A 72089-nucleotide genomic window follows, 5' to 3' on the forward strand; every position below is an offset into this window, starting at 1 on the left:
CTCTAAAACTCAAACTGGCCAAAATCCAAGCGAGCTCAGGTCTTAAATGCCTCTAGCACTCCTGTCCACCAGAATGACCGTGCATTCACGAGTGGGACTTAGTCCCTACGAGGTCGTTTTTGGCCGCCCGGCTAATGTATGGGGTGTGCCAAGACCGGCGAAATTCAGTGAAATCGAACATCCAGTACTGCTTGATTACTTGTATGAATTGACGGCTAAATTACGTGTTTTACACCAACAGGTGCACGATACTCTCCCCCAGGCCTCTGAGGCTCCAGGACACCCTATCGACCCTGGCACGTGGGACTTGGTGAAAAATTTTCAGCGCAAGAGCAACGATGAGCCTCGTTGAATCGGCCCTCATCTCGTACTTCTATCTACAAGATCAGCTGTTCGAGTAAAGGGGATGAAGAACTGGATCCACGGTGCCCACGTGAAAAGGATCCCTTTGCCTCTGCCGTATGACCAGTGGGTCCAGGAGGGTATCGCAGACTCTGAAACAGACACTGTACCTCGTTTTGTGCCGTTCAGTGATGCACGCATAAAAGGCACAACTTCAGCACAGGAAAGTTACGATATTTTGCAAGAAGCTGTGCCACCGTCAATTCAATTGGACACTACAGAGCCTGAACTCTTGTTTCAAGATCAAACAGTACCTGGCCGTTTTCATTATAATCTAAGACCAAGGCCTATGGACAAATAAATATTCTTTTTCCTTACCCTTTTTATTTTTTGATAACCAGAGCTCTCCCATCTGAAGGACTTTCTTGATTTTTGTTTTTCGAACCACCATCCGGGTTCAGCCGCAGGGTCGCGGTGCCAAGACTTTGGGGTACAGGCTGAAGACGTTAGGTCAACGGTTCTGGTTGGTCTAGGGCGTTCCCTGGACTGACAGGCGTACTCCTTAGCAGAAGGTACTCACCCGCCGCGAGCGGCACGATTAGAGGATGGAGTTTTGTAAGATGGAGAGACTCGCTGAGGAAATGAACTTTAAAGCAAGAATATGTAAAATAACGAAGAGCCAAAGTTTTGTATTTTTATGCCTGTTTGTATTATGTAGTATGGTAGTGTTTACTGTAGGATTTGTATTCTTCTCCTCTCAAGAGCCCATTGCACCCACTGTACAGCCTATACCTCCTCCTACTGTCTCCTCTCACTCTTTTCACCCTCTGCCTGAACACGAACAAGCTAGACGTCTGAATTTGTAAACAACTCGTTTATTCAGCTCCTGCACCAGCACCAACTAGTGATGAATACAACCAATTGTTGGGTGTGTGGTTTAATGCCACATACCATTAATAAGGGTATTCCTTATCTAGTGCTGCCGTTTAGTTACAATGGATCGTCATGGGCATTCCAGACCATGTTTCTCTTTGCACTAGACGCCTACTCCCCGCGACAACCGCGTTCCATCAGACCTAGCACCAATAACAAAGCTTTAATGAAAGGAGTTGCCGATATGAGCAGAGATATCGACGCATACTCATCTATTCCCAAAGAAGAGTTGAGAGCTTATGTAGGGTGGAACGCGACGGGGTATAGTATTAGTCTGGGTGAAAGACAGCGAAAAATCTCATCCCCAATCTGGGTCGTACCCCACATAGGTCGGTTCTGTTTGCAAGGTAATGGTCAGAATCCTAGAGCTCAACTGGGAAGAAGTGACTGTACTGAAACGTACACTTTTCCGTCACAGTTTTCCCCTGCGTTTTTGGCTGCCAAGGGTACATATTTTATCTGCAATGACCGAGCATATACATGGTTGCCCCCTGATTTTTCGGGCACATGTTATATTGCAAATCTGCTACCGCCAACATTTACTGCCGCCTCTGACTATCACAAGACCAGAGTTGTGAGAGGCGTGATTAGTAAGGAGGATACTGCCGGTCAGGAAGCGGGAGATTTCTTTTTGGGTTTCCTGCCGTTTTGGGGACCTATGGTTAATAGTAGGAACCTGAGACAGCTGACTCGTGTGGTTGAATCCACTGTTAATGTTATGGCTGGTGCCCTTGGTAATTTGACGGTACAAAAGGGGGTGGTGATGGACGGAGCATCAGAACAAATCAAACACTCACACCCAGTCAACAGATCTGGGTTTGATCCATCACCGTTCTTTAGCCCACTCTGCCACCCCAGTTCAGACATGGCCATATGCAAATCAGTCTGACCCTGTGCCTCATGAGAACAGTCCAGCCCGAATTGCCAAGCCATGCCTTCCCTGGACCGGAAACAAGCTTCCTAGGACCGGTTTCTGGCATTTCAGCCGTCTTCAGCCAGGCTTGCTTGAATCCAGTGGCTAAGTGAGCAAGGGACTCACGTCTGAGCATACCCTGCCAACTTATGGCGAACAAAGCGGTACAAAAGGCGGTGGTGATGGACGGAGCATCAGAACAAATCAAACACTCACACCCAGCCAACAGATCTGGGTTTGATCCATCACCGTTCTTTAGCCCACTCTGCCACCCCAGTTCAGACATGGCCATATGCAAATCAGTCTGACCCTGTGCCTCATGAGAACAGTCCAGCCCGAATTGCCAAGCCATGCCTTCCCTGGACCGGAAACAAGCTTCCTAGGACCGGTTTCTGGCATTTCAGCCGTCTTCAGCCGGCTGAAATGCCAGAAACTGGTCCTAGGAAGCTTGTTTCCGGTCCAGGGAAGGCATGGCTTGGCAGTTCAGGCTGGACTGTTCCCACGAGGCACAGGGTCAGACTGATTTGCATATGGCCATGTCTGAACTGGGGTGGCAGAGTGGGCCAAAGAACGGTGATGGATCAAACCCAGATCTGCTGACTGGATGTGAGTGTTTGATTGGTTCTGATGCTCCGTCCATCACCACCCCCTTTTGTACCGCTTTGTTCGCCATAAGTTGGCAGGGTATGCTCAGACGTGAGTCCCTTGCTCACTTTGCCACTGGATTCAAGCAAGCCTGGCTGACGACGGCTGAAATGCCAGAAACCGGTCCTAGGAAGCTTGTTTCCGGTCCAGGGAAGGCATGGCTTGGCAGTTCGGGCTGGACTGTTCCCATGAGGCACAGGGTCAGACTGATTTGCATATGGCCATGTCTGAACTGGGGTGGCAGAGTGGGCCAAAGAACGGTGATGGATCAAACCCAGATCTGCTGACTGGATGTGAGTGTTTGATTGGTTCTGATGCTCCGTCCATCACCACCCCCTTTTGTACCGCTTTGTTCGCCATAAGTTGGCAGGGTATGCTCAGACGTGAGTCCCTTGCTCACTTTGCCACTGGATTCAAGCAAGCCTGGCTGACGACGGCTGAAATGCCAGAAACCGGTCCTAGGAAGCTTGTTTCCGGTCCAAGGAAGGCATGGCTTGGCAGTTCGGGCTGGACTGTTCCCATGAGGCACAGGGTCAGACTGATTTGCATATGGCCATGTCTGAACTGGGGTGGCAGAGTGGGCCAAAGAACGGTGATGGATCAAACCCAGATCTGCTGACTGGATGTGAGTGTTTGATTGGTTCTGATGCTCCGTCCATCACCACCCCCTTTTGTACCGCTTTGTTCCCCATAAGTTGGCAGGGTATGCTCAGACGTGAGTCCCTTGCTCACTTTGCCACTGGATTCAAGCAAGCCTGGCTGACGACGGCTGAAATGCCAGAAACCGGTCCTAGGAAGCTTGTTTCCGGTCCAGGGAAGGCATGGCTTGGCAGTTCGGGCTGGACTGTTCCCATGAGGCACAGGGTCAGACTGATTTGCATATGGCCATGTCTGAACTGGGGTGGCAGAGTGGGCCAAAGAACGGTGATGGATCAAACCCAGATCTGCTGACTGGATGTGAGTGTTTTATTGGTTCTGATGCTCCGTCCATCACCACCCCCTTTTGTACCGCTTTGTTCGCCATAAGTTGGCAGGGTATGCTCAGACGTGAGTCCCTTGCTCACTTTGCCACTATATTCAAGCAAGCCTGGCTGACGACGGCTGAAATGCCAGAAACCGGTCCTAGGAAGCTTGTTTCCGGTCCAGGGAAGGCATGGCTTGGCAGTTCGGGCTGGACTGTTCCCATGAGGCACAGGGTCAGACTGATTTGCATATGGCCATGTCTGAACTGGGGTGGCAGAGTGGGCCAAAGAACGGTGATGGATCAAACCCAGATCTGCTGACTGGATGTGAGTGTTTGATTGGTTCTGATGCTCCGTCCATCACCACCCCCTTTTGTACCGCTTTGTTCGCCATAAGTTGGCAGGGTATGCTCAGACGTGAGTCCCTTGCTCACTTTGCCACTGGATTCAAGCAAGCCTGGCTGACGACAGCTGAAATGCCAGAAACTGGTCCTAGGAAGCTTGTTTCCGGTCCAGGGAAGGCATGGCTTGGCAGCTCGGGCTGGACTGTTCCCATGAGGCACAGGGTCAGACTGATTTGCATATGGCCATGTCTGAACTGGGGTGGCAGAGTGGGCCAAAGAACGGTGATGGATCAAACCCAGATCTGCTGACTGGATGTGAGTGTTTGATTGGTTCTGATGCTCCGTCCATCACCACCCCCTTTTGAACCGCTTTGTTCGCCATAAGTTGGCAGGGTATGCTCAGACGTGAGTCCCTTGCTCACTTTGCCACTGGATTCAAGCAAGCCTGGCTGACGACGGCTGAAATGCCAGAAACCGGTCCTAGGAAGCTTGTTTCCGGTCCAGGGAAGGCATGGCTTGGCAGTTCGGGCTGGACTGTTCCTATGAGGCACAGGGTCAGACTGATTTGCATATGGCCATGTCTGAACTGGGGTGGCAGAGTGGGCCAAAGAACGGTGATGGATCAAACCCAGATCTGCTGACTGGATGTGAGTGTTTGATTGGTTCTGATGCTCCGTCCATCACCACCCCCTTTTGTACCGCTTTGTTCGCCATAAGTTGGCAGGGTATGCTCAGACGTGAGTCCCTTGCTCACTTTGCCACTGGATTCAAGCAAGCCTGGCTGACGACGGCTGAAATGCCAGAAACCGGTCCTAGGAAGCTTGTTTCCGGTCCAGGGAAGGCATGGCTTGGCAGTTCGGGCTGGACTGTTCCCATGAGGCACAGGGTCAGACTGATTTGCATATGGCCATGTCTGAACTGGGGTGGCAGAGTGGGCCAAAGAACGGTGATGGATCAAACCCAGATCTGCTGACTGGATGTGAGTGTTTGATTGGTTCTGATGCTCCGTCCATCACCACCCCCTTTTGTACCACTTTGTTCGCCATAAGTTGGCAGGGTATGCTCAGACGTGAGTCCCTTGCTCACTTTGCCACTGGATTCAAGCAAGCCTGGCTGACGACGGCTGAAATGCCAGAAACCGGTCCTAGGAAGCTTGTTTCCGGTCCAGAGAAGCCATGGCTTGGCAGTTCGGGCTGGACTGTTCCCATGAGGCACAGGGTCAGACTGATTTGCATATGGCCATGTCTGAACTGGGGTGGCAGAGTGGGCCAAAGAACGGTGATGGATCAAACCCAGATCTGCTGACTGGATGTGAGTGTTTGATTGGTTCTGATGCTCCGTCCATCACCACCCCCTTTTGTACCGCTTTGTTCCCCATAAGTTGGCAGGGTATGCTCAGACGTGAGTCCCTTGCTCACTTTGCCACTGGATTCAAGCAAGCCTGGCTGACGACGGCTGAAATGCCAGAAACCGGTCCTAGGAAGCTTGTTTCCAGTCCAGGGAAGGCATGGCTTGGCAGTTCGGGCTGTACTGTTCCCATGAGGCACAGGGTCAGACTGATTTGCATATGGCCATGTCTGAACTGGGGTGGCAGAGTGGGCCAAAGAACGGTGATGGATCAAACCCAGATCTGCTGACTGGATGTGAGTGTTTGATTGGTTCTGATGCTCCATCCATCACCACCCCCTTTTGTACCGCTTTGTTCGCCATAAGTTGGCAGGGTATGCTCAGACGTGAGCCCCTTGCTCACTTTGCCACTGGATTCAAGCAAGCCTGGCTGACGACGGCTGAAATGCCAGAAACCGGTCCTAGGAAGCTTGTTTCCGGTCCAGGGAAGGCATGGCTTGGCAGTTCGGGCTGGACTGTTCCCATGAGGCACAGGGTCAGACTGATTTGCATATGGCCATGTCTGAACTGGGGTGGCAGAGTGGGCCAAAGAACGGTGATGGATCAAACCCAGATCTGCTGACTGGATGTGAGTGTTTGATTGGTTCTGATGCTCCGTCCATCACCACCCCCTTTTGTACCGCTTTGTTCGCCATAAGTTGGCAGGGTATGCTCAGACGTGAGTCCCTTGCTCACTTTGCCACTGGATTCAAGCAAGCCTGGCTGACGACGGCTGAAATGCCAGAAACCGGTCCTAGGAAGCTTGTTTCCGGTCCAGGCAAGGCATGGCTTGGCAGTTCGGGCTGGACTGTTCCCATGAGGCACAGGGTCAGACTGATTTGCATATGGCCATGTCTGAACTGGGGTGGCAGAGTGGGCCAAAGAACGGTGATGGATCAAACCCAGATCTGCTGACTGGATGTGAGTGTTTGATTGGTTCTGATGCTCCGTCCATCACCACCCCCTTTTGTACCGCTTTGTTCGCCATAAGTTGGCAGGGTATGCTCAGACGTGAGTCCCCTGCTCACTTTGCCACTGGATTCAAGCAAGCCTGGCTGACGACGGCTGAAATGCCAGAAACCGGTCCTAGGAAGCTTGTTTCCAGTCCAGGCAAGGCATGGCTTGGCAGTTCGGGCTGGACTGTTCCCATGAGGCACAGTGTCAGACTGATTTGCATATGGCCATGTCTGAACTGGGGTGGCAGAGTGGGCCAAAGAACGGTGATGGATCAAACCCAGATCTGCTGACTGGATGTGAGTGTTTGATTGGTTCTGATGCTCCGTCCATCACCACCCCCTTTTGTACCGCTTTGTTCGCCATAAGTTGGCAGGGTATGCTCAGACGTGAGTCCCTTGCTCACTTTGCCACTGGATTCAAGCAAGTCTGGCTGACGACGGCTGAAATGCCAGAAACCGGTCCTAGGAAGCTTGTTTCCGTCCAGGGAAGGCATGGCTTGGCAGTTCGGGCTGGACTGTTCCCATGAGGCACAGGGTCAGACTGATTTGCATATGGCCATGTCTGAACTGGGGTGGCAGAGTGGGCCAAAGAACGGTGATGGATCAAACCCAGATCTGCTGACTGGATGTGAGTGTTTGATTGGTTCTGATGCTCCGTCCATCACCACCCCCTTTTGTACCGCTTGGTAGTTTGACAACTGAGCTCCAAGCGGATCGCCTCATGACTGTGCAGAACCCCATGGTTCTAGACGTCATACTTGCAGACCGCAGTGGGGTATGTAAGGTTATCCAATCTAGTTGTTGCATTTTCATACCAGACAACGCTCCAACAGTTTATCAAGCCATCTCCAAACTACATAAAATATCTGAGTCCATACACGTGGATAAAGGAGATTGGTCACTGGTGGGGTGGTTCTGGGAACTGATATCTGCCTGGGGTTGGAAAGTTCTGATGGTCATTGGAATGATCTTAGCCATCCTTTTCCTGTTCTGTCTGTGCATACAGTGTGCTCCTGCGATATGTGGCCTCTGTGCTACATTATGTGTAAGGAAACCTGTATCGAGGGACGAGCTATGTAATAGGATGATGCTACAGCAACATCTCCATGACTTCGTGAATATTGACCTAGACTCGGATTGAAATGAGTATAGTTATTGCCTATGTAAGGGCAAAAGGAGGGTCTGTCGTACTTTAGAATTTGGGACCGCGTAGGAGGCAGGGCCCTACCCCTGTCTATCCCGGTATTAGTGAACCGCGAATGGTTAATGCGGTATGTACAAGTGCTTTGTGTAACGTTTTAGCTATGAATGCACTGTGTATACGCTATTATACATCACTACGTGGGTTCCATTTTAGAGCGGTGGCCATCTTATGGTTGCCCTCACATAGGCTACATAGCATGAAGCAAATACGGGCCTTTTAGAGCACATGTGCCTTTCTTTGACTTTTCTGTGACCTGGGCAGCTTGGCTCCGCTGCCCCAGGTCAGTCCGGTCTCACGAGTTCCCCGTCCTCTGGCCACCTGTGATTAGCATCAGGGCTTGACACACCATAAAGCCTTTACATTAAACACGAGCCTCCAGCTAACCTCTTTCGCACCTGACTGTTCCTGCTTTATGGCTTGTTTTCCAAACAGGAGATGCTCATGTTTATTGGGGCCTATCGATATCTGATGTGGGATCTGAGCCTTGCTGGGTAAATAATTGCGGGCTGGCTTAACTGGAATGTGGGATGGTCATCATGACTCTGCCTTTTCGTTTGAAATGTATACATCCAAATGACCATGCCATAAAACTAGGAATGTATGCCTGAAGCAGGATATTCTGTATTTAAGGAGAAGCCCGTTTCTGTGATTTTCAGCAGTCTCCTGAGAACATACACGCTGTTGTACTTCTAGGATACCTGTAATTGGTCTGCAGCCAATAAACTGATCTTTGACTTCACCCAGAAGACTCTGTGTTTCTGTAGGTCTGAAACAGGAAGAACCCGAAGTCATAGGGTGTGTTCCCCTGCACCGCTGGGCTTAAAATTCCCAGTACTTCAGGAGCTTCTGGGCAGATAGACATTGGATGCCGCGACAAGTAATCGCCAGATTATTCGCTCCCGGACGGTACTCAGTCTCAAAGTTGTAGTGTGGAACTTGCACGGCCCATCTTTCGATTCTTTGTGGGCCACTCCTGGCCATTCCTCCAAACAAGGGCACCAGTGGTTTGTGGTCGGTGGCCACCTTGAAGTTATGTCCACATAGATATATATTGAAATGTTGACAGGCCCATCTGATGACCAACGCCTCCCCTTCAATCTGTGCATACCTCGTTTCCACTGCTGTGAGAGCTCGGCTGGCGTATGGAATCGGTACCCACTCGTCACTCCAGTCTTTCTGCAGGACCACCGCCCCTAGCCCCACCGGGCTGGCATCAACAACCAACTCGGTCGATTTCCCAGGTTCGAAGTATGCCACCGTCACCCCTTGCAACAATGCCACCTTGATCGCCATGAACGCCTGAGCTTCGGCGCTGGACCACCGCCACTTTACACCCTTTTTTGTGAGTGCTCTCAGAGGTTCTGACATCGTGGCCAAGTGAGGTATAAACCGGCTGCAGTAGTTTGCCATCCCTTGGAAACTCCTCACTTCAGTCTGATTCTGGGGTGTCGCTGCATCCTGGATGGCTTCAACTTTTGCGGTGTCTGCTTACAAGCCGTGCGTTGAGAACTTATAGCCAAAGAACTCAACTTTGTTGGTGTATAAAGAGCATTTTTCTTTGTGCAAGGTCAGTCCTTGATCTACCAGCCTCGGTAGTGTCGCTCTCAGGCGTACGTGGTGCTCTTTTAGGGACTTTGAGAAAATTAAAACATCATCACTGCCATTTATTACACTAATCAGGCCTGACAGGGCTACCCTGATGGCATCCTGGAAGACCTCTACCACCGACTATACTCCAAAACTGAGTCGCTCAAACCTTTTCAGCCCCACATGGGTGGAAAACGTGATTATGTCTCTGCTTTTTTCATCCAGAAGTAGTTGGTGATAGCCTGAATTTAAGTCCACTTTAGAGAACCATTTGGCACCGCTGATATCGGCCACTATCTCGTCAATGGTGGGTGTTAAATGCTGCTCCCTTTTAATCGCCTTGTTCGGTAATCACATTTTCAGGCATAGACGAATGGCCCCTGGTTGTTTCGGCTTTGGTGCGATTACAAGTGGGAATACCCACGGGGAGGACCAGATACCTTTTCAATCACCCCTACCCTTTCCAAATGGTCGAATTCGGCCTCCACCAAAGGCCTCAAAAGAAAGGGTACTCTTCGTAGTGCCACAGGTTTGATTGTCTCGTCTATGTGGAGCTTCACTTTTACCCCTTTTAAGCAGTTCAGAACTCTGAACAGTTCTGAAAACCACCATTATTCCCTCAGCGTGAGACAGGTGAATCTGTTTCGCAAACATCACCAAACCCAGATCTTCTGCCGAATGGTAGCCCAATAGAGTTCCTGCACTGTCCTTGGTTATGTGGAATCTTGTCATTGCAGACGAGTCTCCATGTGTGACTTCTACTGCAATCACCCCTTGGAGCGGAATGGGGAAATCTCCTCCATAGGTGAAGATGCGTGCAGACGTCTTGAGAAGTGGAGGTTTGGGTATGAGTTGTTCATACTGCATAGTGTCTAGAATGTTAACCGAAGCACTCATGTCTATGAGTGCAATGATGTCGTTCGCCCCTATGCTGATTTGGCACATTGGGGGTGTTTTTTTCTTCGTGTTTGCTCTCCCAGTGTACAATATCACAAACACTTTGTCCTCCTTATCATCTTCCGTGACGTTCATTCTTCTACACATACTTTCAGCTTTGTCTACAGCCTCTGCCGCATGTTTGCTGGGCCCTGGCTTCTTCGGCCGGCTTCCTTCCGCCGATTGCCTGGAAGTGCTCATGCAGACTTTCACAAAATGACCGAACCTGTTGCATCTCAAACACCGTTTGCCTTGTGCTGGACATCCCCTCGGCAGATGACTCTCCAATCCACAGTTTTCACATCCTTTCCTTCCTGACTTGCCACTTCCATTCTCTCGTCCACGGCCTGCACCCTTACAGAGCGCATCAACCCTCTTCTCCTTGATGGTGTCAGGATATGTCGGATGATGCCCTGCTGCTCTTCTCACCAGTGCAGACTCCATCTCTCAGGCACTGGCGTCTGCCAGCTCATGTGATCTCCCCAGAACCAGGATATCATCTAGGGAGATTCCCGGCTGACGCAGGATTACTTTGCATAGATCTGATCACTTGCACCCTTGGATCAGCTGCGCTCTGATTTCCAGTTGTTTGTTGATTCCGGTACATGAACTTGCTAATTTGCGCAGACGTGCTAAAAACATATCTACCGATTCCTCCTCTTTTTGTTTAGCTTGTCGTGGTTTAAAGTGTTCAAAGTCTAGGTTGACCTGAGGGTAAAAATATCGATCTAGCGCCCTCACGGCCTTCTCGTAGTCATTCATGTCACCTGTGTCTGGGAGATCCTGAAACAACTTGTATAATTCATCCTCTCCCATATGCAACATAGTGGAGCGTTTGACAGCTCCGTCTGTCTCACGCGCAGCAATAAAGTAGTCAGTCAGTCAAATACACTTTATTCGATTTGTTAAAATCATAAAAGACATAAAATTAGCATACATACAACATAAAAACAGACGATCATGTATCTGAAAATAAATACAGTAAAAACATTTTTTAGTTGATGCATGACAATTGAACATGATAGAATCTTACTTAAAAACATGATTAGTTAGAATAATACATTAGGTGGGTCTTTCAATTTCTTAATCCTAATAGCCGCCACCAAAAAACTGGCCACACAAAAGATGATGCAGTTGGAGCCCAGCAGCTGGAGATAAATTAATGCAGGCCTAACTTGAATAAAGCCAGCCTCTCTCAGGATTGGTAACAGATATTTTTTCCTTATGTCCCTATATGTCTCGCAAAACATGATAAAATGCATGGGGTCTTGCTGAGAAAATTTATCACAATTACAGGGGGGACCCGCTTCTGGTTTCGCCCATGATGGATAACTACTCAGAGTAAAATGGATCAAGTTGAACCTGAATTTCGTCAACAGGAACCTATGAAAGGGTTTAGTGACAATTTTAAGATAAGGCTCTAGTGATGGGGAAGTAGTTAACATAAAATGCGATCTAGCAGCTGGTTTCGCAAGTTCCTGCTCCTCGCAAACCAATCTAGCCCTATCAAGGAATTGTGTCTTGATCCAGTAAACATCCTCCCTCCTAATACAAGATGGCGACTGGAAGAGTTCTATACGGCCCAACTGTTGGAAAGCTTTTTCCAAGTAAGCCAGCCAAGGTATTTTGTTAGCCAGATCCATTGCCATGATGTCAGGTATAATGGCATGATTCAAGGTTAGCTCTGAATTAAGCCATGTTTTTGCCCAAAAGATCAAAGGGGCCAATTTCAGCCTGTCTGTGACATAGTCCAGACCCACCTCCAAATGGATAGAAAAGGTCGGGGAGGATTTAGGGACAGACAAAAGGTATCTGATAAATCTATTCTCCACTCTTTGGATTTTCTCCACAAGTAAATAGCCCCACAGAGGAGATCCATAGGAGGCAATTGAAATGCATTTGGTGTTGTAAACTTTTAAAAGAGCCTCCATGGGCCTAGACCCAAGCCTCTTTGAGAATCCCATTAGGGCTGACGACGAGCGGGCAATGAATATACTCTTGGCCTTAATTTGGGGGGCCCATGACCCCTTCTCGTCGAAAAGGACACCCAGATAGGGAAAGACAGCCACCCTGGATACCACCTCCCCTTTACAGAAAAAGGTTTTTGCGTTTAGCCTACGTCCATGATGGCCAACCACCATCGTGTGTCACTTTTTGGCGTTTATCTTCAAGTCTAGTTGGTCCAAGAAAACCCCAAATTGGTCCAACAGTCTTTGGAGACCCACTCCAGTACGAGCTAGTAGTACTGCATCATCCGCGTATAGGAGAGCAGGAATTAGGATCTCTCCTACACGCGGAACGTCGGCCCCCACTTCCACCAGATGTTTTCCCAAGCCGTTGATGTAGATAATAAAGAGGAGGGGGGCCAGGATACAACCCTGGCGCACCCCCCTCTCTGACTTAAATCGTCTCGTGCATCTGCCCTCCCTGGTGACCCTAACCGCAGCAAACAATTCCCGATGAAGGGATGCCATAAAGTGGACAAGTGTTTGGTCAACCCCAAACTCTAATAGGATTAGCCAGAGCTTAGGCCTGTTTACCAAATCGAAAGCCGAGGAGAGGTCCATGAATGCCAAAAATAGAGACCCCTCCTTGGCCACCGTATACTTGGAAATCAGGAGGTGTAGATTCTAACATTGGTCCAAGGTGCCTCTTTTCTCTCTAAAACCATACTGGATATTAGAGAGACCCCCGTTGCTCTCTATGTTATCCCTTAGCCTGTGCAATAAGACTCTGCCCAGTATCTTAATCGCAGAGTCTAACAGGGAGATGGATCTATAGCACCCCGGGTCATCGCGCTGCCCCTTTTAAAAAATCGGCACAATAATTGAGGTAGCCCATGTGGAGGGGAAAATATTACCATTAGCAGCACAGAAAACATTAGTTAGCACCTTTGCCCAGAATTTTGGTAAATGGATGTAAAAATCTGCTGGCACGCCATCAGGGCCGGGTGCTTTGTTTCTGGTGGTTTCCAAAATTGCTTTCTCCACTTCCTCGCAATTAAAGACAAGGGGAGCAAACGCAGGGGCCACTGGTGGGTTATATTGTGTGTCAGTATCTGTGTTACCATAGACTTTTTGGAAATGAAGCAGCCATTTATCCTCACTAATTACGCAATCCATTACCATATTGTCTGTTTCTGAGAAAAAGGGCTGATTAATAATAGCCCAAAACTGGCTACTATCGCGCAATACGTCTGTTGCGAGTAATTTTTCCCAAGCATCATTTTTAATGGCATTTTTTCTGCTGCCAATGGTTAACTTATATTCCTTTCTCAATTTAGCAATAAGGGCCTTATCTCTCGGAATAGATAGCAATGCTTTTTTAAAAACCCTATGAGCTTTCGAGCAGTTTGAATCAAACCATTTGTGTGGTTTGTCGCCTTGCTGACTAGAAGTTGTCATCAGGTCATTTGATATTTGGGCGCACATTCGCTCGAAAGCCCCCATGATTTCTGGCTTTGTGGCTTCTCTATCCCAACAGATAACTATATTGTCCTCAATTTTGGGAAGTAAAGTTTCAATAACATTTTTCGGGACCACCTTTGCCCACTTGAGCCTTCTCCCTTGGTCCGTTGGAGCTAGGGCAGTTTCCCCTCGAAGGGAGCTAGACCAATTCGCCATAAGTTCTCCCCACGATAACACAAGCAACAACGGGTCATGGTCGCTATAAGTGGAAACAATCACTTTGTAGGTCACCGCCTTATGTAGAATGCCAGGAGTCAGAAATATATAGTCAATAACTGAGCCACGGTCAGACCCTTTATAGGTGATTGTACGAAGCCCCCCGTCAGTATTAATCAATTCCAAAATATTGAAATTGGCCAACAACTCTTCAAGGGCCTCCCCTGTTTTGGTGTGCTCAAAATGGGGGGCCTGTGAGCCTGACGGGCCCTCGTACTCACCAAAGTGGCATAAATCACTACAAGGGTGAATATTAAAATCACCCATTAAGATAAGATCGAAATAGGTGTGGTTGTTTAGGCTATAGTTTGACAAGAATGTTTCCAATGCGACAATGTGCTTGTTCCCATCTTCCCTTTCCCAGGAATTATAAAAATTAATTAGTATTAATTTGCGAGTGGAGGAAACAACCCATTCCACAATTAGAATATTGGACGAGCCCGACTCAATCATTTTTAATGACCCTCGTAATTTTAATGTGAAAAGAAAAATGAGTCCACCTTTAGCTCTACCCGCGCTACTGGGGGTTGCTGGAATAACAAAACTAGTGTAGCCATCTAGCCAAAAACTAGGGGATGAATCCCAAGACTCTTGGATGGCGATGATGTCGTAGTTAGCGACAAAATCTAACCAGGCTGTGTCTATCCTTTTTGCTCTAATACCAGCTCCATTCCAGCTGATAAGTTTACAGACTGCTGATGCATTGGTTTTGGAGGCCCCATGAGAAGCAGGCAATGTCACTACTGGGCGTCAGTCCAGCTCCTCTATGTCTGAAAGGGGAGAGAAGCGGTTACTCAGAGCCGGCCCAAGCCCCGCCCCAGCCACAGACGCAGGCCGCAGATGAGGTCCAGCAATAACACTTGAACCCCCCTTTACATGATTTGAATGGCGATTCCTCCCTATGCATGTATCACCTGGCGCAATACTCCGAACCCATCCTTCATTTTCTAGCCTACGTGGGGTGTAGTGTGATGATGGTAAATGGTGTATATCAGGAGGTGGGTAGAAGAAGCCCAAAGGGACTGGTATCATAAGACCAGAATCTGAAATTGCCGAGCCATCCCAAAACAATCTATCAGCCAAGTCAGGGCTGTCAAAATTGACTATGACACAGTATGTGCTTAGTGGAGTTTCCTATCCAACCCACCCTTCTTGCCATGATTATCCTGTCTGAAATATTCAGCCCTCCACAGGAAAATTCTGCACACCATTGTTTGGCCTTATATATTAGATCGGTGACTTGTTCTGATTCTCCCAACTTAAGAGGGGCAACTCCTATGAATGTACCAACTAGGGGAGCGGCCTCCGGGGGCAGGTTTATATTCAGGTGGCAGCCTTTTGGCCGCACACTAATAGGGGGACAATGTGACAGTATATGGCTGTCTGGTAAGCCTGGAGTAGGGTAGGCAGGATTTAAACTGCTGGATACTGAACAGGGGACCCGAGTCCCAGGATTATTTAAGACCACACCACTATTGGTCAACATCGGACTGCCCTGGCTTGCGGCGACACTGGCACTATTGCCTAAGAAGTCCCCGGGCACGTTATGAGGTTCCCGGGACGAGGCATGTTTGTTGGCCAAGGTTTCTATGAAGGCACATTTCTTTATTAAACTCGCTAATCAAGTGTTCAGTGTCTCCACAATATCTTTTGCAATGCCCACCAGCAAGGATTCGATGCGATCAATAAACAGTCTGTCTAGGTGGTCACCTAGATCGTCAATTGGCACAGGAACGATTTTTAGGGCCGAAGCAGCCTTCTTCCTCCTTTTTATAGTCGACCTGATCTCAGGAATGGACACCTGAGCCTGTTGTAGCAAGATTGGCGCAGAAGTATTATCAGTAAGGGGACCAATGGCCCCAGCCTCGCTGGGGTTAAGGCTCACAACCCTCACCTCAGGATCCAAAGGGACGTGTTGTGCATGGGTAATATCGCTATTGGTCAAAAGAACCGATGGAATGGGAGATGCTATGCCAAGTTCCTGTTCAGCATTTGCAATTTCCTTAGAGAGAGCCCCCACAGCTGATGAAAGATACGAAATAATCGTATCTGACTGTCTCGGTAGCTTAGCTTTTTTACCTCCCTCCGAATTAGAAGCATTTTTGCGCTTACCCATCGTTGGGTGTTAGAGTCCGGGCCCAGCCCTGCCTCCTCCTGCCCCGGACGGCACCAGACGGTCCGCCCTCTGCCCGGGCTCAGCCCGGCGCTGCCCGCGCGCGTACCGCGATGCGGGAGGCGTTCCGAGTTCTTAAAGTGCCTCCGGGCGTGTTAGTAGCGTGAGTGTTGTGCGCCGCCCCCGGGACTGCTGGGCAGCGTAGTCCTGCCGTTCCCCTCACGGCGCTCTGGATAATGCAAGGGGTGAGTGATTCCTGCTGTTGCCCTCACGGCGCTCTGGATGATGCAAGGGGTGAGTGATTCCTGCCATTGCCCTCACGGCTCACGCTGTGTTACTGCCCCCAGGAGCTCTCGGCGCTCCGAGTTCTTAAAGCGCCTCCGGGCACGTTAGTAGTGTAAGTGTTGTGCGCCGCCCCCGGGACTGCTGGGCAGTGTAGTCCTGCCGTTCCCCTCACGGCGCTCTGGATAATGCAAGGGGTGAGTGATTACTGCCGTTGCCCTCACGGCTCATGCTGTGTTACTGCCCCCAGCAATAAAGTAGTTCTCTAGCTGTCCAATCCATTTGTGCCATCGCGGCACGGCCATCGCCGGGTCAGCCAGCTGTTTGAACGGGGCAGTGCGTTCAACGATGTGCGCAAACTCTAGGGCACCTCCCTCAGCTTACACCGACATCCTTCTGCGTGCTCTGGTTACTTGCAGGCTGCGCAGGGCGTCCTTGACTTCACTCCGGGACTCTGTGTTTCCTCCGCCCCTTTTTCAGAAACTGGTAGCCCAAGCCCAGCTGCCAGACAGAAGATCCTGCCACCTGAAGATGATCCGTGTCAGCTCAGCAGCCCTGTTCCACTTTTCTGCTGGTACAGCTCCATGCGGCTGCAGTGTGTGACACACACGTTGCTTCCTCTCGGGGCACTAGCAGTTTCCCCCGGATCAGGGCCTCCGATCTTCACATTGGCGCACGCACGCCAGGGCTGCACCACCACACGCTGGTCTCAGCCTCCTGGCTGCACATGCTCTGGTACACAGCCTCCACGCCACAATCTCTAGGCTCCCTTCCAGGCCTGGGGCACGAACACACTCAGCGCTCACTCACTCGGGTTGGCAGCTCAAACATGGGGCCTCCAGCGATGAGGTACGGTGGCGCTCGCATGTGGCCACACACACACCCCCAGGGCTACAGCCACCGCACGCGTCTCTGCCGCGTTGGTGCCAGCTCCACTTCCAATCGTGCGCCGCCCACAGCCGTACACCTCGAAGCCGTCATTGGGCCCACGGGACCCACCATCTCCGAAACGGACACCCTCAACGCCGACACACCATTGCACCGGCACACCGTGAGTCTCTTCTTTAGTCTGCCTCATCGCCAATGTGGTATTCGGGGGCGCAGGGGGTTGCTAGGGGTTGAATTACAGTGCTAGGGGCAATGGGGCCTAATACTGCAGCGAACACAATAACACATGACCACACTCCAGTACGGGTCTGTGCCGCCAGCCACGAGTGCTGACATCACATTTATTAAATACTCCCCGGTCCGCACCCGGCCCAGGGAGTTGAGGTGGTTACATTGTAGTGTATGATTCAGGTGGCTCACTACAGATCACAATGGCATAGAGAGGGCTAAAGTTCGCAATATGGAAATCTGTATTTGTCATTAAGTATACAGAAAAATCTCTTTAAAATTAACTCAGCGTTTCAACCTTGTATTGGTGTTAAAAAGACTACCAGTGATATTGGTGCAAATAGCACCATATTTATCACCTAAGGGTGACAATGTTGTTAGCATATATACGTAACACACTAAAACTAAAGACTATAAACTTGGAAACCATGCCACTTGTAATGATTTGTTTCCGTGTCTGTAATTTATCCCGAATTCTTCATAAAGTTGAATATGGGGAGAGGAGCTGAGTAAGGGCTTTCCAGGACCGAAATGTGGAGCAAAATGTAACTCGGTATCCGATAGAAAGAGAAAAACATCCTTCATTGGTTTGGCTTTCAATTATAGATAGAAAAAGAGGCACAACTCATTTTTGGCAGTGATTATATATTTGTCGCAGCGTTTTCATATTCCAATTTTTCCCACATAGACATGCAAAGTTTCCGCACTAGTGTGCTCACAGCATTATTACCAAATGATGTTCTGCCATATTTTAAAATGCTATGCATATATATTATGGCAGCATTCTTTTTTTAGGACAGACCGCACGAAATGAAATAAAAAAAAGAGTCTGGGTAATTTCGCTAGAGAGAGAAATATGTGTGCATTATTCATCGCACAATGGGATATTAATCAAAAGTTTCTTTTTTCACTTAGTTAACTGACAAGACTATATATCACAGAGCTAAAACGATAGAATGCCATTCCTCATGCTTCTGAGATGTGTGCTGGCTCAGAGCAGTGCAGTCCCTGGGTGTAGTAATCAGCCGCATTCTACCATAGGCAGCAAACAATACTAACTTGGCTTGTCTCTCCTTTGTGATGTGAAAATGATTGAAAACATACTGCCGGTATCACGCGATGAAAGAGCTCTGCTGAAAAAGATAGCCAGGGTGTCACTGTGGAACATTACCCGCTGGGCTTCACAGACCAAGCTTCAAAATCTCTTTTCAGTCAAATAGAACTTTCCTAAACTGTATTATATTTCACACTGACAGAAGGAAAGGTAGGTACCATGCAACGTAAACAGGAAGCAGAGGAATTTGCAGTATGTTCGGTAACACACAGGACTGTTATGTACAACACTCATTCAATATCTATGAACTGAGATACAGCAGGTTTATGACAAACAGTCTACTTTGTGTTCAATTTGTCATGAGTTTTAGACTGCAGTCTCATTCAAGAGTGCTGAAATGGTGGCTGATGCTAAATGCAGTAGATCATGGTGTCACATATAACATACAGATGAAAAACTACTAGGGATAGGCTGACAACCGATAGAGTGAATTCTATTTGAATTACAGCGACAGCATAAGTCATCTTAGGTCCAAAATGTTGAGCATATACTTTATTGTACAGCTAGCTCGATATTTACTTGACTGTGGTTTTATTCACTTATCCATTTGCCCTCCAAAACAGCAGTTTATTTTGAGAGATTTGTTGTGGACCTACAACAAAACAAGCATATAGCAAAATATCACTTCCACCCGGCTCCCCACAGGAAGCAGGGAGTAAACTTGACTAAGGAACATTATAACCTATTATACTGGATAACAATGCCACGGGTAACTGGCCATTATGAAAGGATGTAGAATGAATAGGAATAGTGCATTTGGTGATCAATTATGGCTTCCATGGACCAGGCATGAGTTATAGTTTGTGGAACTAAACATATGCTACCAATTCTATTGTTTTTCAGTTGTATTCCAAACCCCTTACTGGATTTTTTGCTACGATTTTAAGTGAATTTCAGAGGTTATTTTAATCATGATATCATATGTCCTCATTTTCGCTGAATTTCTTTTTTTATGATATAATATTTCATCCTTCAACATCCATGTCTGTAAACAGGATCATCTCTAAAGCACAGGAAAATATATATATTTTTTTTACAAAACCATAACTGTTAATGTATCACAAACACGAAGAATGATGTGGGCCACTTGTATATAACGTTCCCTTCCCCCTCCCCTATTTGATGGCACCAAAGGCAAGCCCATCTGTGCCCGTCTGCGACCAGACTGTGTCCAGTGCCAGGAACCCTGGCACTCCGTCCCGCCAGACCTACAGCCCCTCGGCTCTCCATGAACTCAATGTCGGTAAGAACAATAACTGCAACCTCTCCTCACCTCTCGACACACACGGACCCTTTACCTGCCATCACTGCCGCCATTCCTTCACCTTTGCCGAGACCCAGGACCATCCACCTCCCTCCAGCAACAACTCCATCGCACCCCAAACCCTGCAATGCATCCTCCTCAACGTCTGCTCCCTCCAAAGACACGCCATGGAAATCTAAGCCCTCCTCAACAACTCCTCCGCGGACATCGCCTTCCTCACTTAAACCTGGACGAACGCCACCTCCGGACCAGACATCGTGATCGCCATCCTCGAAGGGTACACATTCATCTGTAAGGATTGCCCCAACTGCCCCGGAGGAGGCATCGCCATCGCCCACAAGGCCAATCTCCGTCTGAGCACCTAGACCGACCGGCCCACAGACCTGATGGAAAACCTCCATTTCAAGATACAGACCAACCCATCCACCACCATCAGAGGCATACTCACCTACAGACCCCCCAGACCCTGTGCACCTTTCTCCGATTCCATCACAGACATCATCACGCCACATGCCATCACCTCCACCGACTACACGCTGCTAGGAGAACTCAGCTTCCACCTCAACAACCGCCGGGACCCCAACTCCACCTCCCTCCTGGACAATCTTCACATTATAGGACTCAAGCAGATCGTACCCGAACCAACACACTCATCAGGACGCACCATCGATCCCATCTTCACATCAGGGAACTCCATCACCTTCAGCCACACCTCTGAACTCCCATGGATGGACCACCGCTGTGCCCACCTCACTTCAAAATCAGCATCTCCCGCAGATGTCCACACCAGCTCAAGCGCAGGAACTGGAACAAGATCTCCAATGACCAGCTCGCCGCCCCCCTCAGCAGCTCCGCTCCCACCATCACAACCGATGACCCCACCACCGCCGCCCGCACTCTACACAACTCGATCACTGATTACGCTAACACTATCGCCCCCCTCAAGAAAGTCTCTAAAACTCACGCCAAGAAAGTCAGCTGATTCTCCACTGAACTCCGAGACTCTAGACGCACCTGCAAACGATTCAAAAAGCTATGGAGGAACTCAAAAAACCCTACAGAGCTTGACAATTTCAAAAGAGCCCCCACTGCCCACCACAAACTCATCGGACTCTCTAAGAAGAAAGCACTGCAGGACAGAATCTCAACCCATGCACACAAAAGCAAGGAACTCTTTGGCATCATCAAAGAGTTGTCCCTACCTAACAGCGAGTCTACAGACATCACACCCTCCCAGGACCTCTGCAACAGACACAGCACTTTCTTTCATCACAAAATCAAGACCATATATGACACCTTCGACGACAACAACCCCCACGAGAAACCCCCTGCACCGCGCAGCCAACACTAGACAGCTGGACTGCCCTCAGCATCGAAGACACCCTGAATATGATGAAGACCACCTACTCCGGGGCCCCCACGGACCCCTGCCCCCACAACATCTGCCACAGATCAGTGAACATTATCGCCCCTGAGCTACAACGAATCATCAACCGCTCCTTCAAGACCGACTCCTTCTTGGACTGGAAACGCGCCAAGATCAATCCGCTCCTGAAAAACCCTGCGGTGGACCCCACCGACCTCAAGAATTTCAGACCGATCTCCCTACTGCCTTATCCAGCCAATGTCATGGAAAAGCCATCAACAGTCAACTCACCGCCTTCATAGAAGAAAACCACATCCTCGACTCCTCTCAATCAGGTTTCAGGAAGAACCACAGCACCGAAACCACCCTTCTCGTGGCAACAGACGACATCCGCCCCCTCCTCGACAGAGGAGAGACTGTGGCCCTCATCCTCCTTGACCTCTCCACGGCCTTCACCGCTGTCTCTCATCGCAGCCTAGCCCCCAGACTCTACGACGCGGGAATCTGGAACAAGGCCCTCGATTGGATTCTTTCTTTCCTCCGGCAGAGCGCAACGGGTCAGACTCCCTTCCTTTCACTCAAAACCCACTCCAACCACCTGAGGAGTCCCTCAAGGATCTTCAATCAGCCCAACCATGTTCAACATCTACATGGCCCCACTCGCATCCATTGTCATATCACACCGACTCAACATCACATCTTATGCAGATGACACCCAACTCATCCTCTCCCTATCCAACGAACCCAACATCACCAAACGCAACTTTCAAGACGGTATGCAAGCTATCCCAAGATGGATTGAGAACAGCTGCCTACAACTCAACACGGACAAAACCGAGGTGCTCATCATGGGCCCACGCCCCTGGGACCATCCTCCCCCACAAATTATGCGTGCAACCTCAGAATCATCCTGGACTTCGAACTCTAAATGGACCGGCAGATCAACGCCATCACCTTGGCCTGCTACCTCACACTCTGCCTACTCCAAAAGACCTTCAACTGGATCCCCCCTACACAGGAAAACCATCACACACACCCTCATCAGTAGCAGACTGGACTATGGTAATGCACTCCACGCCAGGATCAACAAGAACCCCACCTGAAAACTCCAGAAAATCCAGAACGCTGCCGCCTGACTAGTCCTCAACCTACCGTGCCACTGCCACATCAGCCCACACCTACGGAATCTACACTGGCTCCCCATCGAGAAGAGAATCACCTTCAAGCTTCTCACCCATGCACACAAGGCCCTCCATAACACCGGACCCACCACCCTGAACCACCACCTCACGTTCCACGCTCCCCAGCGTTTTGTCCGTTTGGCCCAGCTTTCACTCGAAAACCAGAGCAGGAGGATGCTCCTGCTCCCTCCTTGCTGCCAAGGCATGGAATTCCCTCCCTCTCCACCTCCGACAGACTCCATCACTCCCTAAGTTCTTAAAGGACCTTAAGATCTGGCTCTTTGATGGAACTCCGTGACCTTCCCAGAATTGCGCCCCTCCTTTCTTCTCCCCACCCGTCAGTAACTTCAGACCCATTCAGGTAAGTAGCTTGCTCTGTACAAACTCATGATTGATTGATTGAATGTTGTACAGTGCCTGAGATGATGGTTGTACATATGGATAGTACAAACACAAGAAAGATACCATCTTAGCACGCTAGCAGGCATCTCAAACGGAATTGCAGTATGAAATACACAAGCATCTGAATTTAGCGAACTTAAACCCAACCATTTAGCCTTTGAATATAAGCTCATTTGAGAACAATTGTTAAAGGATATATTTTTTATTTTCTAAAAAACTGTGGCTTTTTGCCAGTAGTTACATCCTATATATTATTGCTCTGCTTAATGTCTTTCAGCCAAGCAGGAGTCCTCTGTAATAAGCGCTTATGATTTTAATGTCGTCAATACATTTTAAACATGTCTGAAAGAGAAAAAGTTATTAATGGACTGATGCTTCTGTGCCCTCCTTTCTCCTGACCTTGGTGTCCTTCCTTATTGAACTTCCTCCATATAGGCTGTCCTTGAAATTTGTTTGTGGTCTAAAAAGCTCTGCACACCTGTCTAGCTGGACAATTGGTCTAAAGATATGATTGTTTATAAAAGGATTGTCACAGACTCTAACTTGTTTTGAATGATATTATTAGGTTAACGAGGTTGTTTAAACATAGTTAAAAATAAGATTGACACCATTGAGTTTTTCATACTAGAAACAGGTAAACAGCTAATGAGAAATTAAAAAACATTAAATACTGACACTACTGTGCCAAATTCACATTCAATATTTACAGTACAGGCTGGAGGAAGGTAAACGTGGTGGTGTGTAAAACAAAATAAATGAACTCTGGTGTGAGAGTGTGTAAGTTGGACATCTCCCAGGGGGGTGTAGAGAGTTTCACCGCTGATAAAATAAAAAAAAATCTTTTACCCTGTAATGATGTTTCCTAACTCTGTTCGATATCCTACACCCTGGAGTGCCTCAGGGTGCAATTTTACGAGAGGAACTTGGGACCTCATCTCTCTCACATTAAACTCCATCAGTAGTGGTTTGTGGTCAGAGAGAAAAATGACCAGGCACCTTACAACCCCTGTTTTAAGTGTGATGCTAGATGTCAGCAACAATCTGTCCAATCTGCTGTAAGCATCATGGGCCAGTGTATGTTATGAGAATTCTCTACTGTCCAGGTGTAGCTCCGTTCAGATATCTATGCAACTACAAAAATCCAATAAGATGAACCAGAGATATGAGTTTTAAATGTTTTAGGTAAAAATAGAGCTAAAATTGCAAAGCACCAATGGTAGTCAGAGGTCCCGGTAGAGCGGGACCTAGTTTTGTTGGTTTGACTCCAACTACGATTAAATGAGGTTTGGATACACCAAGTGGATTGATCTCGATAAAAGTCTGGAAATCAAAAAAGTTCTAAAAGTAGCCCAAGGTCCACATTAGAAAGGGGACTTTGTCCCTATTAAACCCACACATGATACCATTTAAATTGTAGCTGCTGCTGGGGAACTGTAGGTTATATACCTGAAGTAGGTTATTCCTGCTCGTGCTATGGAGAGTTGAGATTTCTTACATACATTTTCCAACTCCCAATGCAGCATGAGATTTTGTCACTTTTTCCGAGGTGTGGAGGTCACTGAGTAGAATACAGCTGACATGTTCTCTGATGCTGTATAACTATAAGTTGGATACTTTTCTCGGCGGGTCACACTGAAGGTCTGGGGCTCATAAGGAAAAAATTTCAAAAGTTGAAAAACTCTCATGTGGTGCCCAAACAACCATAGAAGTACACTCCTAAGGTCCCCGGACCTGAGGAAAAGGCACTTAGAGACTCTCAGATTGCCATGCACAGGCCAAAAGCAAAGTCCAATCCTGGTCCAGTTGAAACTGGTCCGCAGGGCACTTCAGGAAAATTGACTCCTCCATTATATTGTGTCCCTGTAGGAACATAGGAGATCATCCAATTGACCCTTGGAGTCAACTTCTACATCCTGGGAATGAGGAGGGCAGCTGCAGTCCTTCAGAATTCCTCTTGGGTAACAGATAGCAAGTCGAGGTCACTTCTGATCTTTTGCAAGTGTGCAAAGTTTTCTGAGAAGAGTTCCTTGTGGTCCCACATTTATGGTTAACATTAGCAAGTAGGTTGGGGCAACTCCAGGGCACTTCCTAACCAATGGGGTAAATATTCCATGTCCCTAGCCTACCCCCTTTTTTCACCTGTTCCTGTTTGTCTTACTGCAAACAGGCCCAAAATACAGTGGGACAGGCCCAATACATGATTGCCAAAGTGTATACCTAAACTTGGACTCAGAGCTCTTGCTTTGCGGAGTGGACTGTTCTATGGAAATTACTACTGTCCTCCCACAGCTAACACTAAAATTCAGTTCTAAGCAGGCAGTGGATCAACAACAAAAATGAGACAGAAGTCTGGTAAGACAAAGCAGGATCCTTCAGCAACTAGAGAGGAGATACACAAGAATTGTGATCTGGTCCTGTTTGATCCCTTTCAAGCATGCAAATGTTTTACATGGGTCTCAGTCAGTCCTTTTAGGCAGGAAGTGACCCGTTGTGCCAACAGGATTTGCATTAGGCCCTACCCTGCATGTCCAACTGAGCTTAGAGGAATCATTCCTACCCATTCAAGATGACCTGTCAATCAAAGTGGCCTATTGTATGTCTCCTGTAAGAAATTTCACAGCTCAATAAAGGCTAAGCACAGGCTGGGCAGCTGCTGGAGAGCTAACGGAAATTATCCACCAGGAGTTTCAGGCATGGTAAATGTTAACTTTCTTTAAGATACTTTTCCATAGTACTTATTGAAAATCTCACTTCACTATTGAAATGGATTCTTAATATCTGTTAAAAAAATGTGGCTTTATTTTTTTTCCAACTGCTCCCAAACCCAAGATAGCATAATTTATATTTAAATCTGTATTCTAGTTTTTTTTATATAGGACATACAAGACTGAAAGTCAATATAGCCTTTGGGCCTTGTCACTGTAGGGACATGGTGATATGAATTTTCTGCATGTTCCACTTTTAAATATCAGGGGCCTCACCCAGTGGGCTACAAGGCCTATAGACGGGTAAACTAATATTATTTAGAAGTGAGGTCTTGGCCTCTCAAAAAGAGTTATTTTGACAGGTCACACTGCAGGTTTTACACTGCAGCAATCAGGCTACAAAGGTAGGCATGAAGCCATGTTTTGTGAGCCCACTTTGCGGATGGTATAATAGGTGGTGCAGTCCACAGGTGTCATTTAACGTCCAGGCCCTATGTATATTTCCTACACCATATATTAGGGACTTAAAGGTAAGGTAAATATGTCAATCATGTATAAGCCAAATTAACCATGTTTAAAAGGAAAGTACTCATGTGCTCACATTTGAAAAAGTGGACGACATTTCCAGAACATTCCTAACGAAGAACAAAAGAATCTACAAACACTGGCTAATGACGAAACAATCACAATCAAGTCGGCAGACAAGGGTGGTGCGACTGTCATCGTGAGTACATCATCTTATCGCACAGAATGCCGGCGCCACAGAGGTTTCTATCGACCATTGAAAGCAGACCCCACAAAGAGATTGACTCAAGAGATAGCCAAATTGACAGAAGAAGCTAAAGACAAAGGGGAGATCACACCTAAAGAGGCAGCATTTCTAACCACCTCTCACCCAGTGACTCTCTATTTTTATGTATTGCCCAAAATACATAAGGTACAAAGGCCCCCTCCTGGGCGACTCATTATTTCTGGTATTGGGTCCCTCCTAGAGCCACTCTCTACCTTTGTGGATCATTTCCTTCACCCCATTGTGCGTGAGATGTCAACCTGTCTCCAGGACACTAAAGACATCCGGACACTGTTAACAGACACTCCGTTTGATGCCACCATATACTACCTTATCTCATTTGACGTTGAGTCGCTTTACACCTGCATCCCTCAAGATGAGACTCTTGCCGCAATACAAACATTACTCAACAACAGGGACCTGGACAACATCTCTCCAGTGCATTTCATTATGGAATGCGCCCGAATAGCCCTGAAGGAGAACTTCTTTCACTTTTAGGATACCCTATATTTACAGACATCGGGCACTTCCATGGGCAGTGTTTTAGCGCCCAGCCTAGCTAACCTGTACGTACACTTGTTTGAACAAGAACACATCTTGAGAAAGAGTAATCCCCATAGGACCCAAATTCTCCTTTGGAAGCGTTATATTGATGATGTGTTCATCATCTGGTGGAGAGAACCAGACACCATCAACAACTTCCACCGATGGCTTAACACAGGGAGGGAATTTTTAAAATTCACATTTGAGTCCAGCAACACCAGCTTGCCTTTCTTGGACATACACATTTTTCCTACAGGTGATGGACTTGGGACTGAGCTTCAGAGAAAACCAATGGCCCGGAACTCTTTCCTGTCCTACAATAGCTACCACCCTAAATCGTTACGTGACAATCTGCCGTACAGGCAATTTCTGCGCATTAGAAGGAATTGTTCCTCCAGGGAGAAATTCAATGAACATGCCAGGACACTTTCCACCCAACTTAAGGAAAGGCATTATCTGGCTAAATTTATTCTACGCTCTCTGAAGGGGTCAGCGAACAATAACAGAGAGGCGTTGATTGAGATAGCTGTACAGAATGAAGAGCCTTCCAGGATCACTTGTGTCAACACATTCTGTACTCTCTCCAACCAAATACAGAGGAGTATCCGGAAAAATTGGAAGATTCAGAGCATAGGTTTCTGAACCTTTGTTCGCCTTTAAAAGGAGCACCAACCTTAGAGACAAATTGGTCCACACAAGACCAAGTAATAAAAAACCCTTAATCAGGACACACTGTGGGTCTGCCAGCGATCAAAGGACATTTTCCATGTGGTGCTTGCGCTGTGTGCCCACAGACTTGACATACCACCTCAATTGACATAGGTATGGACAGACCTTGGATGCTAGTTGGCCATGCCAACTGCAACAGTGAGAGGCTCATCTAGCTGGTGACATACCCATGTGGACTTCAGTATGTGGGAATGACCACGCATAAGATCAAAACGAGAATCAAAGAACACAAGAGCACCATTTGTTGCAAGAAACAGGCAACCAAACTTTCAAACCACTTCCTTGAACAAATTCATACAGCAGAAGAGCTAAGCTGGACAGTGCTGGAACAACATCATATCCCCACTCACATATCTGACATAGCTAGATACCTATTCATCAGGGAACAAAGATGGGTCCATAAACTACACAATGAAACAAGGGGGTTGAATGACGTCATCCCTTGGACTGCACTGTAATCACAGCAGCCCCTAGGAGGTTCATTGACTAGGGGGTGGGTCCTCCATGTTGAATGAGATTTAGGTGGCAGAGTTCCACTCCGGCGCAACAACAAACTATGTTTCGCACTGATTGAACACTGCGCACCACCCTTGGCAGCCCTCAGACCAAGGCTTAGTGTGACCAGATTATAGGTCTACTATGTTGATAGATCAGTCACTTGACATATTGTGTACGCTGTTTATTGCCTCAGGTACGCACTTTTACTGCCACTAGCCTTATCAGCTACACGCAGTGGGGTTAATGTGGAGCCCCGTGATTTAGGCACTCTTACACATCCCATTTAACATCTGATTAGAACTCACTTCATCATCACCCAGGAGGTGTGTCTCATGCTCTGCGAGACAGAGGTATCATTCCCCTAGAAAGCTAGTAACCTAAATGCCGTCTTATAGGCATACTTTCCATCTGCATGTAGCACTATGTAACACGAGCACTAGTAGCTAGGCTGTAACAAGATCTCTTAGTTTCACTTTTTAGCCTTTCTTACACTTAGATGCTTTCCTCTGTAAGCATGTGCATTGCATTATGTGTAAGGTTAACTTTGTGTATGCAGCACCCACCTCGGAGTTTTCAGAACTACTTTGTGTGTATGCAGCACCCACCGCGGTGTATTCAGAACTACTCCTCCCAGCATGCTTAGCCATCGCATAACGTCTGTGCATCATGACGTTTACGCACCATGGCGATCAGGGCGGAGGATTTAATCCTCAGAAAAGTAAAAGTATACCACCATGGGTACCGACGGATAGGTGAGTGGCTCAATTGAGCCTTACAACGCCCATAGATAAAGCTTGTATGTTTACCCAGGTTCATGGAACCTTTGATTACCATGGCAGTGTTTTGGTATGTGGCACCTTACTAAGACCGGCCTCCATGTTTATGTTTCATTTCTTTAACATGATTTAGGTACCAAGGTCCACTGAACCCCTGATAACGACTGCAGCGTTTCAGTAGGTGGCACTTTACCAAACCTGGCGTCCATGTTTGCGTTTATGTTTCGCTCCTTTAACATGTTTTAAAAGGCCACAGGCTTAGTGAGTGTAGGTGTTTGAGGTCCACTGAACCCTTGGTAATGACGTATAACTTTAATTTTACATGCCTTCTTTACTAGCAGGGGAATTACGATAGGCCCTATTTGGCTGTTATTATTGACTTCCGTGATGTCCAGGCCTATGCGATACTGGTGCACGTTGCTGCTACTATTGGCTACTTCTGACACATTACTGAGTTTTAAAATGCTCATACTTTTTTACTGAGGGGTCATAACTGGTTCTCCCGGCTTTTCATGGACACTAAGTATCGCGGCATCAAAGGTCTGGGAGTATGTAATAAAGATTCTATTAGGCATTTGCATAGAAAAAACATAGAGGGCAGGAATACCTATACTACAGATATGCAGACCCTAGAGTTGCCACTGGAAATCAAGCAGAGCCTAGCTCCAAGGGCACGGAATAACTCACGCGTATACAGGCTGTTCTCAGCTGTGTTACGGAAAATTGTGATTTTTTTATGGCGCACTCAGATTATGTCACATAGGCATGTGCCCATGTACCGGGTTTACCATGATAAATCATGGACTCTGTGTGTCTTACTCTTGCACATTATCTACTGTGTGATCACTACTATGGGTTGTCCATTCTACCCAGTTAGCTCCTCAGGGGCAGGTTCACCTACTCTGCAAGGTCTCTCTGACCAAGTTCTGGGCTAGTTTTAATACCACCAATATCTGGGGTCGCGCACGCAGTGCATAGTCTGTGTTTTACCTGCTGAGAAAGTGCTAAACCAACATTACTCACAAGGTATTGCATAGGGTTTCATCCAGGCAGATAATGCCTGATAACACTAGATAGCTAAGTTACTGGCACATATGTGCTTTGGTTGACTATGTGAACAGTTATTTTCTATAAAAATTGCATTAATGGAGGTGTGTCGAATTAAGTATCGCAATATTTTTGACACGTTCAACATCCTTTTTTCAGAGCAGTGCCTCTCCCCTGAGCTGTTGCCAGGTTGAGGTGAGGCTTCTTATCCGTAAACAACGGGTAAGCTACTTCTTTACTTTACACTCACTATGATTTCTACAGGTACGACCAATAAATCAAGTACACCAAGAGTGGGATTACTGGTGTTGTATTTATCTTTCATTATTTATCACCTTTCACTTCTTTTTCCGCAGTAGCACTTTTTCTAAGGTCCTGACGAAAGCCTTGACACCTTTTTAGGTCTATTAGGCTGAAATATGTATACCTGGTTTCGCCTGTCACATCCAGTTATTATTTCACACTGCAGGTGCACTGTTTTAATCCTGGCACCAGAAACGAGCAAATAAAGTTTTTGTCACTCTTGGTAGCTAGTTTTTGCATCACTATCCCCACATTTCTAATTAGTTTGTTTGCACTGCGCCCTTTACCTAACTAGTTCAGTGTCTTATCATCTGCAGGGTTTAGTATATCCTGAACAAAGTAGGAATAAAACATTCCTGAGCTCCTCCCTTACAGTGAGGGATTTGTAGCCTTTGGCAGGGCTAGGTGTCCCCGTCAAGGGGAGAATCCCAGATGATGGAGCATGCCACCTCGGTGGGTGATGGGATTTCTTCCTAATTAAGGGACTCCACCATAAGTACCTGGAGATAATCTTTGGTGTCTCTTTCTTGTTCAGTTTGGTACTTTAGACCCGAGGATTTCTTTTGTTTATTCATTATTGTTTGGGGATCTAATCCTTCCCTTGGACCCCCCCCTTCTCTTCTGTATTTATTGACTTCAGATCACGCCATCCACTCAGGGTACAGTTCTGAAGGTATTTTTCCGCTATGTCGACGATGTACTTCCCTTGTTAAAATATGTCCTTGGTTCCCAGGCCTTCTCCTGTGTGAAGCAGAATGACCTTTCTTTATGGAATCAAGCTACACGATTGTCACTACTTCTCTCCTGGCCTAACTAGTAAAACAAATACATTATTCTATCTAACTGGAGCACTTCTCTCACCTGCAAAACAAAACGTGAGAAAGAACAGATTCCACAGCACACATGAAATTCAAACTGTTCATTCTAAAGTGAGAGTTTTCAGGGACTTGCATTTCAGGCCTATGAATTTCAGCTAACGTGAGAAAAGCATGTATAGACTTTGTGAATTCACATAATATTAATGAAATTCCAAATAATGATTTACCTACAAATAAAGTTACATGATGAATATGCGCATCTAGTACATGAATTGTTGTCAGTTGCACAACATGAGTTTTTCATGTTAATGTTTTCAAATATTTACGTTCATTTTCTACGTTGATTCTCCATGTCAATAGTCTAAAATACGTCACGTTTCAGGTTAATACATTTCAAAATTCTAACACTTCACATTATTACAACAATTGATTGTATGCAGGTGTGCTCTCAGTGTGATTATAATTTACTCCTACAAATGAAATAAGATCTCCACGGTATCAGCGGGGTAGGGTCACTGATGCTTACTGACTCTTATTACTCCAAATGTCAAAGAAAGGTTGCCGGTGCTCAAAGCTTTACTCAGAAGCCTGCACTCGGTGCAATTACACATCAGTGCATGAATTCCAAAGACTGATAGTCTTATAGCCACCTCATACCTCTTTAATCCACTGACAGACACTTCCTGCCCCTTTATCTCACTTTTGCAAGTTCCCACTTATTCCCTTTGTGACGGGTTTCCGTCTTTCTGTTCCTCCCTCTTTTGGATTTGTGTGTTTTCTCCTTTCTTGCTTTCGGTAAGGACCTGATGAGGGCACTCAAAAATATGCGCTGGTGGCCCCCTCTGATAACACCTCAAATCAAGAACTAACGACTCCACCCCACCATGTACAACTTAGGAAAAGGTGGCACTGGCGAGGCAGCGACGACTGACACGCAGCCCTGAGAAGTACAGCGCTGATGCCCAAAATGCTGGGGGCTGCATGAAAAAGTGACACTGCCGCACATAAACTGGGGTGGATGCCGAAGATTCCTCATAAAGGCAGGTCAGGCTTGTGTGAATTAAGCCCTTGGGCCTTGAAAGTGGCTGGTATGTACACAGGCCCATGTGCTCGTAGAAGGTGTCTTCCTCTTGTAAGCGACGGTCGAAGAGTGAAAGTCAGGCACTGGCAAATTTGCAACACAACATGTATAGCTTTTAATTCCAAATGGATGGATGATGTGCCAGGGAAATTCGAAGGCTGGATTTCAAACACCCAAACCTCCTAGTCATTTAAAACAAGCATTTGCAATGCAATAGGTCTCGCATTACTGAAAGTTTGAGCTACTGGCGTTGCATAATTATTTGCAACGCCAATAGCTCAAAATGTTAGTAATGAAAGACCTATTGCATTGCAAATGCTTGTTTTTGGGGGGGGGTACATTAGATTTTGCTGACAGCACATCCCCGTTTTCAGGTGCAAGCTAAAAAGGAGCTCAGCCGTGCCCCTGGTTGCCATCTCATGTGACACTAGCTAATGTTGAGCCACTGCACTTCAACTCAGGCCGCTATATGTGCACTGTATTTACACAGAAGGGTATTTAATGGCCCCCGCGCAACCCCAGGTAAAATTAAGAGTGGAAGGAATGCTTGAATGAACTAGCAGGCCACGTTTTATGGATTGAGCAAGTTGGGCAGCAGTGATTAAAAGTCTAATTTAACAACAAGAAAGCTCCTGCGATGGATGTTTATTTTATTTGTAACTGATGATCAGGTCCCTGCAGTGCAGCCTCGGAGCAGGTCAGATTTCCCAGGGGATCTGCGGCATCTCTGCAACCAAACACGAATCCTGCAGGGAGAAAGATTTATTGGAATCCCTGGTCTGCAAAGCAGCCACTTCCATAAAGCACCGGGAGCTGAGTGAATTCTCCTGAACCCCATTTTGAGACCCTCGTGAAAGGCGTTTGATTGTTGAAGTCCTCGGGCTCAGCTGGCGGCATCGGGGCCCTTCACGAGGGCTGCGCCGGCGATGGCCACTCTGCACTGTCGCCTGCACCAGCAGACCGCCGTTTTAGCGGCAGTCTTCTGCCACTAAAGCGGCGATAATTTTATCGCCTGTCTTGATAATATGCCCCTAACTTATTCATTCTCGTCTCAAATTTGGGAGGATTTTGCTCTGTGCAGGTTCATTGCCGATTTGCAGTGCAATAGGTCTCCCATTTACGCGAGTTTAAGCTATTGATATTGTAAATTACAATGCCTTTTATTTATGTTTTAAACACGAAAACCAAAATAAAAGGCATTGTCATTTGCAATGTCAATAGCTCAAACTCGCATAAATACGAGACCTATTGCATTGCAAATGTTTTTTTTTTTTTTGCTTTGTCTCCGAGAAAGGTGATCAATCTTTTCCTTGAACGTTGATGCTGCTAATCAGAAGACAGCCTTCTCTGGTAGGAAATTATAAAAACTTTTTGAGCTTATTTTGTCTAAAACGGATGATCGGGTTGTATTTTGCAAAATTAAAAAAATTGTGTGAGTTTTTAGTCCATGGAATGGCAGTACTTCAAAATGTTTGCAATCTAAAAGGAGTAAACAACAACTCCCTGAATGGGCACACACAAAAGAGATAAGCTACGTGAATGTGTGGGTGTCAAGACACTTCCCACAAATAGCTTTAGAGGTTGTATACTTGTAGCTGGTAACACAGCTGACTGTGCTAAAAACATAGCTCACTTGGTTACTGCATGTATTGCAGAGATCTATGTGTAACCTGCAAGTTACATGCTAGAAGTGGAATGCCAGTGAACGTGATAAACGCAAGCAATACTCGGATTACAATAAACAAACACAGAATGTCTTTTTTGGCCGCAGCGGGATTGCAGCATTGAAAACTTAGGTTGTTCTATAACCAAAATGACTCACGTTGCCGCACAAGGCACGCTCTTACCAAAAGTTGACGGAACCCTTTGCGTTGCGTATCGCTGCATTTGGGTGTTAAACTGGCGCTAAAGATGCAGTACGTGCTCAGACAGGGTTAACATGCAAGAAATCAGCAACACAGCGAAGCGATGCTACCACAATCCGCCTGTTGACCAAATCGTTTAGTCAACTCTGCTGCACAATATGTTCCTCCTGTGCCGCATAATTCCAGTGGTCCGGTCAGTAGGTAAACGTGACGTTCTATACGACTTTGAACCATGCAGGAAGTGGAAAAACCCACTTCATGTAAGCACCCCTAGTGCACTATTCCTGCTTCAGAAAGTTCATTTACCCCATTTCTGAGGTGAATGACCAGGGAACATGCGGCCGGGTTTGGGGCATAATCGCTTTGGGGTCTCTGAGGTTGAAATCGTAAGCAAGGAAACAGCGTTTTCTTTAGGGGAAAAGCTATTCTAGAACGAGAATTTTTTTTTACATGTTTGCAATAGTGTCTCAATTGGTTTCCTCTATTCGCTGGTTCAAATTCAAATTGTGTTATGTAACATGGACTACAACAAAATTGTTTCCCCTCCCCAGAAGCACACTGCCCCCCTTTCCCATCACTACAAACTCTCACGCTACGCTTGCCCCTCCTCGTCTTCAGAGCCCTGTTACCCAGTTTTTATGGGGACCACCGATTCACACATGTCGCCCCAGGCTGGAGAGCTACAATAATTTCCCGTCTACGTTTTGGAGCCCAGCCTTCCTCCCTGGTTGATACCGTGCAGGTCCGGCCCATAAATCCCACATGTGCGTCCATAACCCTACATACCAACTCATTAGTTTTAACGAGGATAAAGCGGCCAGTCTGCATGCAGCCGGTCGGACCATTGTGTGTTAGACAGCAAGGCAACTCAGTGGGTTAAAAACGGTCTTAAGGACGCAGGTGCAGAGTCTGCAGGGCTGGCAAGCCTTCCATCCTTCCAAGGTCAAGCAGACGTGTTTGATAAGAACAGTATATAATTCCGAAGCACAGCGGTGGCAAACAGGCACAGAGGCCACTGCAATGAGCACGTCATTGCTGTGTTTTAAGTGCTTTGCTCTGCATAGACAACCTCTTCCATTTAAATTTCAAAGGTCGATAGGGTCGGGGCAGAGCAGTCACGGTGCGTGGGGAGGTTGATAAGGCCAGAGTAGAGCGCATTACAGGCCAATGGTACCAAACAAAATAAACAACATTTTATCAAATTAAAAAGTAAAATAGAATGGAAGCCATGGAGACGCATATAGTTTCAAGTAGGAAATCTTCAAACACAAATGAGAGAATAAACCAGCCAAAACCACGCCATGATTGCGTTTCTGTATGTTTGGGGTGAGTGACAGGCGCTTTGTGAGTTGGTGCAAGTGATCTTTACTGGGGGAGAGTAAAGGGGGCTTTGAGTGGATTTTTGAGGGCTTGAAAGACGCCAGAGTACCTACAACGGAGCCTCAAACCCGCCCCTATGCAAACATTAATGCGCGGCCCTAGCTAACAAGCTGTACGGAGTCTGCAGCAGAACTCAAACACAAAGGGAAGCTGGGGGGGGCTCCAAGAAGAAGGCCTGTTACTGTACCGAAATACTATGGGCCCTGCACTCATGCAGTACACACAGGGCCCTACCGAACAGTTGACGCCCTCGCCTACCTTGACATCTGTAACAGACAAGCACCTCCAATTACGGCATTGTTGCTGTGCGCAGAATACAAGCGCTACAAGGCCTTACCATGGACAGAATAAGCGCTATATAAATCGCTGCAACATAAGAAACATGTACAGTATTTTACTCAATGGCCTGTGCGCAAATGGAGTGATCACTGCAAACCTGGACGGGATAAAGACCTGTGGGTTCTGCGGGCCCACCTGAGGCTTTTATCACTGACTACTTATCCACGCCCAAGCTGTACTTAAATCTCTCTTATCCACTAGAGCAATTTTTAATCAAAATTAATATTATTAACACTAAATATAAACATCGGAGTTTATAATCCAAGGCAAGGGTCCTATGGCCGCCGCACAGATGAAAGGCGGAGTTGGCCTCAGACACGTGAAACACAGATCACCGCGGCGGGGGTACAGCCTCCTTATGCACCTTCCCGTGTTTCCACCTTACAGTCTGCCATCACCAAAAAGAAGCCAGGCAGAAGGCTCTAACTTGTAAGCGTGAGCTAGTGGCTGCTTGGCGAAACAAGTTTTTCATAGCGCATACTAGAATTTGAGTTGCGAGTAGGCGCTTTGATGGATTTATACTGTGGCTCAGGCTAAAGGTTAGGGCGGTTCATCGCAGCCGATACAGGCAGCCTCCCCCAAAGCAATCCGCCCCACAGCCAAACACAGGGCTGAAGCATTGGAGATCATAGCGTCAATCCTGCTTGTTCCCGTCTGCCTTATGCACGAAGGGGGTTACCCTAAGAGACGGCCTTCTGCCTTCAGAAGGGCTCCGGTTTGAAGCACCAGAGGAAGGAATTAAACACCAAAGCCGCATAAATCTCTTCCAGTTGAGAGATGTTTGATGGCTTCTTTGTTTTAGGCAGTGTTCATGTTCGGCAGCGCTGGGATCAGTCACCTCCCTGTCAGGCTCTCTCCTGACTGAACCTGTCAGCTGTTAACCTAGATACAGAAATTTGGATATAAAAAAAAAGGCAAAAAATCGTAAATAAATAAAAGGCTAACACTGTACCTCTGATTGCCCATCTTTGGAACCTTCTTCGGACATTCTTGTTGTTTTTTCGACCTAATTTGACATGGTTTTATTAGCGTTTGCTTCAATGCGTTTGCTTCAATAACAAAGCGAGGACGGAGAGGAGGGAGGCCACGCCCCCAACAACGACCGGCGCTTACATTTGTCGGCGGGGTCTGGCACGTCTGTCGGGGAGGGGTTAAAAACAGATGTCACACTGCAGCAATTAAGTGCGAGTGAAGCGGAGGAAAACTGTAGTTAGGCGCCGCTGCTTCGGGACTTCACGGAAGTTACCATAGGATCAACAGCCAACAGAAATCAAGAAAACAACAGCAATGCCAGACTTGAACCAATCACAAGGGGCAGGAGAAATTACACGGAGTTGAAGCCAATATAGAGATTACTTTAAGTCTCGCTGAGACAGTGCATGCAGTGCATGCACTGCTAACGCGAGACCTAAAAATCAGAGAGTCAGGTCAGAACACGAATGAAATGAATTAACATATAGATACACTCTGCATTTAAGAAACCAGACAGCATCAACCTGCTGCGGCTCAGTTTATTTACTGAAAGGTGACAAGATGGAGGAAGCTCAAAAAGTGACGTATTTTCCTGATGGACACTGCGATTCCACACTTTCTGTTTTGTCCTTGTTCATTATATAGTGTAAAATATGAGCTCTCAAACAAGTGTCAAAGAAATCCATCGCCTCTACTATTCACTGTTGCAAACATTACACATTTCTGAAATGTCTATATAAAGAAACATTGTTGTACAAAAACCAAGAAAAATCAGGCGTATTAGAATCACATTTGGAAAGCTCTCAGAATTAATAGAAAATATCAAGGGAAACAGATTGAACTATTTCTTCTTCAACTTCTATAACAGATTGTGAAAATTGCTGCACTTAACAGTGATGTAAATTGATTGTAAAATAAATGATAATCATGTCGGTGACTAAGTGTATAAAAATCAGACATTCAAGACAACTACTGCACTATTATTTGATTATGCATGCAAGCTGAGTATGCTGAGCTGTGATATTAAAAGGCCTTGAAACATTGAGGCCATGAAAAGCATTACTTTAAAAGAAAATTGGAAAAGTGGGCTGCAGATGTGACTAAACTACTTTTTGTTTCTGACAGATGGGAATTTTTTAAAAAAGGAAACCGAAATTTAAAATGCATTTTCGTCTACCGCCTCATACCGTGAAATTGACCTGCCTCTTCACAGAGTTCCTATACCAATGGTCATAAACCTCCTAGGCACCCACTTATTGCCTGCCTTCCCACACCTCAGATCCCACTATCTAGTGCATCTTTTCCCTAGTCATGCAGGACGCCATTGCTTTTAGGGGTTAGGCTTGCATTTAATGACAGATTAACATAAAAAATTAACATACGAAATGAAGGCAGGGTAGTTCCAGAAACCATAAGGCCAGTTGCGAGGTGGAGGTAGAGGGCTGGGAAAACTGTCTGCACATATTTACATGCATCTTAGGTTTAGGGGAAATCATTGAAAGGTTTGACTTTAGCTGCCAAAAAAGTGAACACATTTAGGAGTTGAAGGATATCAGTAATAAGAACGTTAATGAACCTGGGGTATTTGTTAAGGAGGCTGAGTTTGTCTGTATGGCCTAGACTATCAAGTTAATATATAACTTTGGAGTGGTTGGAAATATGCTGTGTTTTATTCTGGGTTTAGGAAGTTTGGAGGATACAAATACATTCCCACAGAACAGGTTAAATTGAATAGGAGCATGGCGTGAAAGCTCATTTAGGTCAGTTGAGACAGATAAAAACGAGCCAAATGATCTTTATAGGGGAGAAGGAGACGATGAATGAGAACTGAGCCTCATAACATAATTTAGAGATGGCACTGAACAATCGCATCCAAATCAGATGGATAACTAGTTTACTTTTATTGACTAGTTAAATTGTTATGGTCTAAGGATAATGCAGCATCGTCCTCTGTTGGATAAACATGTTCTACTGGAAACAAGAAATTGCAAGGGATTGTTATTTCTGCCTATCCTTCTGCCATAGGCTTTCGTGTTTATTTTTAAAATCAATATTTCCCTGCAAATGTGTATTTCTTATGCTGTATTCAAATTATCATTCTTTACACTATATAATTTTGTTGTTTAAATGCAAAGCGTCTGTATAAGGAAATAGACCTAAATATGTGTTAATCCCCAGTTTAGAAAGGTATAGTTCTGGCAAAATAGTTCTCAAATACAAATATGTAATTCGATCATTTTAACACAGATCCACTGCTTCTTAGATTAAATATCCAGGAATCCATCTTCTTTGAAGAGGAAGTTTAACATGTAATTGGCCAGGATAATAGATCACCAATGTGCTATTTGGTACTGGAAGTCATTCTATAGGAAGTATCAAGGTATAGTTTAGTAGTTGTTCTATGATCAGCCTTGATTTTTCCTCAAATTTAGATGGTCAGTAAAATGTTCTTGAGGGTCCAGCCCGGTCTTTACATATCAAAAGATCAAATGCAAAATGAAGTGAGACCTTAACCCTAAAGTTCAAGCTTGGACCATTAAAGCCGATGTTCAGTCTTAGATACATCTAAGTCATGTATCATTAAGTACTTTTGGAAACTTATGCAAAGTTTGATTGATCTCAGACTCAATTTCATTTCAGAGATTACATTTAGGTATACAAGTAGATGCAAAGCTCAGAATTGAATGGTGGGGTAAGAAGGAGGTAGCATTCCTATAGTGTTTGTGTACAGAAGTAATGTTATAACAAGGCAAATTCTAGAGTTCAAATCCGTTGCTCATGAGCTGTTACAGGCAGTGTCTCAAGGCATTGCATAGCAGCTGAGCCCCACTGTGGTCTTCTTTTAACCTAATAAGGAATAAGACATATTCGATTGACTCTAAATAAATGTGTACTAAACCAAAGAACAGAGTCAAATAGGCACTTGCAAGTAGCAAGGATTCTCTTCAGAATGTGGGGCATCTGAGTTTTACCCCCAATTAGGGGTAGGGACAGTCCTATCTTTTTATGTGCTAAGTTCTCCGCCTCAACTGCAGACTCTCCGCAGTCAAGAATTCACCATTTATTTGTGGCTTGTCTATACCAAACTAAAAATCGAAACTTACTCAATAGTCAGGCCCTATGTGTTTCTGAACTAATAACCACAGCGGCAAAGTATAATGCGTAATATTTTCAGATGTAAGATGTGTGCTCTCCACTGCTCCAACTTGTTCTGGCTTCTGTTGGTTTGTAGACTCAATCCTAATTAGTGGATTAGCCCCATTCCACAAATTCCCTAAAGCTCCAGAGTCAATAGGTGTCAAATGGGGAAAAGCGCATTATTTTCCTATTAAGTAGACATATACATATACTTGGTCTTAGGTGAACAATGTCGTTTCTTTTCTCCTGTACTATTCCTATCTTTTATTCTACCTCTAAATTCTCCTTGTCTGTCTCCTTTCCTCTCAGTAAATCGATGGTACATTTTCAAAACGAAATCTATCATCTCTTCTATGTCCTTTAGCCTAGTTTGAGTCTGAGCTTCATTTAAATATATGTTACAAATGGTTAGCTGGAATTCTAATAATTAATTGTCTACAATTTGTGTCAAAGTTCTTTTGTAACTCTCTCTAAATCATAAAGTGAAGGGCTGCCTTCTTTCACTGAGGCCATTGACCATGCTAGTGTCTCCCTTGCTGACAATGTGAAGGCTACCGTTCATTCTGGAGATGAAACGCACCATGTATACATAAAAAAATGCAAATTACACAGATTAATAAAAAATTGCAATCTTTGATGCTCACTGCCATATATTTCTGGACCAGAAACACTCCTAATGGCATAGTAGTATTTGACCTAGGTATTGCCTGATTCCTTCTCAGACTAGAATCAGATAAAAGAGAATGGGAGACACAGTTAATCAGTCCTATGTGGCATGCATCCCATTTGTAGATGGAGGTGTCAATTATTTTTATTGCTGCTGATTTAGTGGAATATTTAAACACGAATACCATGTGGTTCTGCGATGTTTTGGTTGTGGTTGTAAGCAAGTTATGTCTCTGAATAGCAGAAATTCTAGTCTCGGCTTCATTTATTATGGGAAGGGGATAACCCCTTTGTTGGAAATTGCGTTTTTGAATCTCTATGGCTGTCCCAAATAAATATTCCACTAAATCAGCAGCAATAAAAAAAATTATAAGGGAACAATGAGAATTATTACAGCACATGCCTGACTTCCACAATTTGTTTGATAAACAACCCTTATTTGCACACACCAGAAGTCGGAACATCAAAGACATGCTGACACAACCCAGATCTACACAAAGCACTGCTGAACTAGGCACACGTAAATGTCATAACTGCATCCATTGCAACAATGTTAGTTTGGGGAATACCATCTCCCACCTCAGACAGGGAAACATTCAAAATACGACACTCAGGTGATTTTAACTCGACCTTCTTGATTTACTGCATAAAAGGCTCTTGTGGCTTAATGTATATAGGCAAAACAGAATGTAAGATCAAGATTATAATAACTGAGCACAAGAGCATGAGTCGGAACAAAAACACCTAATCCAATTTGGCTGCACATTAGCTTGAACATAAACATAACATAGTTCAACTCAGGTTTCAAATTCTGGAGATTTTACAAACTAGCGCAGATCAAAAAAAATCTAAACTTTTATACCAACGAGAGATCTGGTTGGTAAAGAAATTCAATACCATGACCCCAAATGGGCTGAACGATAAAATGGATATTATTTGTTTGTTATAACTGTGGCGCTCATTACATGTGTATTGCACTGTGTTCATTTATGTTAATTCAATGTGTAGCATGATTTTGGCACTTCATGTACACTGTGTTTCTTTGGCACGGTTTTGTATTTACATACAAATAAGTCTACCAGGTACTTGCGGCACGCAGTGTCCTGCAATATCGCTTTCCTTGACTTCCACTTTGCATACCCCCCAGAATGGGAAATATGAGATTCAACTTCACTATTTGGGTGATTATCTTTGTCTTTATTTTTTTACGTGTGGTTCTGTTTCTTTTGTTTCTCTTTTTTTCTCTCTTATAAGTCACTTTCTTTCAGTGTTCTTTCTCCCAGCTTTTTTACGTTTTCAGGTCGCCTAGTATGTAACTAAGTGCTTTGCTGTGTGCTGCATTTTTGTTTTACTCTACGCGCTTGCAAGCGCGCTTCACAGATGCAGGCTCACGGTCTTTTGTCATGCCGTGGAATTCACAGTACGTGCATTTCACACTTGGGGCCTTATGTAGGTGGGCTGGCATTTACCACTTCATAAATACTGAATCATACCGATTCGGTATTTATGAAGTGGTAAATGCAATGTAGGTAATGAGTCGGTAAACATTACCGAATCGGAGAAATTCGGTAATTACCGAATCGGTATTTACCGATTCGGTAATGAGGCATACCTTCCCATTGATGGGAAGGTATGCCTCATTACCGAATCGGTAAATACCGATTCGGTAATGGGGGAGAACATGCAAGGGTGGCAGGGTGTCACATTGACACCCTGTTGCACCCCTGATTCGGCCATGTGTGCACATGTGGCGCACATACATGCCCTAAGGGCATGTATGTCTGCCACATTGCACACTTAAACGTGCACAAAAATGCTTTTTTTCACCTATTCGTCATTTACCACCAACCTTTAGTTGGTGGTAAATAACGAATCCCCACACCCCCCACACACTCCCCCTACATCTCATTTCATGATTCGGTATTTACCGAATCGGTAAATTTACCGAATCGGTAATATTACCGATTCGGTAATTTTACCGATTCGGTAAATACCGAATCATGAAATTCTCCCCCTACATCTCAAAAGCCAAAATACCGGTCGGTAACGGTATAATTACCGAAAATCGGCCGTTACCGACCGGTATTTGGCTTCCTACATGAGGCCCTTGGTCACATATTTTCCAGTTGTGATACTCGGAGGACTTTTTTTTCACCGTCAGTAAAGGCTGCCCCCGCGTGCACATCTTCTGTCCCTCCCATGATGGGCCGCGCTTGTTCTCCTTGTGTTTGGTCTCTCTGTGCTTTGCCTTTTTTCCCCAGTGACAGCCTCACGCCCGCAGTCCTGATGATGCTGTACAGTTAACCTTTTAGTTTAGTTGTATTTCAGAGTGAGAAATGAATTATTGTAGCAACCCGTTTCAGTGCTTTAACGAAAAGCCGGTCACAATATGTGTCTTAATTGTATCACTTTTTAGTTACGTGATTGCAACCACGTGCATTTAATATAAATCACCAGCGGGAACGGGTATATTATGATTCACATTGCCGATTTTTTTGGTACTGTGTAGAGCTTTACTTGCAATGTTAATACACCACATTTACCTTATCAGCTTGATAAACAATGTAAATTATTCTGCCCAAGATTCACGAGATTGCTCAGCCAGAAGATTTATGATTTACACATGCATGGCCAGGTGCCATGTTAAGAAGTGGTTACTCTGGCCGCTCTTGTTCGAGCCTCTCTGCTCCAGAGGCATTAATCGCCTAGGTCAGGCCTTTAAGTTGGATGAAAAAATCTGGGGGTCTCTCAAAGGGGCTTGGCCGATATAATTAAGGGCGTGGCATAAAATACGTAAGTTAGAAATCTGTGCTTAGTTTAGCGTGCCGCTTGACTGGTATTTTGCTGCTTTTTTCTGTCTTTGCATCCAGATATATAATACAACAAGTAACATGCCACCTGCATAAAGCCAGGACTACTGGCTTTGTCAATTGCTGAAGCATAAGATAAATAAGCAACAGTAACGGCATTTTATATAAAAAGTTAAAATGCTTCAGTTCTGAAATGAGACTGAAAGAACTGTAACAAGACCCTTTATAGATACATGAAAGGCAGTGAATGGTGGCACCGCTGCCAAGTTAAGATTTTTTTTTCACCCTGAGGGTGAGGTAATAATGGACAGTTAAAAGACTCGTTTGTCAGAAATCAGGAATTCTGCCAACGGTAGGAGCTTTCTACGTTGCAGGTAGGCAAGGTTTAGAATAAAAATAGGAAACAGACGCAGAGTTTTGGAAATGAAGATATATGTGTATTTGTAAAGTAGGTAGTTATATTTAGGACCTATTATCCATAAGAAATCCGCAACATTCTATTTGGAATAACTTTGGCGCCGGTTGACGAATCTTCGTGAACTTTTCAAAATTGGTGGGGCGCTCCGGTCCGCTCCTATCCTTAAAGTCTCGGGGTGATTCGTCAAGCGGGGGCCGAAAAAAAAGGGGGGTCCCAAAACGTGTTTTCCCCATGCAATTTTCCATAGGAACCGTTAATCGCAGCTGCAGCCGAAACTGCTGAATGGAATTACACGAAAGTTGGCAAAGAGGCAGACCTTGGTTCACACTCGTGCCTTTTCATTAAATGGTGTAAATCCTTTCAGTAGTTGCTGAGAAAATCAAAAGTAAAATCATAGATATTTCTGGGCCGAGCCTAACCACACATCTCATTGTGAGATCTGATTGGCTGTCAGCACTTCATCCAAGAAGTGTTGGCAGCCGTCTTGGGACCAATATACATGATAGCACCTCATTAAAAAGCATTGCAGTTAATAGAAGGTTTTAAGACTTTAGTTACATTATAAATCATTTGTTTATGGTACCATACTCATTTTAGGAATTGTGGTGTGTTCTAAGGTGATTTTACCATGTGAAAAAGCCTTCTGCTGGGATATCATGAATCATGTTTGAGAGAAATCTATTTTCTTATGCTTTTCTCACAGAGGTTTGGAAGGTGATCTATAAGCTGAACTGAGAGTATATTTTCTGTAAATTCACATTATCTTTCTCAGTCATGTGAGAATGAAGTCTGACATTCTCAGTAAAACATGTACATCCAACAAGGGCAGAGACTGTCAGTTGATTCCTTTGTGTTCTACTGCAGCTTCCCAGAGTGTTCTAAAGAACAACTAGAGCGTTAACAGTCCGACTTATGACAAACGTATGGCACACCTGAAGCCATCTTGATTGGAATAAAGTGTTAACTCTTAAAACATTTAATTTAAAAAGAAACAAAATGAGGGGGTTTATTTTGCCATAGTAAGTATGATTAGTGCTGCAGAAAGAAAAATTAGGGCACATTTTGAGTGACTTCTCAAATCCTCTTCTACCTCATTAAAATATTCTGCCATGCAGACTGAAACATGCACTTTCAATACCAGCAGCAGACTTCCCTGGTGAGCAGCAGCTTTACTACCGTGATCTAATGAGCAACTAGAGTGCTAAAATTCTGAATGTATGGCAAATGTGTGACACATCTGAATGCCTTCTTGATGGAATCAAAGTAAAAAACTGAAAGTATTTCCTACTGAGGAGACTGTAGTAAATGAGGAAATTAGGAAACTTCATAACAACTAAGTCTCCCAAGAAGGCCATCGCAGACAAAAGAGCCCAAATGTAGCACAGATATCACCCAGATGTAGCCCAAGTATAGCCCAATGACAGAATGTCCCAGAGTGTTCTAAACAACAACTAGAGCGCTAACAGTCTTACTTATGACAAAAGTATGGCACACCTGAAGCCATCTTGATTGGAATAAAGTGGCAACACTTAAAACATTTAATTTGCAAAGGAACAAAATGAGGGGGTTCCTTTTGCCATAGAAATTACGATTAATGCTGCAGAAAGAAAAAATAGGGCACATTTTGACTTCTCAAATCCTCTTCTATTTCCTAAAAAGTTCTGACATGCAGACTGAAACAGGCACTTTGAATACCAGCAGCAGGCTTCCCTGGTGAGCAGTAGCTTTACTACAGTGATCTAATTAGCAACTAGAGTGCTAACATTCAGAATATGTATGTATATATATACACATACATATATATATGCATTTGCATATATATGCATATATTATCTACTGGCGATCGCCAGTAGATAGTTATAGTTAGGAGCGTGTTTCCATAGGAAATCTGAAAATTCTATTTTGAATAACTTTGGTGCCGGTTGACGAATCCTCGCGAAACTTTCAAAACTAATGGGGCGCTCCGCTCAGCTCCTACCCTGAAAGTCTCGGGGTGATAGGTCAAGCAGGGGCTGAGAAAAAAGAGGGGTCCCAAAACGCGTTTTCCCCATGCATTTTCCCATAGGACCTTTAGTCGAAGGTACAGCCCGAACGGCTGAACATAATTACTTGAAATTTGGCAAAGAGGTAGTCCTCAGGTCAGGCATGTGCCTTTTGCATATATGGAGTCAATCTGTTCAGTATTTCCTGAGAAAATTGCAGTTAAACGTACATAAATATCTATATGCGCGCACCGTGCGCGCACCGTGAGCGCACCCTAACGTGCGCTAGCGTAATTCTGATTGGTGGTTACATGTCAGTCAACGTTCGAATCGGTCGAAATCAGGAAGTGTCGTCCGCCATTTTGTTTGTTTTGGCTGCGACAGTGAAAAAGAGAGGTGGCGAACGTGAGAAGGGGGCAGGGTAGAGAGTTCCTGACCCCCTAGCCTTTGTCAGGGGGTCCCTGAAGGACCCCGAAGGGTGAAAAAAACATTTTTTTTTTTTTAAATCGCGGGGTGCGCGCACCGTGCGCGCACGGTGCACGCACAGTGAAAAACCTTAAAAAATATATATAATATTAATACATACATAACTTAGCATTTAAAAAAACGTACACATTCCCTTAAAAAACCATAGGTTTCACACACGTTATAGTTAGGAATTAGCATTTAAAAAACCTTGCAAATTCACTTAAAAAACCATAGGTTTCACACATGTTATAGTTAGGTGGACATTTCACTCGTAAAAAACCAATGAAATTCCCCCGTTATAGTTAGTTCAGATAACTATAACTCGCGCGACCGCCACTCTCTCTCAAGGATGAGGTCATCAGTGATGTCATGAGTGATGCCACTGACCATGTCATGAGTGATGTAATATGTGACGTCATGAGCAGTGGATTGCCGGCGCGCGGGTTATAGTTATCTGAACTAACTATAACGGGGGAATTTCATTGTTTTTTTTACGAGTGAAATGTCCACCTAACTATAACATGTGTGAAACCTATGGTTTTTTAAGTGAATATATATATATATATATGTGCATATGTGTGCGTGTAGAGAGAGGCAGAGAGAGGTAGAGAGGTAAAGGTGTAGTGGTAGAGGAGTAGAGGTAGATAGGTAGAGGTAGAGAGGTAGAGGTAGAGAGGTAGAGAGTAGTAGAGAGAGAGGTGGAGAGAGGTAGAGAGTGAGTACTAGAGAGTAGAGAGTGAGTAGTAGAGAGTAGTAGAGAGTAGTAGAGAGAGTAGCAGAGAGTGATTAGTAGAGAGTAGTAGAGTGAGTAGTAGAGAGTGAGCAGTAGAGAGTAGTAGAGAGTAGTAGAGAGTGAGTAGTAGAGTGAGTAGTAGAGAGTAGTAGTAGAGAGTGAGTAGTAGAGAGTAGTAGAGAGTGAGCAGTAGAGAGTGAGTAGCAGAGAGAGAGTAGCAGAGAGAGAGTAGCAGAGAGAGAGTAGCAGAGAGTAGTAGAGAGTGAGTAGTAGAGAGTGAGAGAGTGAGTAGTAGAGAGTGAGTAGTAGAGAGTAGTAGAGAGTGAGTAGTAGAGAGAGAGTAGTAGAGAGTAGTAGAGTAGTAGAGAGTGAGTAGTAGAGAGTAGTGGAGTAGTAGAGAGTGAGTAGTAGAGAGTAGTAGAGCGTGAGTAGTAGAGAGTAGTAGAGATTAGTAGAGAGTGAGTAGTAGAGTGAGTAGTAGAGAGTAGTAGAAAGCGAGTAGTAGAGAGCAAGTAGTAGAGAGTGTGTAGTAGAGAGTGAGTAGTAGAGAGTAGTAGAGAGTGTAGTAGAGAGAGTAGTAGAGAGTGAGAAGTAAAGAGAGTAGTAGAGAGTAGTAGAGTAGTTGAGAGTGAGTAGTAGAGAGTGAGTAGTGGAGAGTGAGTAGTAGAGAGTTGTAGAGAGTGAGTAGTAGAGAGTGAGCAGTAGAGAGTGAGTAGAGAGTGAGTAGTAGAGAGAGAGTAGTAGAGAGTGAGTAGTAGAGAGAGTAGTAGAGAGTAGTAGAGTAGTAGAGTAGTAGAGAGTGAGTAGTGGAGTGAGTAGTAGAGAGTGAGTAGTAGAGAGAGTAGTAGATAGTAGTAGAGTAGTAGAGAGTGAGTAGTAGAGAGAGAGTAGTAGAGAGTAGTAGAGTAGTAGAGTAGTAGAGAGTGAGTAGTAGAAAGTGAGTAGGAGAGAGTAGTAGAGAGCGAGTAGTAGAGAGTGAGTAGTGGAGAGTGAGTAGTAGAGAGTAGTATAGAGCGAGTAGTAGAGAGTGAGGAGTAGAGCGTGAGTAGTAGAGAGAAAGTAGTAGAGAGTGAGTAGTAGAGAGTAGTAGAGTGAGTAGCAGAGAGTGAGTAGTAGAGAGTGAGTAGTAGAGTAGTAGAGAGTGAGTAGTAGAGAGTGAGTAGTAGAGAGTAGTAGGGAGGGCGTAGTAGAGAGTGAGTAGTAGAGAGAAGTAGAGAGTGAGTAGTAGAGAGTGAATGGTAGAGAGTGGTAGAGAGTGAGTAGTAGAGAGTGAGTAGTAGAGAGTAGTAGGGAGTAAGTAGTAGAGAGTAGTAGAGAGTGAGTAGTAGGGAGTGAGTAGTAGAGTAGTAGATAGTAGTCAATCAGTGTCAGTCAGTCATTGTCAGTCAATCAGTGTCAGTCAGTGTCAGTCAATCAGTGTCAGTCAATCAGTGTCAGTGTCAGTCAGTCAGTGTCAGTCAATCAGTGTCAGTCAGTGTCAGTCAGTGAGTCAGTGTCAGTCAGTCAGTGTCAGTCAGTCACTGTCAATCAGTGTCAGTGTCAGTCAGTGTCAGTGCCAATCAATTAGTGTCAGTCAGTGTCAATCCGTCAGTGTCAGTCAGTCAGTGTCAGTCAGTCAGTGTCAGCTAGAGCAACTCTGCTGACCTGGTTCTCTGGCTCTAAAGCAGCTCTGCTGACCTGGTTCTCTCACTCTAAAGCAACTCTGCTGACCTGGTTTCTCTGGCTCTACAGCAGGTCTGCTGACCTAATTCTCTGGCTCTAGAGCAGCTCTGCTGACCTAGTTCTTAGGCTACAGAGCAGCTCTGCTGATCTGGTTCTCTGGCTCTACAACAGCTCTGCTGACCTGGTTCTCTGGCTCTAAAGCAGCTCTGCTGACCCGGTTCTATGGCTCTAAAGCAGTTATGCTGACATGGTTCTCTGGCTCTAGAGCAGCTCTGCTGACCTGGTTCTAGAGCAGCTCTGCTGACCTGGTTCTCTCCCTCTAAAGCAGCTCTACTGACCTGGTTCTCTGGCTCTAAAGCAGCTCTGATGACCTGGTTCTCTGGCTCTAGAGCAGCTCTGCTGACTTGGTTCTCTGGCTCTAAAGCAGCTCTGCTGACCTGGTTCTCAGGCTCTAAAGCAGCTCTGCTGACCTGATTCTCTGACTCTAAAGCAGCTCTGCTGACCTGGTTCTTTATCACTAAAGCAGCTCTGCTGACCTGGTTTCTCTGGCTCTACAGCAGCTCTGCTGACCTGGTTCTCTGGCTCTAGAGCAGCTCTGCTGACCTAGTTCTTAGGCTCTAGAGCAGCACTGCTGACCTGGTTCTCTGGCTCTACAACAGCTCTGCTGACCTGGTTCTGTGGCTCTAAAGCAGCTCTGCTGACCCGATTCTATGGCTCTAAAGCAGCTCTGCTGACCTGGTTCTCTCCCTCTACTGCAGTTCTGCTGACCTGGTTCTCTCGCTCTAAAGCAGCTCTACTGGCCTGGGTTCTCTGGCTCTACAGCAGCTCTGCTGACCTGGTTCTCTGGCTCTAAAGAAGCTCTGCTGACCTGGTTCTATGGCTCTACAGCAGCTCTGCTGACCTGGTTCTCTGGCTCTAGAACAGCTCTGCTGACCTGGTTCTCTGGCTCTAAAGCAGCTCTGCTGACCTGGTTTCCCTGGCTCTAGAGCAGCTCTGCTGACCTGGTTCTCTGGCTCTAAAGCAGCTCTGCTGACCTGGTTCTCTCCCTCTAAAGCAGCTCTGCTGACCTGGTTGTCTGCCTCTAGAGCAGCTCTTCTGACCTGGTTCTCTGGCTCTAAAGCAGCTCTGCTGACCTGGTTCTATGGCTCTAAAGCAGCTCTGCTGACCTGTTTCTCGGGCTCTAGAGCAGCTCTGCTGACCTGGTTCTATGGCTCTAAAGCAGCTCTGCTGACCTGGCTCTCTCCCTCTAGAGAGCTCTGCTGACCTGGTTCTCTGGCTCTAAAGCAGTTCTGCTGACCTGGCTCTCTGCTGACCTGGTTCTCTGGCTCTAAAGCAGTTCTGCTGACCTGGTTCTCTGCCTCTAGAGTAGCTCTGCTGACCTGGTTCTATGGCTCTAAAGCAGCTCTGCTGACCTGGTTCTCTGGCTCTAGAGCAGCTCTGCTGACCTGGTTCTCTGGCTCTAAAGCAGTTCTGCTGACCTGGTTCTCTCCCTCTAAAGCAGCTCTGCTGACCTGGTTTCTCTGGCTCTACAGCAGCTCTGCTGACCTGGTTCTCTGGCTCTAAAGCAGTTCTGCTGACCTGGTTCTCAGCCTCTAGAATAGCTCTGCTGACCTGGTTCTATGGCTCTAAAGCAGCTCTGCTGACCTGGTTCTCTGGCTCTAGAGCAGCTCTGCTGACCTGGTTCTCTGGCTCTAAAGCAGTTCTGCTGACCTGGTTCTCTCCCTCTAAAGCAGCTCTGCTGACCTGGTTTCTCTGGCTCTACAGCAGCTCTGCTGACCTGGTTCTCGGCCTCTAGGTCAGCTCTGCTGACCTGGGTCTCTGGCTGTAGAGCAGCTCTTCTGACCTGGGTCTCTGGTTCTAGAGAAGCTCTGCTGACCTGCTTCTTAGGCTCTAGAGCAGCTCTGCTGACCAGGTTCTCTGTCACTACTACGGCTCTGCTGATCTGGTTTCTCTAGCTCAACAGCAGCTCTGTTGACCTGGTTCTCTGCGCTCACGACGCACGCACCCGACTTCGCGAAAATATATTTAAAAATAATATAAGTTTATTATAAGTACAAATATAATATTTTTATGAATATCTTAGATAATCTCTTGCCCTAATATGTATATTAAAGACACATACATATAATTTTGGAACATACAATTTTTTTGCGGGAGTCACGCATCCAGCACACCCCAGCACGTATATGACGTCATGCGCCACTGCGCAAGCTTCTCGTACCGTAATGCGCATGTGTCGCGAATGCGCGGGAGCAGGAGTCGCATACCAATCGCGCACATCACGTAATATTAAATGTATATGATGTAACTGAAAAACACGCAGCCATCGCACACCGTACGCGCATCCTTCACAATTTTTCTAAAATGGTGGCTGTGATGTGTACGATTTGAGTGTGCGACCCCGAAAAAAAATTGGACATTTTTTTTAAAGAAAATAATATAAATATATTAAAATAAAAAATGAAAACAAAAAAATGTATCAATATTTCAGTATGAATTAAAAAAAAACATTTGCGGGGCAATTTTCCCAAAAATATATAATGCTATTTATGAATAAATTATTTATAAATAAACAGTTTAAAAACTGTAGAAAATCAGTACAAAAAAATAGGTATAACTACTATCACACTTAAAAATTAGCATTTAAAAAAACCATTGAAATTCACTGAAAAAAAACATAGATTTCAGAGACGTTATAGTTAGAAATTAGCATTTAAAAAAGCTTTGAAATTCTCTGAAAAAACCATAGGTTTCAGAGACGTTATAGTTAGAAATTAGCATTTAAAAATCCTTAGAAATTCACAGAAAAAAAACATAGGTTTCAGGGGTGTTATAGTTAGCTGGCCATTTCACTCGTACAAAACCATAGAAATTCCTCCGTTATAGTTTGTTCTGCTAACTATAACTCGTGCGCCCGCAATGCACTGCTGATGATGTCACATATTGCATCATTCATTACATGGTCAGTGACATCACTGATGACATCTCAAATGACATCACTGATGACATCACTGATGACATCATCCACGTGAACTTCTAATAGACCTCATCATACACTAGTATAACCTTTCATCACTCACTGTAAAATACAGAGAACCATATTTGAAACCATTGACACACCAATACCAGGTACTACATACCCTCTCACTGATTCCTAAGTCTACACACACAACTCCCCATTCAACAACATAATCATTTATACATGCAGTCACTAATTAATAGAACACTATCAAATTCACTTATACACATATATAGGTCATTGACACATCAGCAGTCATCTTAGTAGGTTATGCAGTCATCCCACTCACTCATGAAAAAAACTTAATCACACTTACATTTACTCAATTACACAATTATTCAACAACACCTCATTTATTCAAACACATAGTAACTCATAGTTAATATGTTAAAAAATCACCATTACAATTATACACTCATTCATATAGTTACTCTCACAATCACTGACTCTTACACATACTTCTTTATATGCACCAACTCTCACATACAATGCCTTTTATTTTTTTACTTTGTTGAAGATGTACAACTAAAACATATATTCGCTCACCAACACACAAATAAATACACTGTCACCCAAACAACTGTTTCCACATGCACTCTTAAACCTATACACCTAGTCAATCAACCATTCACACATCTATGCATAGAGTTACACACACCCCATCCAACCACAAACAAATTCAGTGTCCCATACAAATACTCACCCAACTAATCAATAACTAATATACACACTCATTTAGTTAGTGACCAACTGATGCAGCATGTTATACAACAACAGAGACTGTGATGCACACATTCACATAGTTTTGTTACTAGTCCATGTATTAAATGAGACACTTTTAATTACTCACTTAAACAGACAGTCAGACAGCTACTAAATCCTCCATCCAGACAGTTATATATCCACTCAATCTTCAATACAGATTGGTATATATATAATACATTTTTAAATTTCAAACTATACCACATTCACTGGATGATGTCATCAGTGATGTCATCAGTGATGTCACTGACCATGACATGAATGATGCAATATGTGACATCATCAGCAGTGCATTGTGGGCGTGCGAGTTATAGAAAAAGTTATAGAAAAAAGAGGGGTCCCAAAACGCGTTTTCCCCATGCATTTTCCCATAGGACCTTTAGTCGAAGGTACAGCCCGAACGGCTGAACATAATTACTTGAAATTTGGCAAAGAGGTAGTCCTCAGGTCAGGCATGTGCCTTTTGCATATATGGAGTCAATCTGTTAAGTATTTCCTGAGAAAATTGCAGTTAAACGTACATAAATATCTATATGCGCGCACCGTGCGCGCACCGTGAGCGCACCCTAACGTGCGCTAGCGTAATTCTGATTGGTGGTTACATGTCAGTCAACGTTCGAATCGGTCGAAATCAGGAAGTGTCGTCCGCCATTTTGTTTGTTTTGGCTGCGACAGTGAAAAAGAGAGGTGGCGAACGTGAGAAGGGGGCAGGGTAGAGAGTTCCTGACCCCCTAGCCTTTGTCAGGGGGTCCCTGAAGGACCCCGAAGGGTGAAAAAAATTTTTTTTTTTTTTTTAAATCGCGGGGTGCGCGCACCGTGCGCGCACGGTGCACGCACAGTGAAAAACCTTAAAAAATATATATAATATTAATACATACATAACTTAGCATTTAAAAAAACGTACACATTTCCTTAAAAAACCATAGGTTTCACACACGTTATAGTTAGGAATTAGCATTTAAAAAACCTTGCAAATTCACTTAAAAAACCATAGGTTTCACACATGTTATAGTTAGGTGGACATTTCACTCGTAAAAAACCAATGAAATTCCCCCGTTATAGTTAGTTCAGATAACTATAACTCGCGCGACCGCCACTCTCTCTCAAGGATGAGGTCATCAGTGATGTCATGAGTGATGCCACTGACCATGTCATGAGTGATGTAATATGTGACGTCATGAGCAGTGGATTGCCGGCGCGCGGGTTATAGTTATCTGAACTAACTATAACGGGGGAATTTCATTGTTTTTTTTACGAGTGAAATGTCCACCTAACTATAACATGTGTGAAACCTATGGTTTTTTAAGTGAATATATATATATATATGTGCATATGTGTGCGTGTAGAGAGAGGCAGAGAGAGGTAGAGAGGAAAAGGTGTAGTGGTAGAGGAGTAGAGGTAGATAGGTAGAGGTAGAGAGGTAGAGGTAGAGAGGTAGAGAGTAGTAGAGCGAGAGGTGGAGAGAGGTAGAGAGTGAGTAATAGAGAGTAGAGAGTGAGTAGTAGAGAGTAGTAGAGAGTAGTAGAGAGAGTAGCAGAGAGTGATTAGTAGAGAGTAGTAGAGTGAGTAGTAGAGAGTGAGCAGTAGAGAGTAGTAGAGAGTAGTAGAGAGTGAGTAGTAGAGTGAGTAGTAGAGAGTAGTAGTAGAGAGTGAGTAGTAGAGAGTAGTAGAGAGTGAGCAGTAGAGAGTGAGAAGCAGAGAGAGAGTAGCAGAGAGAGAGTAGCAGAGAGAGAGTAGCAGAGAGTAGTAGAGAGTGAGTAGTAGAGAGTGAGAGAGTGAGTAGTAGAGAGTCAGTAGTAGAGAGTAGTAGAGAGTGAGTAGTAGAGAGAGAGTAGTAGAGAGTAGTAGAGTAGTAGAGAGTGAGTAGTAGAGAGTAGTGGAGTAGTAGAGAGTGAGTAGTAGAGAGTAGTAGAGCGTGAGTAGTAGAGAGTAGTAGAGATTAGTAGAGAGTGAGTAGTAGAGTGAGTAGTAGAGAGTAGTAGAAAGCGAGTAGTAGAGAGCAAGTAGTAGAGAGTGTGTAGTAGAGAGTGAGTAGTAGAGAGTAGTAGAGAGTGTAGTAGAGAGAGTAGTAGAGAGTGAGAAGTAAAGAGAGTAGTAGAGAGTAGTAGAGTAGTTGAGAGTGAGTAGTAGAGAGTGAGTAGTGGAGAGTGAGTAGTAGAGAGTTGTAGAGAGTGAGTAGTAGAGAGTGAGCAGTAGAGAGTGAGTAGAGAGTGAGTAGTAGAGAGAGAGTAGTAGAGAGTGAGTAGTAGAGAGAGTAGTAGAGAGTAGTAGAGTAGTAGAGTAGTTGAGAGTGAGTAGTGGAGTGAGTAGTAGAGAGTGAGTAGTAGAGAGAGAGTAATAGAGTGAGTAGTAGAGAGTGAGTAGTAGAGAGAGTAGTAGAGAGTAGTAGAGTAGTAGAGAGTGAGTAGTAGAGAGAGAGTAGTAGAGAGTAGTAGAGTAGTAGAGTAGTAGAGAGTGAGTAGTAGAAAGTGAGTAGGAGAGAGTAGTAGAGAGCGAGTAGTAGAGAGTGAGTAGTGGAGAGTGAGTAGTAGAGAGTAGTATAGAGCGAGTAGTAGAGAGTGAGGAGTAGAGCGTGAGTAGTAGAGAGAAAGTAGTAGAGAGTGAGTAGTAGAGAGTAGTAGAGTGAGTAGCAGAGAGTCAGTAGTAGAGAGTGAGTAGTAGAGTAGTAGAGAGTGAGTAGTAGAGAGTGAGTAGTAGAGAGTAGTAGGGAGGGCGTAGTAGAGAGTGAGTAGTAGAGAGAAGTAGAGAGTGAGTAGTAGAGAGTGAATGGTTGTCAGGTCCCCAACCAAGAGGTCACATGTCAAGAAAGGAATGATGGTGGCTGTGTTGTCAAGACTGTGCAAACAGCATTTGGTGCGAGGTCGAATGCAACATGGCGGCAGAGCGTTCCATAATCCGAAACGGGTTAGCGCTCTAGTTGATCGGGCAGAATTGCGTGATACCGGTGAGGCGCGCGGAGAGCTGCGCACTTCACCTGAACCGTGAGAGGAGTAGGAGGTACCTTCAACGCGTCGCGTTTAGTCAGGGAAAAGAAGATACGCGTCGCGAGAATTCTGAGGAGAATTAGAGATTGGAAGCAGCCAACAACCCCAAGTAAGACTGTTCCATATTTTCTACCACAGAAAACGTTCCGAACTTCGCAGCAGCGGAAGTTTAACTGAAGCACCGGTTCATGTGAATGAAATTACAGCGTACAAAAGACAACACAAGTTCTGACGTAGCATAGTTTTTTGGGTTCGAGTTGAGTTAGCTCAAGTCAAAGAATATAACAGGTTTTCTGGTACACTGAGTAGTTCCGATTCCTGTCAATAAGAAAACATAGGGAGTGGATACTCTTGAGGGCAGAATACAAATGACACAGAAAAGTAAGAACAAAACTACAGAGAAGCAACAGTAGTTAGAACAACCAATAAGAGGTGAAGAAGAATAAGAAAATAAACCAAGGCTTCCGTTCTCTGTCCAGTAAGTGAGTTTAGAGAAAAAGGGGCTAGAGAGAGATCAGGAAGGGAGAAGGAAATATAATAACACCAGATTTTTATCTTACAGCGAAAAAACATAAGAACAGAAGAACGAGTAGCATAGAAGAGAAGCAAAGGCACACAGCAATCAGGGTGGGTACAATAGAGAATAAGGAAAGACACAGGAAGGAAGAAAAGGGAAGTAGAAAGTGATTTACATGTAATTGTTTATTACAGCTCACGAACAACAGCAAGAGCCTGAGAAAAGATAGACTACATAAGAAGAAGCAGAAAAGAAGACCACCAGTGTGTGCATTCTCTTCTCTGTCCAATTCCCCTTTCCCCCTTGGGGCTCTTCTGGCTACGCATTTAGAAATTGTGGAGGCCGGGGAGTTCAGAGGAGGAATTGGGAGCTTGCGTCATCCTGCTCCTGTGTCAACCACCAGCGAGAGAAGAGCTGGTTCTGACAGAGTGAAGTGCCCACGAGGTATTGGCACCTGAGCAGAATGGCGGAAGGTTTGGATTTGAAGAAGCTAGGAAACATTTTGGATGAGATACAAAGAGAACTAATTACCGTTAGAGAAGAAAACAGGGAACTCAAAAAGGACACCACAGAATTGGCGCAAAGAATAGGGAGTTTGGTTGCGGGAGATGAGTATAAGATATCTTCCCCAGTTTTGGGTTCATTTGAGGAAGCAACTCCGTCCCAGTCAAGGGGTAACACACAAGTAATACATTCTTTATCCCCGGTGATTCCCTTAGCACCTCCAGAACGCTTTAGTGGAGACCCCCAGAAGGCCCAAGTCTTTTTAACTCAATGTTCCTTGCACTTTATGTGCAGACCAGCCTTGTTTCCTGATGCTCAGTCTCGAGTGGCATTTATCCTTTCCTACTTAAGTGGGGATGCCGCAGCTTGGTCAATGCCTTTGGTCACCAGAAACGACCCTGTGCTATTCAATTTAGAAGACTTCAAGAAAGAGTTCATGCGAATTTTTGACCGTCGGAAGGTGTCTCAAGCTACCGACAATGAACTTTTAGAGATCCGACAAGGAAACAGAGAGTTAGTTGCATACTTGGCCCAATTCAACAAGTTGGTGTTAGAAACGGAATGGCCAGAGAACAAACGAGCCGCAGTATTTTATCGGGGGCTAAAGGATGAGTTAAAGGATGCCTTAGCACAAGTTCCCAATCGTCCCACAGACATCTCTGCTTTGGTGGATCTAGTGTTGGAGATCGATTTTCGCCAGAGCGAGAGAAGAGGCGAGAAGAAACGAGATTATCGACCCAGTGTACCGCGTTTTGATAGAGCCAGATATGAACCTCACAAGGAGCTAGATACCAATCGCGGAACCGAGCCTATGCAAATAGGAACTATCCGTGGACCTCTTACAAAGGAGGAGAAGGAGAAGAGGCGGAATAATAAGTTGTGTCTCTATTGTGGAGGAAGTGGGCATTTTGTTCGAGATTGCCCCAAGAAGCCCAAGACGCAGTCGGCGGAAAACGCCACGCGCCACCAGTAGCTGGAGTTGGACTGGTGGTTGCAGAAACAAAGTCAGCTCCAATGAATCATGCTTTGGCAAATACGTTACAAGCAGACACTCCTCATTTGGTGATATCTGTCACTCTGAGCTATCGAGAACAAAAGAGAAATCAAATAGCTGTGATGATAGACTCGGGAGCGACAGGTAATTTCTGCGATTTACAATTCGCAAGGAGAATAGGATTACTAGCAATCCGAAAGGAGAAGAGTGAGCCCGTCAGAGCAGTGGACGGTACTAATCTGTCATCAGGCCCCATTGTGAGTCACACAGAGCCAGTGCATCTAGAAACCACAGAAGGTCATCATGAAATATTACAATTCAATCTAATAGACGCTCCGCAATTTCAATTGATCTTAGGGTTACCATGGCTCACGGAGCATAACCCCACCATAGATTGGGCCGCAAGAACAATGACCTTGAACTCGGATTACTGCAAGGAAAATTGTTTCAAAGACTGCAAAATTGAAATAAAAGAATCACCTGCTTATCATTTAAGTGTAAACGAAAATTCAGTTTGTTTGATAGACACGGTAACCTTGCCAAAGAAATATGGAGAATATCAGGATGTCTTTAATGAAGCTGAAGCAAAGAAATTACCTCCTCACAGGGAGTATGATTGTAAAATAGACTTGGAACCAGGAGTGAACTTACCCTGCAGTAGAATCTATGCTTTGACCGAACAAGAGGATAAACATTTAAAGAAGTATCTGGCGGAATACTTAGAGAATGGGTTCATCCGACCTTCGCAGTCTCCAGTATCCTCCCCTTTGTTTTTCATTCCAAAGAAAAATGGAGAATTACGCACGTGCATAGACTACAGGGCAATAAATCGAATAACAATCAAGAATCGTTACCCTTTACCTCTGATTTCCACTCTTCTGGACCAGGTGAAAGAAGCTAAAATCTATACCAAGCTTGATCTGCGAGGGGCTTATCACCTGGTTCGAATCAGAGAAGGCGATGAGTGGAAGACGGCGTTTAGAACGAAGCAAGGTCTATTCGAATACCAGGTGATGCCATATGGGCTATGCAACGCGCCAGCTGCATTTCAACATTTTATCAATGATGTATTGAAGGATTGCATAGACCAAATAGCAATTGTGTATATTGACGACATATTGATTTACTCGACAGAAGTAGAGACACATGAAGAACATGTCAAGAAGGTACTACAAAGACTTCGTGAGAATGGGTTATTTGTCAAATTGGACAAATGTGCATTTGATGTAACCACAGTCGAGTTCTTGGGATTTGTACTTGCTCCAGGAGGAATCACCATGGATGAACATAAGATAAAGGCTGTGACTGAGTGGAAATCCCCTACCTCAGTTAAAGAAATCCAAAGTTTCATAGGATTTGCCAACTTCTATAGAAGGTTTATTCAGTCTTTCTCAAAAAAGTTAATCCCAATCACACGTTTATTGAAGAAAGGAGTTCCTTTCCAGTGGGATGCGGAAGCAGAGGCAGCATTTGAGCAATTAAAGAAGGATTTCACCACAGCGCCTATTTTGTTGCATCCAGATCCTGCAGAACCATTCTTTGTTGAAACGGATGCGTCAAATCTGGCCTTGGGAGGAGTGTTATCGCAGAGACACAAAACTACAGGTCAGCTCCATCCAGTGGCCTTCCGCTCTCGAAAATTAACACCTCCAGAAATTAATTATACAATCACTGAAAAAGAATTACTGGCCATAAAGGATGCTTTCAAGGAGTGGAGGCATTATTTGATGGGAGCTCGACATGTAGTAACAGTGTATACTGATCATCGAAATTTGAAGTTCCTAAAATCAGCCCGAACTTTAACTCCCAGACAGCTACGCTGGTCCTTGTATTTCTCTGAATATGATTTTGTAATCACCTTTCGACCTGGAGCCCAGAATGGAAAAGCGGATGCCCTATCTAGATTAGAGACGGAAGGAGTCACGGAAAAGGTTCTGGATCAGGCAATAATTCCAGCGGAAAAGGTGATCAATGCCGTCTTGCAAGAAACCGTAGAAAATCAAGAGAAAGAAGATCCTTTGAGTTGCGAAGAGATGAGGAGTTGGTTAAAAGAAGATTCCAAAAGAGAAATTCGAGAAGGACTACCCTATCACCATGGAGCATTATACTTGCCCACTCCAGAGATGCAGTTAAAGGCCTTAAAAGAATGTCATGATAGCATCTTATCAGGACACAAGGGAATTAACAAGACTAAAGAATTGGTACGCAGACGATTCTGGTGGCCAAATATGATCAAGGATATACATCAGTATGTGGCGACTTGTGAGACTTGTGCAAGAGGAAAATCAGAAAGGAAACGTCCACAAGGCCTGTTACAGCCCTTGCCCACCCCTCCGTTTCCCTGGCACACTGTGACCTTAGATCTCATAGTAGATTTACCCTCTAGTCATGGTTATGATTCCATTCTAGTGTGTGTGGACGCCTTTACAAAGATGGCGCATTTTGTGCCCTTGAAGGGGGTACCTTCTGCCCAGGAGTTAGCAGATGCTTTCAGTCAGCATGTAGTTCGTGCACATGGTATACCTAAGGTTTTGGTGTCAGATAGGGGCTCTCAGTTTCTGTCACATTTTTGGAAGGCATTCACCAAGCGTTTAAACATAGAGAATCGATACTCCACTAGCTTCCACCCAGAGTCAGATGGGCAAACAGAACGCACAAATCAGGAACTGGAGCAATATCTGAGATTGTGTCTTTTAGAACAGGAGGGAGATTGGCCTGATTATTTATGGGCAGCAGAATTTGCACATAATAACACTACAAATGCATCAACTGGATACACTCCATTCTTTCTGAATACAGGTAGACATCCACAACATTCCTTAAACTTCCAAGAAGTGGGTGTTCCAGCAGTATCCAATTGGGTAGAACAACTGACACAAGCCCATAGTAGAGCTATCAAGAATCTGACAGTAGCGAAGGCAAAATATAAACACTACGCAGACAAAAAGAGAAGAAAAGAACCAGAATTGTTGGTAGGAGACAAGGTTTGGTTAAGTACAAAAAATATTAGATTAAAAGGGGTTAGGAAGTTCCAACCACGATACATTGGACCTTATCCAATTGCAAAAAAGCTTAGCACCTTAAATTATCAGCTAAAATTACCTAAGAGGTTGCGGATACACCCAGTTTTTCATGTTTCTTTATTAAAGAAGGCAGAACCAGAAGTTAGATTGAGTAAGACCCCAAAGCCAATTCAGACTGAGAAAGGAAGCGAGTTTGAAGTTCAACAAATTTTAGATTCCAAACTACAGAATGGAAAGTTGTATTACTTATTAGATTGGAAGGGTTACGGTCCGGAGGAAAGATCCTGGGAGCCAGAGTCTGAAGTGAATGCTCCACGACTAGTAGCAGAATTCCACAGAAGATTTCCAAGCAAGGTCCGGAAGGAAGGAAGATCTTTGAGGGAGGGTACTGTCAGGTCCCCAACCAAGAGGTCACATGTCAAGAAAGGAATGATGGTGGCTGTGTTGTCAAGACTGTGCAAACAGCATTTGGTGCGAGGTCGAATGCAACATGGCGGCAGAGCGTTCCATAATCCGAAACGGGTTAGCGCTCTAGTTGATCGGGCAGAATAGCGTGATACCGGTGAGGCGCGCGGAGAGCTGCGCACTTCACCTGAACCGTGAGAGGAGTAGGAGGTACCTTCAACGCGTCGCGTTTAGTCAGGGAAAAGAAGATACGCGTCGCGAGAATTCTGAGGAGAATTAGAGATTGGAAGCAGCCAACAACCCCAAGTAAGACTGTTCCATATTTTCTACCACAGAAAACGTTCCGAACTTCGCAGCAGCGGAAGTTTAACTGAAGCACCGGTTCATGTGAATGAAATTACAGCGTACAAAAGACAACACAAGTTCTGACGTAGCATAGTTTTTTGGGTTCGAGTTGAGTTAGCTCAAGTCAAAGAATATAACAGGTTTTCTGGTACACTGAGTAGTTCCGATTCCTGTCAATAAGAAAACATAGGGAGTGGATACTCTTGAGGGCAGAATACAAATGACACAGAAAAGTAAGAACAAAACTACAGAGAAGCAACAGTAGTTAGAACAACCAATAAGAGGTGAAGAAGAATAAGAAAATAAACCAAGGCTTCCGTTCTCTGTCCAGTAAGTGAGTTTAGAGAAAAAGGGGCTAGAGAGAGATCAGGAAGGGAGAAGGAAATATAATAACACCAGATTTTTATCTTACAGCGAAAAAACATAAGAACAGAAGAACGAGTAGCATAGAAGAGAAGCAAAGGCACACAGCAATCAGGGTGGGTACAATAGAGAATAAGGAAAGACACAGGAAGGAAGAAAAGGGAAGTAGAAAGTGATTTACATGTAATTGTTTATTACAGCTCACGAACAACAGCAAGAGCCTGAGAAAAGATAGACTACATAAGAAGAAGCAGAAAAGAAGACCACCAGTGTGTGCATTCTCTTCTCTGTCCAATTCCCCTTTCCCCCTTGGGGCTCTTCTGGCTACGCATTTAGAAATTGTGGAGGCCGGGGAGTTCAGAGGAGGAATTGGGAGCTTGCGTCATCCTGCTCCTGTGTCAACCACCAGCGAGAGAAGAGCTGGTTCTGACAATGGTAGAGAGTGGTAGAGAGTGAGTAGTAGAGAGTGAGTAGTAGAGAGTGAGTAGTAGAGAGTAGTAGAGAGTAAGTAGTAGAGAGTAGTAGAGAGTGAGTAGTAGGGAGTGAGTAGTAGAGTAGTAGATAGTAGTCAATCAGTGTCAGTCAGTCATTGTCAGTCAATCAGTGTCAGTCAGTGTCAGTCAATCAGTGTCAGTCAATCAGTGTCAGTGTCAGTCAGTCAGTGTCAGTCAATCAGTGTCAGTCAGTGTCAGTCAGTGAGTGAGTGTCAGTCAGTCAGTGTCAGTCAGTCACTGTCAATCAGTGTCAGTGTCAGTCAGTGTCAGTGCCAATCAATTAGTGTCAGTCAGTGTCAATCCGTCAGTGTCAGTCAGTCAGTGTCAGTCAGTCAGTGTCAGCTAGAGCAACTCTGCTGACCTGGTTCTCTGGCTCTAAAGCAGCTCTGCTGACCTGGTTCTCTCACTCTAAAGCAACTCTGCTGACCTGGTTTCTCTGGCTCTACAGCAGGTCTGCTGACCTAATTCTCTGGCTCTAGAGCAGCTCTGCTGACCTAGTTCTTAGGCTACAGAGCAGCTCTGCTGATCTGGTTCTCTGGCTCTACAACAGCTCTGCTGACCTGGTTCTCTGGCTCTAAAGCAGCTCTGCTGACCCGGTTCTATGGCTCTAAAGCAGTTATGCTGACATGGTTCTCTGGCTCTAGAGCAGCTCTGCTGACCTGGTTCTAGAGCAGCTCTGCTGACCTGGTTCTCTCCCTCTAAAGCAGCTCTACTGACCTGGTTCTCTGGCTCTAAAGCAGCTCTGATGATCTGGTTCTCTGGCTCTAGAGCAGCTCTGCTGACTTGGTTCTCTGGCTCTAGAGCAGCTCTGCTGACCTGGTTCTCAGGCTCTAAAGCAGCTCTGCTGACCTGATTCTCTGACTCTAAAGCAGCTCTGCTGACCTGGTTCTTTATCACTAAAGCAGCTCTGCTGACCTGGTTTCTCTGGCTCTACAGCAGCTCTGCTGACCTGGTTCTCTGGCTCTAGAGCAGCTCTGCTGACCTAGTTCTTAGGCTCTAGAGCAGCACTGCTGACCTGGTTCTCTGGCTCTACAACAGCTCTGCTGACCTGGTTCTGTGGCTCTAAAGCAGCTCTGCTGACCCGATTCTATGGCTCTAAAGCAGCTCTGCTGACCTGGTTCTCTCCCTCTACTGCAGCTCTGCTGACCTGGTTCTCTCGCTCTAAAGCAGCTCTACTGGCCTGGGTTCTCTGGCTCTACAGCAGCTCTGCTGACCTGGTTCTCTGGCTCTAAAGAAGCTCTGCTGACCTGGTTCTATGGCTCTACAGCAGCTCTGCTGACCTGGTTCTCTGGCTCTAGAACAGCTCTGCTGACCTGGTTCTCTGGCTCTAAAGCAGCTCTGCTGACCTGGTTTCCCTGGCTCTAGAGCAGCTCTGCTGACCTGGTTCTCTGGCTCTAAAGCAGCTCTGCTGACCTGGTTCTCTCCCTCTAAAGCAGCTCTGCTGACCTGGTTGTCTGCCTCTAGAGCAGCTCTTCTGACCTGGTTCTCTGGCTCTAAAGCAGCTCTGCTGACCTGGTTCTATGGCTCTAAAGCAGCTCTGCTGACCTGTTTCTCGGGCTCTAGAGCAGCTCTGCTGACCTGGTTCTATGGCTCTAAAGCAGCTCTGCTGACCTGGCTCTCTCCCTCTAGAGAGCTCTGCTGACCTGGTTCTCTGGCTCTAAAGCAGTTCTGCTGACCTGGCTCTCTGCTGACCTGGTTCTCTGGATCTAAAGCAGTTCTGCTGACCTGGTTCTCTGCCTCTAGAGTAGCTCTGCTGACCTGGTTCTATGGCTCTAAAGCAGCTCTGCTGACCTGGTTCTCTGGCTCTAGAGCAGATCTGCTGACCTGGTTCTCTGGCTCTAAAGCAGTTCTGCTGACCTGGTTCTCTCCCTCTAAAGCAGCTCTGCTGACCTGGTTTCTCTGGCTCTACAGCAGCTCTGCTGACCTGGTTCTCTGGCTCTAAAGCAGTTCTGCTGACCTGGTTCTCAGCCTCTAGAGTAGCTCTGCTGACCTGGTTCTATGGCTCTAAAGCAGCTCTGCTGACCTGGTTCTCTGGCTCTAGAGCAGCTCTGCTGACCTGGTTCTCTGGCTCTAAAGCAGTTCTGCTGACCTGGTTCTCTCCCTCTAAAGCAGCTCTGCTGACCTGGTTTCTCTGGCTCTACAGCAGCTCTGCTGACCTGGTTCTCGGCCTCTAGGTCAGCTCTGCTGACCTGGGTCTCTGGCTGTAGAGCAGCTCTTCTGACCTGGGTCTCTGGTTCTAGAGAAGCTCTGCTGACCTGCTTCTTAGGCTCTAGAGCAGCTCTGCTGACCAGGTTCTCTGTCACTACTACGGCTCTGCTGATCTGGTTTCTCTAGCTCAACAGCAGCTCTGTTGACCTGGTTCTCTGCGCTCACGACACACGCACCCGACTTCGCGAAAATATATTTAAAAATAATATAAGTTTATTATAAGTACAAATATAATATTTTTATGAATATCTTAGATAATCTCTTGCCCTAATATGTATATTAAAGACACATACATATAATTTTGGAACATACGATTTTTTTGCGGGAGTCACGCATCCAGCACGCCCCAGCACGTATATGACGTCATGCGCCACTGCGCAAGCTTCTCGTACCGTAATGCGCATGTGTCGCGAATGCGCGGGAGCAGGAGTCGCATACCAATCGCGCACATCACGTAATATTAAATGTATATGATGTAACTGAAAAACACGCAGCCATCGCACACCGTACGCGCATCCTTCACAATTTTTCTAAAATGGTGGCTGTGATGTGTACGCTTTGAGTGTGCGACCCCGAAAAAAAATTGGACATTTTTTTTTAAAGAAAATAATATAAATATATTAAAATAAAAAATGAAAACAAAAAAATGTATCAATATTTCAGTATGAATTAAAAAAAAACATTTGCGGGGCAATTTTCCCAAAAATATATAATGCTATTTATGAATAAATTATTTATAAATAAACAGTTTAAAAACTGTAGAAAATCAGTACAAAAAAATAGGTATAACTACTATCACACTTAAAAATTAGCATTTAAAAAAACCATTGAAATTCACTGAAAAAAAACATAGATTTCAGAGACGTTATAGTTAGAAATTAGCATTTAAAAAAGCTTTGAAATTCTATGAAAAAACCATAGGTTTCAGAGACGTTATAGTTAGAAATTAGCATTTAAAAATCCTTAGAAATTCACAGAAAAAAACCATAGGTTTCAGGGGTGTTATAGTTAGCTGGCCATTTCACTCGTACAAAACCATAGAAATTCCTCCGTTATAGTTTGTTCTGCTAACTATAACTCGTGCGCCCGCAATGCACTGCTGATGATGTCACATATTGCATCATTCATTACATGGTCAGTGACATCACTGATGACATCTCAAATGACATCACTGATGACATCACTGATGACATCATCCACGTGAACATCTAATAGACCTCATCATACACTAGTATAACCTTTCATCACTCACTGTAAAATACAGAGAACCATATTTGAAACCATTGACACACCAATACCAGTTACTACATACCCTCTCACTGATTCCTAAGTCTACACACACAACTCCCCATTCAACAACATAATCATTTATACATGCAGTCACTAATTAATAGAACACTATCAAATTCACTTATACACATATATAGGTCATTGACACATCAGCAGTCATCTTAGTAGGTTATACAGTCATCCCACTCACTCATGAAAAAAACTTAATCACACTTACATTTACTCAATTACACAATTATTCAACAACACCTCATTTATTCAAACACATAGTAACTCATAGTTAATATGTTAAAAAATCACCATTACAATTATACACTCATTCATATAGTTACTCTCACAATCACTGACTCTTACACATACTTCTTTATATACACCAACTCTCACATACAATGCCTTTTATTTTTTTACTTTGTTGAAGATGTACAACTAAAACATATATTCGCTCACCAACACACAAATAAATACACTGTCACCCAAACAACTGTTTCCACATGCACTCTTAAACCTATACACCTAGTCAATCAACCATTCACACATCTATGCATAGAGTTACACACACCCCATCCAACCACAAACAAATTCAGTGTCCCATACAAATACTCACCCAACTAATCAATAACTAATATACACACTCATGTAGTTAGTGACCAACTGATGCAGCATGTTATACAACAACAGAGACTGTGATGCACACATTCACATAGTTTTGTTACTAGTCCATGTATTAAATGAGACACTTTTAATTACTCACTTAAACAGACAGTCAGACAGCTACTAAATCCTCCATCCAGACAGTTATATATCCACTCAATCTTCAATACAGATTGGTATATATATAATACATTTTTAAATTTCAAACTATACCACATTCACTGGATGATGTCATCAGTGATGTCATCAGTGATGTCACTGACCATGACATGAATGATGCAATATGTGACATCATCAGCAGTGCATTGTGGGCGTGCGAGTTATAGTTAGCAGAACTAACTATAACCAAGGAATTTCTATGGTTTTGTACGAGTGAAATGGCCAGCTGCCTATAACACCCCTGAAAAACCTATGGTTTTCTTCTGTGAATACATATATATATCTTGATACGGCGAGTCCTTGTTATAAGGTGGCCATTTGGTCTGAAACACGGATTGCATTTTCAAATCAATTGCTTTGATTCAGATTGCGTTATCGGCAGCGTCTACACAGTCGGCCTGTGAAAGGTCACCTGTGGACTCCAAGGCCTTAGATGGGTCGTGCTCTCCCATTGTGAGCCTGATGTCACGTGACACATGTGTTGCAATGGGTGCTTGGCACCGTCGTTGTTCTCCACGTACTTGCATTGTTTGACTACCTACTGGCGAAAAATTGCGCACAACTAGAGGCAGGCGGTTGAGGGTTAAAACACGTGCCGGGCAGTGCTCCAGGAATTCCGGGGTTGCGGCCTTTTTGGGGTATATGCCTGAAGAATGGTTTGGGCCCATTCTCGAAGGGGTTCAGGGGTCTCACAGGCCTCATGGGGCGATATTGGGGTGACTCAGTGCATAGGGAGATGATACTCTCTGACATGGACCCCGAAGAGGCCCCTTCCTGCACTCCTGCAGCAGACAGTCGAAGGAGGTGGACACCTCCAATAGGTCTCGCCTTTTATTAAGTTAAAGCCATTTGCTTTGCTATACAATACCATTAGCAAAGCAAATGGCTTTAACTTAATCAAAGGCGAGACCTATTGCATTTTTAATGCTTGCTTTCCCTGCGTTTTTCCCTTTTTTCCCAGCGTTGCTTTCAAATCGGCGTGCATGCACCGCAGTTTCTACAGGGACAGGTTTTAGGGCAGCTAGCTTCAACTCTGGACTTCAAGTTACCGCAAATCATCCAGCTTTTCGCTCACATCGATTTGTTTAATGTACCTTCACTCTGCTAGACACTTGTGGTAACACACTCTAGGTGCTTGATTAAGTTGGTCACAGACATGCTATTCTTTTGCCGTTAACCCTAGATCACTTTCGTGCATATCTACCTATGTAGCAAAACTATTTATTGATACCAGGAAATCGTTCAGAGACATTCTGTAAGTGTTTTCACACACCTAGCTTTTTATACATCACAGCGGTGTGTGTGACGTTTGGTGCACCTATTTTTATTTACATAGATCCACAATCTGCATCCAATTGAATGTTATTGTCAGGATCTCAGGGGAATCTTGTCACACATGGTTTCAGTAATACTAGCTTTCATTTACCTTTGGGAGCACAAATCACCCATCAGTGAACTTTGATCTCATTTTCCGCTATTCTCTCTGGATTCATAATATTTGGTTGGGGTATTGTTCCCTGTATATTTCACAGTATATTGTACATGCAGTTTTGTTCTTTTGTATTTATAAAGGCCCCTGAAGAAGGGATTCCATATCCCGAAATGCATTGGGCATCTTCATCTACAGTATGTTCTAGAAATTTATGCTTTTAAAGAACATTTACAAGATATTCTGTTCATAAACCCTTGGGAAAAATTGGATGTCATTAAACATTTATATTTAATTGCTTTTTCCTGTTTAATTTAAACTACAAATGAATCTTTAATGAAATAAACTACAGAACGATATATCGAGAATTCTACAACAGTTTATAAACATTGATTAAGTGTTGAATTTGATTTGCAGTTGTGCGGCTAGGCATCAGGTGCAGTTTCACTTGTCTAGGTTTTCAATTCATAGTAGAGGCCGGCAGCCTCTTCCTGACCTGCACACATACTTGAGAAAATATAGTGTTGCTCTTATTTCAGTAAAAACATCTGGTGTGCAGCCGCGGCCCGTGGAGGGAGTTCCGTGGGGCGGAAAGGCGGGGCGGGGGAGGGGCAGCGTAGGGGGTACTAAAAACCGGAATATGGATAATTGGAGGTAAGTAAACAATTAAATAAATAAAACGAATTTCGTAGTGCGCCCTGCATCGAAATTAGTTTTATTTATTTAATTGTTTACTTACCTCCAATTATCCATATTCCGGTTTTTAGTACCCCCCACCCTGCCCCTCCCAGGCCCGCCTTTCCGCCACACAGAACTCCCTCCACGGGCTGCGGCTGCCGGTGTGTGCAACAAATCCTATGTTACAGCGGCAAATAATGACATAATATATTATTAAGACAAGAAAGTGCACCTTTGTGCGTAGTCACCACCATTTTTTGAAATGATGCTGCTATTTTGTGATTCTGTGCACTGGGAAACAGCTGTCTGGGCCCCATTGCATGTGCACTGCCCCTCTAAGCCATGGTTAAATTAGCTAACTCCTAATTGTCTCAGCTAATTTTCTTGTAAGGTCATATATATGCTGCAGAAACTTCACCTTTGGCATAGGAAGTTAAATGTCACCATGAACTGCAGCTGTCACTTTTTGTGACATTCAATAGTGTGGAAAGAAGCCCATGATTTCCGACCTACCATTGTAGCCCGACTGTTGCAGTTTAAACCTGCTGCCAGACTTGTCACAGTAACCCCTTGACAGGGGAAAACATTTCTTTTAAAGGGCAGATTATGATGTCAGTCAGAAAGGCTCCAAACGGCAGTCGGATTCTTCTAAACCCTTTCGGAACCTATGTTTCCAACTGACTCAGAAACCTTTCCGACCGACTGATTACGATAGAAGTTAACCATTCGCGCTGTCCGAATCCCTTCCGATCGGCACTTGGTGCCCCTAAGTCGGTCGGAGCTGATTCATACAGTTCTATGGATACCGTTTGTTACCAATAAAGACAACAAAGGTTCCCCCTAATTTAATTTCAGGTCCAAGAGGAGGGGGACAGAAACAAACAAGAACTAAAGGAAAACCTCTAGCTGACCTATATTTCTTTTAAGTATAGCCAATAGCTTAGAAGCTCCCCACAAAAAAGAAAGATTTACTTTTTTATAATGAAATACATATAGAAATAACAATAGCTTTTAAATAGCTGTAATTTATTATTTTTTATTTTTTATACATTGTTTTTCATTTTCAAGAACAATAACAATTCATTTATAAACACATGAAATTCTTAAGTAACATCATTAGATAATGATATTCATTTAAATTACACAATTAGCAAAAATAAAGTCAAAGAACGGATCAAACACTATTACTACTGTACCCCAGCACACTCATGCATAACCACAACATACTATCTCCATATCATACCACTCATTCCACCTAGCATACACAATGTGATGTAAAAGTACAATTCGACAAAAAACCATGGGGGTCCGGCAGTGAAGGAAGATAAGCAGATTTATTTAAAATGAAAATCATTTCATAAATGCATTCCTTAGATTACAACAGTGTATCTAAATCACTGTATAGTTTCGTTGTCATATGCGTTCATCACAATTTTCTAATTATATCTTCACTGAGAGGGTCCCCAGAAAGAAATGGTCGACGTACGTTTCGGTGGAACATACATTCTTTTTGTCACCTTCATCAGGACCAATATATATATAATTGTACTGAGATGCTAAAATCTAGGAGCAGGGGTATCTGTAAACACAAGGAAAATAGTTTTGGTCATCAAATATGTATATGTTTATTTAATAATGGGGGGCTGATACATGCTTTAATCATGTCACCACGTAGATTTGCAAAAGTTAATTAACAAATTAATATCTGCCAAAACATAGATAGGGTTATGTACAACATGTGTCTCTCCTAATGATTAATTTATGGAACCTACTGAGATAATAAGATTCTCTCGTAGCTCTAATTAACTAAGTATCACCAACCAAAGTGTTCAAAGATATATTATTAGAATAGATCGAATATTTGTTCGTGAATCTCAGATTGGCATCACTATGGTTAAGCCATGCTACAAACTCCAGTAATTCCTGCTCCATCACTGTCCAGATGAAGAAAATATCATCTATAAACCTATGCCAAAAGGTAATGTTTTCATAAAGGGGCGCTGCCTCATTGAAAATGTGTTTACACTCATACTCTCCCATGGATATATTCGCCACACTGGGCGCACAAGATGCGCCCATGCTAGTACCCTTAGTTTGTTGGTATAGGGTATCTTGGAACTGAAAATAGTTATGATGTAAGACAATCTCAAGGCAATCTAAAATGAATTGGTCAGGTCTTTCCCCAGGTATCCTGGCCAAAAGAGCTGCTACAGACTCTATGGCCAGGTCCTGGGGTATGTTGGTATATAAAGACTCGATATCTAGAGTCACATGATAACATCCGTTTTTGGGATGCCATAGAGAACTGGCGTTACTGCATTTGGCTTACTGAGAAAGTCTAGCTCCTTTTGACAGATGTACCCGTCAGCAAAGGTTTTTGAGGTGATCGTCTCTATTTGTGTTTTTAGTCTGGTATGAGCTGAGATCCTAGCCTTTTGGTAATGCTCTGTTACTTGCAGCATGGTCTCTATTTTCTTTGTATAGTTATCCGTGTCCATCATAACTATCCCACTGGCTTTATCACACGGTTTGATGGTTATGGATTGGTTCTCTTGTAAGTCGCACAACGCCTTTCTCTCATTATAAGTCAAGTTCGGTGTCGCCTTGGGGACATATTTAGTCATCCTCGTTACCTCCTTTAAAACAGATTTTTCAAAAATCTCCACTTCAAGCCCAACCATGTCAAGAGTGGGGGTGAATGTTGAGGGGGGCTTACAACCCGAGTAATTAACATCTTCCTCTAAAGGATCTCTTAATGTCATATATTTGTTGAGTCTGATTTTCCTAAAAAATGCAAAGAGATCTTGATGTAACCTAAACAAATTGAGCTGAGTATTTGGAACAAAAGAAAGTCCCTTACTCAGAAGGCTCGTCTCCTCTTGTGAAAGTTAATGTCTCGACAAATTATAAATAGGTATCAGTTCTTTTTATTCTTGATTGTTGACTACGTTTGTTACCAAGCAATTTAGTTGTCAGAGTCTGATTGCCATTCCAAGTCCCCCTGCCCGACATGAAACAACTGTCGGAAAGTGACTTTAGCGGCCTGTTGCAAGCCCCCCTTCATCCTTAGGCCCCCAGTTGGGGTCTGTGGGGGTACCCAAGGGGCCCCCTTTAAAACCATGCACTGTGTAGCAGGCACCATGGGGTGCCTGTGATAGGGTGCAGGGTTTTCCGCAACCACCCCTTTTTACAATGGGAGCCTGTGTTCTCGTACGGAACACAGACTCCCATTGAAGTCAATGGGAGTACGACCAAACGGTGTTTGGAAACACTGCAGTCGGTCGGAGTCACCTAACCCGAGTCGGTCGAAGAGTTTCCGACCGGCATTGTAACCGGCCCCTAAATAATATTAAGTCCTTGCTAAGCAGGCCTTGAATTGCACAAAGTAAGTTGCATAGTATTTATCAATGGAAGATGTAGAAATGTAATGTCACCATGACCCTGCAGTGACAAGCCTCCAAAACTATTTTTTCACTGTTTCACAGATTGAAATAATAATTCTGCTATTTTGAGTTTGAGACCACCTAGAAAAATAATAAATCCACTTTTTTTAGTATGTATTAAAATCCCAATTCAACAGTGAAGACATATTTGTAATAAATACTGAGGAATGGTAACTTTTGGAAGTTATCTTCTTAATGTCTGACCCTCCTACAGGCTAACTCATATTAGCTCTCCTGCATGTGCTTAACTTTACTGGGATGTGAAAACTGGTTCAAGAGCAGGGACAATGGCCTGGGTGTTCAGAGCTCTTTATGTCCCCTGGCAGGAAGATGAGTTGGGGTGATCCCAGGAACTTAATTAACTTCAAA

Source organism: Triturus cristatus, chromosome 1_2 (genome assembly GCF_964204655.1).
Source record: "Triturus cristatus chromosome 1_2, aTriCri1.1, whole genome shotgun sequence".
NCBI lineage: Eukaryota > Metazoa > Chordata > Amphibia > Caudata > Salamandridae > Triturus > Triturus cristatus.